Source organism: Solea solea, chromosome 1 (genome assembly GCF_958295425.1).
Source record: "Solea solea chromosome 1, fSolSol10.1, whole genome shotgun sequence".
NCBI lineage: Eukaryota > Metazoa > Chordata > Actinopteri > Pleuronectiformes > Soleidae > Solea > Solea solea.
The window spans coordinates 25060359-25132447 of NC_081134.1; the positions used below are offsets into that span (position 1 = coordinate 25060359).

Here is a 72089-nt window from a genome sequence, read left to right on the forward strand (position 1 = left end):
ACGGGACTCTGGCCAGTCAGCGGCCGGCAGTCTGACCAATCATCGCATAGTACCTGCTTTTAAGCATGCTTGGAACCTCACCGGAGTACTAAAAATAGTACCTGGTACCAGGTTACTATGCGAGTGGAAATGCTACTTAAACCGTGGCGTGGCGTGGCGAGTAGAGCCGGCGGAAATGCGCCAAAAGTGTTTAAGAAAGTTCCAGACTGTTTAAAATGCATTCTAAAGTGTTTAAGAAAATTCCAGACTGTTTAAAATGCATTATAAAGTGTTTAAGAAAGTTCCAGACTGTTCAAAATGTGTTTCAAAGTGTTTAAGAAGGTTCCAGACTGTTGTGGTTACAGTTGTCTTCTCTCTGTCTTGAACAGACGACGTCAAAGTGAACTCGTTCTTGCTGCTGATGAACGCAGCTCGACTGTTGTTGATCAAGACTGTGGCCTTTAACACCCTGCTCACCATCAGAGCCCTGATCCCTTGACACCAACATCCAGTCACCCTCATTCATTCATTCATTCATTCATTTCTTTAAACCAATAAACATGATCATTTCATCAAACTTGTTAATGTTGTCACAACATATAATATAACATATATATCAAATAGTATTGCGTGTGTGTGTGTTAAAGAGTTTATTCAGGATTAAGACCTGGTTATAGGGGAACAAAATGTCTATGAGGTTTGTTCACTCACAAACACAAACACTCAGATAACCTCACAGATTACAGTTTAGCTAACCTCACAGATTACAGTTTAACTATCCTCACAGATTTTAGTTTAACTAACCTCACAGATTATAGTTTAGCTAACCTCACAGATTATAGTTTAGCTAACCTCACAGATTACAGTTTAGCTAACCTCACAGATTACAGTTTAACTATCCTCACAGATTTTAGTTTAACTAACCTCACAGATTATAGTTTAGCTAACCTCACAGATTATAGTTTAGCTAACCTCACAGATTACAGTTTAACTATCCTCACAGATTAGTTTAGCCAGAAAGCCTCCACATCTTCTGCCACCGACTAAAAACACATCTCTTTTGACTCTACCTCGACTAAAACAACGACAAAAAAAAGAAGCACTTACTTGTACATCACACTTATGACTAGCACTTTATAGTTTGGTTTATTGGAAGCACTTACTTCTCGCTCTTTTTTGTACCCAAATGTTTAAATGCACTTATTGTTAGTCGCTTTGGATAAAAGTGTCTGCCAAATGACATGTAATGACATGTAATGTAATGCAATCCCACAGATTATAGTTTAGCTAATCCCACAGATTATAGGCGCGCCTTCATGTTGCTCACAGGTGTACTGCAAATGTTTGTTACATTATAATCGTCACTTATTGTTTCATTCATTCGTTTTTTTCTCTCTTTTTTTAATGTAAACAATTTTCTGATGACATCATTGTCATCGGTCGTCATGGCAACGCCGCCGATTCACCTGTGTGACCTTGTTCTCCTGGTGAGTGAAGTCACATGACATGAAGAGAATAAGGTGATTGTTCATGTTTACATCACCATGTCTTTTTTACTCAACACGCCCTCCACAGAAGCCCCGCCCACCTGTGTCAGTACTAAAAATAGTGCATCACTTTCTGTCTGACACAGATGCTATAAACGTCCTGGTGGAGATGTTTTCATGTGAGACGATGAGATGCTGTGGACGAGTCCACATGTGATATCACACATGACATCACATGTGACGTAACACACCCTGTGTCCCAACAAACAACAGCACCACCTACTGGAGAACGGCAGGAACCACGCCAGTCCTCAGGTACAGTCATAGTTCTGGACTCAGGTCTATGATCCTGATTTACCAGAACCAGAACCAGAACCTGTCACTCTATGTTTATTGTATATTCATGGTCCTGGTATCCAATGTTATTTTATATCTCATGTTGTTTTTTGTTTGTTTTTAAGGCATCACAAACAGCAGAGGATCATGGGAAACTGAAGACAAATGACTGAGTTAAAAGAGATCACGTGAGTTCAAACAAGATTATATGAAACTCTAATAATCCAGAGTAAAGATGACCAATAATCCAACAAAACTAAGAAAATATTCAGAAACTTAAGTAAGAATAAAAGAACTCTCAGATTCATGAGTTTTAAATTGAAAAGTTATGAAACAAAGATTTGACATCATTCTAATTTTTCATGATCAAAAAACATTTTTGTCAACTAAAAATCCACAGATTCAAACAAATAAACAACAAATACATTAATAAACATATGTTTGCTGTGTGTGTGTGTGTGTGTGTGTGTGTGTGTGTGAGTGTGAGTGTGAGAGAGAGAGGTTTTTGTATGAGTGTGTGAGTGTGTGTGTGTCTGGATCTGGAAACAAACTGATTTTCAATGAAGGAACGAAACTCGTCGTGTCCTCAGGTCTGTGGAGCAGTTATTTAATTGTTCGTTCGTTTGTTCGTTCGTTCGTTCATTCATTCATTTGTCTCTAAATTAATCTAAAGTCGAGTCAAAGCCAAAGATGCAGAGTTTGACCTATGGAGATGTTTGTTGTTTGTTTGTTTGTTGAAACGTGTTTATGTGTGTGTGTTTGGACAGGGAGTGTAATCCTGGATTATGTGAATAATCTCAGATTTTATGTATGAAGATGAATTATGTTAATAATGTTGGATTATGTCAATCATCTTGGATTAAGTGAGTGCGGCCAGATTATGTGGCAATATTGTATTATGTGACTGAGGCTGGATTTTTTTGAGTAATCTTGGATTGTGTGACTGATGCTAGATTATGTGAATAATGTTAGATTATGTGAATCATCCTGGATTATGTGAATCATCCTGGATTATATGACTCAGGCTGGATTATTTGAGTAATCTTGGATTATGTGTATAATCCAGTGTGTGTTTGTTTTATGCTCTGTCTCTTTTCACTGTGTGACATTTTCATCTGCAAATTACAAACTTGTTTTTGGAAATGGAATCAAACTCTTTGTCAACGTCAGTAAGTGATTTTATATACTATGTTTTACTTAAATTACATATAACATTTCATTCTAGATTAAAATTGGTGTTTAATCTGACTATAATTTTGAATTGAAGTGTAAAGATTTGAAGCTAAAGAGAAAAGTGTGAGTTTTTACAGTGAGGTTTGGTTGAGTTTGGTTGAGTGTGTAGGCTTTGTGTTGGGGACAGTTGTGTTGTGTGGACACTGGGGGTCATACACTGGTCTTTGGATGTGGGACCAGAATCACCATTGAAACCAGAATTCATTCATTCATCAAAACAAACGCTCTGCTGTCGTTGCTGATGAACAACAGCAATGGTTTCAGTGTAAAAATTTGCTTTTTTTGAATGAGGTTTGGTTGAGTGGGTTTGTGTCAGGGATAATCACATTGTGTGAATACGGGGACTCAAATGATCAGGTTTGGACGTGGAACCAGGTTAATAATTGAAGCCAGTGAGTACTGAAGATATTTTATTTTTAAAATCAAATTTAAAGATATAAATCTAAAATGAAAATAATCATTTGTAAAAAAATCCACATCAAACTCATTTTAATGAATGATCAGTTGTTCCTATGACAACCTGATATTCAATATTTTAAAGATATTTTAAACATGGCCGCTCGTCATGAAGTTAAAGAGTTAATGAGTTAACGATGTTAAACTGTCAAATGTTCAAAGTATTTTTTTTAAACAAACAGAAACTGCTTCATAGACTCTGTAAATGTCAGTAAATTCACATTAATCACAATTTGGTGGTTTATTATATATGGAATCACATCATCTGCATATTGTTTGATTCACCACATTATTTTGAGTTTATGTCACAAAGCTTCATGATGTGTGAATACTGGAGGAGGTGCATATAAACTGATCTTTGGACGTGGAACCAGATTAATCATTGAAGCCAGTGAGTACAGATATTGATGATCAATATATTTATATTAAATATTTGTGTTACAGAAAGTCCAACAGTGTTGATGCAAATGATAAAAACACAAAGAAGGTATCTTTACTTCACCTTTAATATTTAAATGACACAGTTTTGTGTATAATTTCCGAAAAATCTTCTCAGACTTGTCAATCTTACATAAAGAGAAAAAGAATGAAGTCGTGTGATTTAGTCTGAAAATGAGGCTTAAATCGTGGGGGAATTGTCATTTTGTGTAAATGAACAAACCGATATATTTCTTAAATTTTATTTAAAGTTTGCATTTTAAATGATGTAAAAGAAAATCATAGTTTTTGCTGAATGAGGTTTGGTTCAAAGTTTGTGTCATGAAGCTTCATGATGTGTGAATAATCAAGATTCTTTTAAACTGATCTTTGGACGTGGAACCAGATTAATCATTGAAAACAGTGAGTACTGAAGATATATTTTTTTAAAGATTTAAAACTATAATAGAAATAGACTTTTCAAATCTTCGTTAATGTCAGTAAATTAATCACAGTTTGGTGGTTTATTATATATGGAATCACATCATCTGCATATTGTTTGATTCACCACATTATTTTGAGTTTATGTCATGAAGCTTCATAATGTATGAATACTGGAGGAGGTGCAGTTTAACTGATGTTTGGACGTGGAACCAAATTAAACATTGAAACCAGTGAGTACTGAAGATATTTTTTATTAAAGACACTGAAGATATTTTATCAAATAAATGACACGTGTCATTAAACAACACATGACAGAGGTGAAAAACAAAAATGTTCATAATCACAATAATCATACACATCATAAATCGCAGAACTTAAATTACAGTAAATATTAACAATCACATACTGTATCTTTATATTTTCTTTAAGTGAGGTTAGATTTTTGGTTTTATAAAAACACAGATTTTATTAACTGGAGTTTGTTTGAGGATTAGTTTATGTCATGAAGCTTCATGATGTGTGAATACTGGAAATCAGTATAAACTCCTGTTTGGAAGTGGAATCAGATTAACTATTGAACAGAGTGAGTAAAACAGAATCATCATTTCATTCATTTCAAGCGTCTGTAAAAGAAAAAAACACTAAGTTAACAGTTAATATGTATCAGAATATCCACTTATATTATTATTATTATAAAATCTCTTTGTCTGAATAAACATTTACAAATAATTTAACATTTAAAAAAAAGAGTAAATATATAATGTAAACTGACATTTCTATGATTTTATTTAAAGTTTGCATTTTAAAAGAAAATCATAGTTTTCTGAATGAGGTTTGGTTCAGAGTTTGTGTCATGAAGCTTCATGATGTGTGAATGGTCAAGGTTCAACTAAAGTGATCTTTGGACATGGAACCAGATTAATCATTGAAGCCAGTGAGTACAGAAGATATCTTATTAAAGACACTGAAGATATATATATATATTTTTTAAATCAAATTTAAAGATTTAAATCTAAAATGAAAATAATCATTTCAAAAAAATCCTCATCAAACTCACTTGAATGAATGATCAGTTGTTGCTATGACAACCTGATATTCAATTTTGTATTTAATTTAAACACGACCGATCGTCATGGAGTTAATGATGTTAAACTGTCAAATGTTCAAAGTATATTTTTAAAAACAAACAGAAACTGCTGCATAGACTCTGTAAATGTCAGTAAATTCACAATATTCACAATTTGGTGGTTTATTATGGAATCACATCATCTGCATAGTGCCTGATTCACCACATTATTTTGAGTTTATGTCATGAAGCTTCATAATGTGTGAATACTGGAGGAAGTGCAGATAAACTGATGTTTGGACGTGGAACCAGATTAATCATTGAAACCAGTGAGTACTGAAGATATTTTATTAAAGACACTGAAGATATTTTATTTAAGACAATGAAGGTATTCTATCAAATAAGTGACACATGATAGCGGTGGAAAACAAAAATGTTCATAATCACAATAATCAAACACATCATAAATCACAGAACTTAAAATACACTAAGTATTAACAATCACATACTGTATCTTTATATTTCCTTTAAGTGATGTTAGATTTTTGTTTTTATAAAAACACAGATTTTATTAACTGGAGTTTGTTTGAGGATTAGTTTATGTCATGAAGCTTCATGATGTGTGAATACTGGAAGTCAGTATAAACTCCTGTTTGGAAGTGGAATCAGATTAACTATTGAACACAGTGAGTAAAACAGAATCATCATTTCATTAATTTCAAGCGTCTGTAAAAGAAAAAAAAAACACTAAGTTAACAGTTAATATGTATCAGAATATCCTCTTATATTATTATTATAAATGTGTGAATACTGGATTTAATCTGATGTTTGGACGTGGAACCAGATTAATCATTGAAGCCAGTGAGTACAGATATAGATGATCAATATATTTATATAAAATATTTGTTTTACAGAAAGTCCAACAGTGTTCATGTAAATGATAAAAACACAAAGAAGGTATCTTTACTTCACCTTTAATATTTAAATGACACAGTTTTGTGTATAATTTCCTAAAATCTTCTCAGACTTGTCAATCTTACATAAAGAGAAAAATAATGAAGTTGTGTGATTTAGTCTGAAAACGAGGTTTAAATGGTGTTTTTTTGAATGAGGTTTGGTTGAGGATGAGACTATGAGTTTGTGTTATGATGCGTTTCATTGTGTGACTAATCAGAAGATGATCTTTGGAAGAGGAACCAGGTTAAACGTTGACTCCAGTGAGTATTGATCATAAAAATGTTTTTACTCAAATCAACGTACAATTAAGTCCAATTAGTAAATGAGTTCAACAATGAACATTTTGTGAATGAGGTTTGGTTCAGTTTGTGTGAATCAGAATAAACTAATTAGATTAACTATTGAATATAGTGAGTAAAACAGAATCATCATTTTATTCATGTCAAGCGTCTGTAAAAGAAAAAAAGTATCAGAATTGTCATTTTATGTAAATGAACAAACTGATATATTTCTTTAATTCTATTTAAAGTTTGCATTTTAAATGATGTAAATGAAAATCATAGTTTTTCTGAATGAGGTTTGGTTCAGAGTTTGTGTCATGAAGCTTCATGATGTGTGAAAACTGGAAGTGCAGTTAAAGTGATGTTTGGACGTGGAACCAGATTAATCATTGAAAACAGTGAGTACTAAAGATATTTTATTAAAGACACTGAAGATATTTTGTTTTTAAAATCAAATTTAAATCTAAAATGAAAATAATCATTTGTAAAAAATCCACATCAAACTCACTTGAATGAATGATCAGTTGTTGCTAGGACAACCTGATATTAAATTTTATTTTAAAGACATTTTAAACACAACCGTCATGGAGTCAATGATGTTAAACTGTCAAATGTTTAAAGTATTTTTTTAAAATAACAAACTGCTTCATAGACTCTGTAAATGTCAGTAAATTCACATTAATCACAATTTGGTGCTTATTATATATGGAATCACATCATCTGCATATTGTTTGATTCACCACATTATTTTGAGTTTATGTCACAAAGCTTCATGATGTGTGAATACTGGAGGAGGTGCATATAAACTGATCTTTGGACGTGGAACCAGATTAATCATTGAAGCCAGTGAGTACAGATATTGATGATCAATATATTTATATTAAATATTTGTGTTACAGAAAGTCCAACAGTGTTGATGCAAATGATAAAAACACAAAGAAGGTATCTTTACTTCATCTTTAATATTTAAATGACACAGTTTTGTGTATAATTTCCGAAAAATCTTCTCAGACTTGTCAATCTTACATAAAGAGAAAAAGAATGAAGTCGTGTGATTTAGTCTGAAAACGAGGCTTAAATCGTGGGGGAATTGTCATTTTGTGTAAATGAACAAACCGATATATTTCTTAAATGTTATTTAAAGTTTGCATTTTAAATGATGTAAAAGAAAATCATAGTTTTTGCTGAATGAGGTTTGGTTCAGAGTTTGTGTCATGAAGCTTCATGATGTGTGAATTCTGGATATAAACTGATCTTTGGACGTGGAACCAGATTAATCATTGAAAACAGTGAGTACTGAAAATATTTTATTAAAGACACTGAAGATATTTTATTTTTTAAAATAAAATTTAAAGATTTAAAACTATAATAGAAATAGTCTTTTGAAAAATTCAACATTAAATGTTAAAAGTATTTTCAATAACAAACAGAAACTGCTTCATAGACTCTGTAAATGTCAGTAAATTCATCAAATTAATCACAATTTGGTGGTTTATATGGAATCACATCATCTGCATATTGTTTGATTCACCACATTAATTTGAGTTTATGTCATGAAGCTTCATGATGTGTGAATGCTGGAGGTGTAGCTAAACTGATCTTTGGACGTGGAATCAGATTAACAATTGAACACAGTGAGTAAAACAGAATCATCATTTTATTCATGTCAAGCATCCGTATAAGAGAAAAATACTAAGTTAACAGTTAATATGTATCAGAATTACCATTTATATTATTATTAATAAAACATCTTTGTCTGAATAAACATTTACAAATAATTTAACATTTAAACAAAAGAGTAAATATAAAATATCTGTTTTTTAAATGGGGTTTAGTTCAGTTGGTGTAACATGTTAAACATGAATGAATAAACTGTCACAGTACAATTCAATGTTACTGTTAGTTACTGTCAAATATACAACAACTATTAATATCTAAATTCATTTTGAATGGAAGAAATGTAACTTCTTAAAATTACACAGATTACTTAAATAAAAATAATGATCAAAATCATAACCAATCAGACAAAAGCATCAAATATAAGTGTTTTATACAAGAAAAATGTGAATGTCTATGAGCCAAACTATAAAACATTGGATTTTATATGCAGAACAAACTGATATATTTCTACAATCTTATTTAAAGATGACATTTTAATGATGTAAATCATAGTTTTTCTGAATGAGGTTTGATTCAGAGTTTGTGTCATGAAGCTTCATGATGTGTGAAAATTGGAGGATTGAATAGACTGATCTTTGGACGTGGAATCAGATTAATCATTGAAACCAGTGAGTACTGAAAATATTTTATTTAAGACACTGAAGGTATTTTAGTTTTTTTTAAATCAAATTTAAAGATTTAAATCTATAATGAAGATATGATTTGAAAAAAATTCCACATTAAATGTTCAAAGTATTTCTTTTAAAAACAAACAGAAACTGCTTCATAGACTCTGTAAATGTCAGTAAATTCACATTAATCACAATTTGGTGGTTTATTATAAAAGGAATCACATCATCTGCATATTTTTTGATTCCCCCCATTATTTTGAGTTTATGTCATGAAGCTTCATGATGTGTGACATCTGTGAATCAGAATAAATTGCTGTTTGGAAGTGGAATCAGATTAACAATTGAACACAGTGAGTAAAACAGAATCCTCATTTTATTCATGTCAAGTTCTGTAAAAGAAAAAAACACTAAGTTAAGAGTTAATATGTATCAGAATTGCCACTTATATTATTATTAATAAAACATCTTTGTCTAAATAAACATTTACAAATAATTCAACATTTTAACAAAGGAGTAAATATAATTTATGTATATACATATATATAGACATATATATGTATATACATATATAAATATGAAAATACTAAAATTTGCTTCATGAAATAACACAGATTATTTAAAAAAAGATCAAAATCATAATCAATCAGACAGCAGCATCAAATATAAGTGTTTTTATAATTAAAAATGTAAATGTTTATGAGCTGAAATATAAAACGTTTGATTTTATATGCAGAAAACTTGACATATTTCTATAATTTTATTTAAAGTTTGCATTTTAAATGATGTAAATGAAAATCAAAGTTTTTCTGAATGAGGTTTGGTTCAGAGTTTGTGTCATGAAGCTTCATGATGTGTGAAAACTGGAAGTTCATTTAAACTGATCTTTGGACATGGAACCAGATTAATCATTAAAGCCAGTGAGTACTGAAGATAACTTATTAAAGACACTGAAGATATTTTATTTTTTTTTTATCAAATTTAAAGATTTAAATCTAAAATGAAAATAATCGTTTATAAAAAAATCCACATCAAACTCACTTGAATGAATGATCAGTTGTTGCTATGACAACCTGATATTCAATTTTGTATTTATTTTAAAGACATTTTGAACACGACTGATCGTCATTGAGCAAATGAGTTAATGATGTAAAACTGTCAAATGTTCAAAGCATTTTTTAAAAACAAATAGAAACTTCTTCATAGACTATGTAAATGTCAGTAAATTCACATTAATCACAATTTGGTTGTTTACTAAATATGGAATCACATCATCTGCATATTGTTTGATTCACCACATAATTTTGAATTTATGTCATGAAGCTTCATGATGTGTGACATCTGTGAATCAGCAAAAACTCCTGTTAGGAAGTGGAATCAGATTAACAATTGAACACAGTGAGTAAAACATAATCATCATTTTATTAATGTCAAGCGTCTGTAAAAGAAAAAAACACACATTTAACAGTTAATATGTATCAGAATTGCCATTTATATTATTATTATTAATAAAACATCTTTGTCTGAATAAACATTTACAAATAATTTAACATTTAAACAAAGGAGTAAATATAATATATATATATATATATATATGAAATTAATAAAATTTGCTTAATGAAATTACACAGATTACTTAAAAAATGATTAAAAATCATAACCAATCCGACAGAAGCGTCAAATATAAGTGTTTTTTATAATTAAAAATGTAAATATGTATGAGCTGAAATATAAAATATTTGATTTTATATGCAGAACAAATTGATATATTTCTATAATCTTATTTAAAGTTTGTATTTTAAATGATGTAAATGAAAAGCATAGTTTTTCTGAATGAGCTTTGGTTCAGAGTTTGTGTCATGAAGCTTCATGATGTGTGAAAACCGGAGGATTTAATAGACTCATCTTTGGACGTGGAACCAGATTAATCATTGAAGCCAGTGAGTACTGAAGATATTTTATTAAAGACACTGAAGATATTTTATTTATTAAAATCAAATTTAAAGATTTCAGTCTATAATGAAAATAATCATTTGAAAAAAATCCACATCAAACTCACTTGAATGAATGATCAGTTGTTGCTATGACAACCTAATTTTTTAATTTTTTTTAATTTTAAAGATATTTCAAACATTATTTTGAGTTTATGTCATGAAGCTTCATGATGTGTGAATACTGCATATAAACTGATCTTTGGACGTGGAACCAGATTAATCATTGAAGCCAGTGAGTACAGAAGATACTTTATTAAAAACACTGACAGTATTTTACATAATATTAATATTTTTCAAAAGACACAATCATATTATATGAATTATATATAACTGGTAATGTTTTATAAAATAATAAAACATTACAACATTTTAAAATAATATTTTTTATAATATTTTACAAAAGACACTGATAATCTTTTATAAAACATAATATATTAGTTCAAAAACAAAGATTATATTTTCATATTTATAAAAACATGAAAGAATGAATCATAGATGATTTGTTATTTTTGTAAAAAGTTTGATGATGAGTTTGTGTCATGAAGCTTCATGATGTGTGAATACCCAAAGTGGATACAAACTGATCTTTGGACGTGGAACCAGATTAAACTTTGAAACCAGTGAGTAGAGTTAATGAATATTTTATTGATCATAGTCACTGTTTATAGTTTATATGTAGGAAAAACTCAGATCCAGATCAGATGTGTAAAGACCAATAATAAAAATAATAATTGATATTAATCCTCTATATGATACGTTAAAATGATAAAAAGGAAGATTTAATCAAAATCATCAAAAACATAAATATATTTGTAAACTGGCAATAACTATTGTTATTGTTTAAAACTTTAAAAAGATTAAAATCAACTTTTTCCTTCAAGAAATCTAAAATTAACCAAAATATTGAAGTTTTTTAAAAGCAGTCTGAGTTTGTTTTACATCGTGAGACTAATATATAAAGCGGAACCAGAATAAATATTAAACTCAGTATTTTAACATCCATTTATTTAAAACAGATAATTATAATAAAACCACAATCCTCAGTGCATTAATTTTAGCTCAACATTTTCACTGAATTTTCATCTTATTTAAAAACATACTGATCATATATTTTATTATCATTTTATTATAAATGTGTAACTGTTGTTTGCTGCTCTGCCAGGACTCTTAGATAAAATAAATAAAATAAATGTACCTCAGGAAGCTTGTTAGTGTAAAAAATATCATAAAAAAATAATTACTCTAAATGAAGTTGACCGGATCAAATAAACTTGTGTTTGGAACCAGATTATTCATTGAAATAAGTGAATATTTACCGAGATTATTAATATATCATATACATACAAGCATACAATTCTTTAAAATAAAATAAATCATTCTACAAAACACAGCCGTTAAATCATTGATTGATTTACGTTTAGAACATCAGGAGAGATTTGTGCAACATATTAAACATGAATATGAAGAAGTTTTTGTTGATGGAATTAGGATTATTTTTAGAAGAGGAACCAGATTAAACATTGAAATGAGTATTGATCCAGATTATTAATGTTTCATATGCAGTGTCTTTAAAAGAAAACAAACTACTGCATTTAGGTCTAAAACATAAATCTTAAAAAATGTAAAAAAATTAAAAGTTACATCAATGAAATGGCATGAATCCAAATCAAAGATTTAAGCTATTTGAAAATTGTCAATAAAATTGCTCTTAATAAACAAATCATTAACATATGTACGCAGTTTATGAGATTATGAGCTCAGATCCACTGTGACACTTTAAAATCTAAAACTAAACTCATATTTAAATTAAAAAAGATTCAGTTTAAGTTAAAACATTTATATGAAAATCAGTGATGACACAATTTAAAACATGAGGCTCCAGGACTTTTATTATCAGGTTATTCTATTAAAAATAAAAACGCACACACTGATGAAATATTACATTTTTAATAAAATTGCAAGATGAATGAGTTCAGTTTTTCAATAAAAAGATCAATAATTGTTTTTTATATGAAGTTTGTTGTTCTGGTATTAACTGACCAGTGGAAACCAGATTAAACATTAAAGAGTTACATCATTTATATCAGGAGCAGAAAGTTGTGTTTAGTTGTGGAGTTAATGAGAATGAGTTAATTATGTTAAACTAAGTATTTTTAAAAAACAACAAACTGCTTCATAGACTCTGTAAATGTCAGTAAATTCACATAAATCATAATTTGGTGGTTTATTATATATGGAATCACATCATCTGCATATTGTTTGATTCACCACATTATTTCAAGTTTATGTCATGAAGCTTCATAATGTGTGAATACTGGAGGTGCAGCTAAACTGATGTTTGGACGTGGAACCAGATTAAACATTGAAACCAGTGAGTACTGAAAATATTTTATTAAAGACACTGAAGATATTTTCTCAAATAAATGACATGTGTCAATAAAACATGACAGAGGTGAAAAACAAAAATGTTCATAATCACAATAATCAAACACTTCATAAATCACAGAACTTAAAATACACTAAATATTAACAATCACATACTGTATCTTTATATTTCCTTTAAGTGAGTTTAGATTTTTGTTTTTATAAAAACACAGATTTTATTAACTGGAGTTTGTTTGAGGATTAGTTTATGTCATGAAGCTTCATGATGTGTGAATACTGGAAGTCAGACTAAACTCCTGTTTGGACGTGGAATCAAATTAACTATTGAACACAGTGAGTAAAACATCATCATCATTTTATTCATTTCAAGAGTCTGTAAAAGAAAAAAAGCCATTGCCATTTATATTATTATTATAATACATAAAACATCTTTGTCTGAATAAACATGTGCAAATAATTTGACATTTAAACAAAAGAGTAAATATAAAATGTAAATGTTCATAGAAATGAACAAATTGACTTATTTCTATAATCTTATTTAAAGTTTGCATTTTGAAATGATGTAAATGAAAATCATAGTTTTTTTTCTGAATGAGGTTTGGTTCAGAGTTTGTGTCATGAAGCTTCATGATGTGTGAAAACTCAAGGTTCATTTAAACTGATCTTTGGACGTGGAACCAGATTAATCAGTGAAAACAGTGAGTACTGAAGATATTTTATTTTTAAAATCAAATTTAAAGATTTAAATCTAAAATGAAAATAATCATTTGAAAAAAATCTACATCAAACTCACTTGAATGAATGATCAGTAGTTGCTTTGACAACCTGATATTCAAATTTGTATTTATTTTAAAGACATTTTAAACACGACCAATCGTCATCGAGTTAATGAGTTAATGAATGTCAAATGTTAAATAGAAACTTCTTCATAGACTCTGTAAATGTCAGTAAATTCACATTAATTACAATTTGGTGGTTTATTATATATGGAATGAAGTCATCTGCATACTGTTTGATTCCCCATATTATTTTGAGTTTATGTCATGAAGCTTCATGATGTGTGAATACTGGAGGTGGATATAAACTGATCTTTGGACGTGGAACCAGATTAAACATTGAAACCAGTGAGTACTGAAGATATTTTATTAAAGACACTGGAGATATTTTATTAAATAAATGACACGTGTCAATAAAACAACACATGATAGAGGTGGAAAACAAAAATGTTAATAATCACAATAATCAAACGCATCATAAATCACAAAATAAAATACACTAAATACACTAAATATTAACAATCACATACTGAGTCTTTATATTTCCTTTAAGTGAGGTTGGATTTTTGTTTTTTATAAAAACACAGATGTTATTAACTGATGTGATGTGTGAAAACTGGAAGTTCATTCAAACTGATCTTTGGACGTGGAACCAGATTAATGATTGAAGCCAGTGAGTACTAAAGATATTTTACTAAAGACACTGAACATATATACATTTTTTAAATCAAATGTAACGATTTATAGCTATAATGAAAATAATCATTTGAAAAAATTCCACATTAAATGTTCAAAGTATTTTTTTTAAAAACAAACAGAAACTTCTTCATAGACTCTGTAAATGTCAGTAAATTCACATTAATCACAATTTGGTGGTTTATTATATATGGGATCACATCATCTGCATACTGTTTGATTCCCCACGAGTTTATGTCATGAATCTTCATGATGTGTGAATACTGGAAATGTAAATAGAGTGATCTTTGGACGTGGAACAATATTAATCATTGAAGCCAGTGAGTACTGAAAATATTTTATTAAAGACACTAAAAATATTTTATTTTTTTAAGATCAAATTTAAAGATTAAATCTAAATGAAAACAATCATTTCAAAAAAATTCCACTACAAACTCATTTGAATCAATGATCAGTTGTTTCTATGACATCCTGATATTAATTTATTTTTATTTTTTTAAAAGATATTTTAAACATGACCGATTGTCATGGAGTTAATGTTAAACTAAGTATTTTTTTAAAGAAACAAACAGAAACTGCTTCATATCTCTGTAAATGTCAGTAAATTCACATTAATAACAATTTTGGTGGTAATAAATGGAATCACATCATCTGCATATTGTTTGATTCACCACATTATTTTGAGTTAATGTCATGAAGCTTCATGATGTGTGAATACTGTGAACCAGAATAAACTCCTGTTTGGAAGTGGAATCAGATTAACAATTGAGCACAGTGAGTAAAACAGAATCATCATTTTATTCATATCTGTAAAAGAAAAAAAAACAAGTTAACAGTTAATATGTATCAGAATTGCCATTTATATTATTATTAATAAAACATCTTTATCTGAATAAATATTTACAAATAATTTAACATTTAAACAAAAGAATAAATACAAAATATCTGTTTTTTAATGGGGTTTGGTTCAGTTGGTGTAACATGTAAACATGAATGAATAAACTGTCACAGTACAATTCAATGTTACTGTCAAATACAAAACAACTTTTTACATCTACATATATTTTGAATGGAAGAAAATTAACTTCTTAAAATTACACAGATTACTTAAATAAAAATAATGATCAAAATCATAACCAATCAGACAGAAGCATCAAATATAATTGTTTTACATAAGAAAATGTAAATGTTTATGAACTGAACTATAAAACACTTGATTTTATATGCAGAATAAACTGATGTATTTCTATAATTTTATTTCAAGATTACATTTTAATTATTTAAATGAAGTCCAAGTTGTTCTGAATGAGGTTTGGTTTAGAGTTTGTGTCATGAAGCTTCATGATGTGTGAAAACTCAAAGTACAGCTAAACTGATCTTTGGACGTGGAACCAGATTAAACATTGAAGCCAGTGAGTACTGAAGATATTTTATTAAAGACACTGAAGATATTTTATTTAAGACACTGACGTTTTTTATATTTTTAAAATCAAATTTAAAGATATAAATCTATAATGAAAATAATCATTTGAAAAAATTCCACATCAAATGTTCAAAGTATATTTTTCAATAACAAACAGAAACTGCTTCATAGACTCTGTTAGTGTCAGTAAATTCACATTAATCATTATTTGGTGGTTTATTATATATGGAATCATATATGAAGATATTTTATTAAAGACACTGAAGATATTTTATCAAATAAATGACACATGCCAATAAAACAACACATGACAGAGGTGAAATACAAAAAAATTTCATAATCACAATAATCAAACACATCATGAATTACAGAACTTATAATACAGTAAATATTAACAATCACATACTGTATCTTTATATTTCCTTTAAGTGAGGTTAGATTTTTGTTGTAAATGTAAATAACTTTTTATTAACATTTTATTAACTGGAGTTTGTTTGAGGATTAGTTTATTGTCATGAAGCTCCATGATGTGTGAATACTGGAAGATTTAAACTGATCTTTGGACATGGAACCAGATCAATCATTGAAACCAGTGAGTAAAAAAGATATCTTATTAGACACTGAAAACATGTATATATGTATATATATATATATATATATATATATATATATATATATATATATATATATATATATGTACACACACATATATATATATATGGTTCCACACATATATATATATACACACATATAATTTTAGATAGATTTACAGCTATAATGGAAATAGTCTTTTGGAAATTTCCACATTAAATGTAAAAAGTATTTTTTTAAAAGAAACACAAACTTCTCCATAGACTGTAAATGTCAGTAAATTCACGTTTATCACAATTTGGTGGTTTATTTTAAATGGAATCACATCATCTGCATATTGTTTTATTCACCACATTATTTTGAGTTTATGTCATGAAGCGTCATGATGTGTGAAAACTGGAGTTAAACTGATCTTTGGACGTGGAACCAGATTAAACATTGAAGCCAGTGAGTACTGAAGATACTTTATTAAAAACACTGACAATATTTTACATCATATTAATATTTTTCAAAAGACACAATCATAATATATGTAAGACTGGTCATGTTTTACTAATAAAAATAATATTTTATATAATATTTTACAAGACACTGATAATCTTATACAATATATAATATAATATTAGTTCAAAAACAAAGATTATATTTTCAAATTTATAAAAACATGAATGAATCATAGATGAATTGTTATTTTTGTAAAAAGTTTGATGATGAGTTTGTGTCATGAAGTGAATATTAATGCTGCAGCTGAACTGATCTTTGGACGTCATAAAGTCACTGAAAAAACTCACTTATATGTTTAATTTAAGTAGTTTAGTTCTAAATGTAAAACTGTTGATATTTAAGTTTAAGTTTGAAAAAAGTCACAATATTCTGCGTTGAAACAAATGTGAGACAAAATCAGGATGTAAAGGATTTTATCTGTAAAATTTGAACATTTTCACTCCTTCATTTCTGTGACTGTGTGAATTCATGTTTGTGCCCTTAAGTTTGTGACTGTGTGAATGTGAACACGTTGGTGTTTGGAAGCGGAACCAAAGTCCATGTTGACGCGAGTGAGTTTTAAAATTCTGCTTCTTCACGATCAGATAAGTTTCTGTAGAAGAAGAAAAACTAGAAATATCACAAAAAACAAGGTTGTAAAATAAAAATGATAAGATTAATACTGGAAGTCAATAAAGATGAAACAAAACAATTCTTCAGATAAGATTTTATTTTCTATTTACTGTACAGAATACAACATAATTATTAATAGATATTAATATATAATACATCATGTTAATAATGAATTCACTTCAAATAAAGAACACAAAATATAAAAGATAAACTTGAGTTTATAGACAAATAATGAAAAGATAAGTTCACATTTTTAACAAAAAACATGATTTAAAGCCTCAAATGACAAACTGTCAAATTATTATGTAATTGTTGAGGTTCAGTGTGTGTGTGTGTGTGTAGTTATTGTTCAGAACATATTCACTGTGCGACTCTTTCTGAAAACTATAAACTCATCTTTGGTGCAGGATATAAAGTCACTGTCATCAGCCGTGAGTTTTTCACTTTTATTTCATCTGCTGAAGTTAATATTTGAAGTTAAAGTGAAAAGTTCACCATCTCTACACACTCAGATTATTTTAGTTCATATCAGTAAATGTACAAAACGTTCATGTTTTAAAGTTTAGTAATGTTTCTACAAAAAAATAGGATGAAATTCAAGAACATGTGTGTCAAAGATTCTGGACAAAATGTCTGTAATATTTTAAAATAATGGACAAAAGCCACAGAGTAACAAAGCTTTGTAACTTTAAATGCAGCTTCATTGAGTGAAAATCTTCAAGTAGTTTTTGTTCAGATCAAACAAACAGAGAGCAGTGAGTATCGCCATGACAACATTATTGACATGAGCCGCCGTTAGATTCATAAAACAAATACAGAACTGCATCACACTTTAATTCAAATGTGCTGAATCAAACAATATGCAGATGACATGAATTAATATGTAACCACCAAATTTACTGCACAGTAACAATGACTCAGCATTTGCACTAATTTTAACGTTTAACACTTAAAGTTTAACATCGTTAACTGAGGTCATGTTGTAAATGTCTTTCTAAAGTTAAAAACTGATCATTTATTCAGGTCAGTTTGAAACCTGTAGTTTAGTTGTTGTTGTTGTTGTAAATAATGTTTACAGCTTTGTCTATAAAAAAAACAGGTTTTCAAACACAAAACCAGCATATTAATATGAAAAGACCCATTTTATTTTGAAACTTTGATAAAGAGGCTCAAACTTTTATTCAACATTTCTTCAAATATAACATGATATTGACATTCATTGATTATGTTCATAAAGTATCTGCATATTTTAATTGTTAACTGAGCAAAAATAATCAGTTAGTGTGACTTTTAGAATTAAAGTTATATTTAGATTAGAAAACAAACTAGTGAGTAAATCCGTTATAATGTATTTAAAAGATGGTAAAGTTACATCATTTAACTTTTATTCTAAGGTTATTCTCGTAAAAATAAAAAGGCACAAACACGTGAAATATGAGAGATGAATGTTTTAATGTGAAACAGACAAAGGTTATTGATGAGCTCAGATTCACAGTGTGACGGCAGCAACAGCAGGATATCAATTCATATTTGGTGAAGGAATCAAACTAATGACAGAAAACAGTGAGTGTGAAGAATTTCATTCATGTTAAATTTACCCAAGTCTAGAAATGTTGTCAAATATCAAAGTGAAAATATTTTTTATGAAACTTAAAAATGTTTAAAAAAAAATTGTGTGGAGGATTAAATAAACCAGATTAACCAATTTTGTATCGATCAAGATGTATTGTTCAAGATTATTAATATTTCATACGCAATATTATATATTTATACATACATTTATATATGTGCATATATATGTATATATATGCATATATATATACATATATATATATGTATGTATATATATATATATATATATATATATATATATATATGTGTATATATATACAGTACTTTGCAGAAGTCTTAGGCCACCATTAGATTTGTTGTTTTAGCAATGATATAACGACAATAGAGGATAATTATTTTTGTTGTTTTTTTTAAAAAAAAACACCAACCTCTACAGGTTTCAAGTAATTAGCGTGATCTACCCTTACACTTGAACAATAACAAAGCTCTGTTAATACTGGAGTGGAAGCTTAATTAATGTTACTGGTAAATCCTGTGTTTTGTTTATTTCATTTAAAGAAATTTCTGCCGGAAAAAAACGTCTATTACACCAGGTTTATACAAGACATGCTTGAGCATTACATGTGGCATGAGTTAAACTCCAGCTTTAAGTCACATAATTTTATTCCAAATTTCAATGATCACAGAATTTGACAGACAGAAAAAACAACAGAGCTGGTGGTACCTGAAACTTTTGCACAGTACTGTATATATATCTATGTATATAAAACAAACCACTGCTGTTCTAAAAAAATATAAAAACTAAGTTTGGATCAAATAAAAGTCAAGAATCATCCAAATCAATCATTTAAATTAGTGTAAATAGTTAAAAAACGACTCATAATCATCACATGTGTTTATATATTTATTATAAAAGAGACGACGTTTGTGTTGAGATGTTTCCTGTTGTGTGACGAGTGGAAATAAGATGATCTTTGGAAGAGGAATCAGATTAAACATTGAAAGAAGTGAGTTTTGATCAATGATCATCAATATTTTATACGACAAAAACAAACAAACAAACCAACAAAATATATATAAATATATTTACATTATTTTTCAAACTTATTAATATAAACATATTTTAATTTTAATTTTAATAAAAATTAGACTCTCATGAACGAGTGAACGTCGCATAATTCATCCTGATTATTCTGATGAATTCTTATGAATTAGACGAATCATCTAAACAGAGAACTGCAATCAGGGATAGTGTTTATATTAAATATTAAAATAAACAAGTGTGGTTAGTTCCAGTAAACATCTATTAAATCATTCATGCCTTCATTCATGTGTTCATAAGAGGATTCACTGCAGAATGAGTTTAATAATGAATGGTTTTCATATAAAGAGAGAAAGAAGTTTATGTTGTGAAGTTTGCCGTGGTGTGAATGTTGGATTAGATAAACTGATTTTTGGAAGAGGAACCAGATTAAACATCGAGTCCAGTGAGTTATTATTATATATTATTATTTTATTATATTAAATTATACAAATTTAAAACAGAACATGATCATAAAAACAGCTCAAAATGTCCAATGAATTTACATCTCATTTATATATATATGTATATATATATATACACGTGCATATGTATGTAAAGTTTATAAAATCAGCAATTCAGCTGCAAACATCAACATAAATAAACTGGAATTAGCACAAATTTTTTTATCAAATATAACACAAATATTTACTTCACACAAATTCAAATTTTGTTCTGACAAGTTTTAACAAACGTGTTAACATTCCGTTGTAAACGTGTTTAGCTAACCCATCACTGTGATTCTCAACTTTCATCCATTTCTCTTTTTTCAACAAAGTGTTCGGTGAACAAACCTCAAAAAAATTAAAAAATTAGATGTAGAAACCAGTGAGATTTCTGTTAAATAAAAGCGTGTTTTATGAAACAACAGCAGTAACATAGTAATAAATATAAATACGATGAAGAGTGAACACAGTAAGTGTTGAGGTGAAAAACACAGTGTAACAAGTTCAGGAAATGTAAAGATGATTTTTGGAAAAGGAATCAAAGTCATAATCGAAGAAAGTGAGTATGAAATCATTTATTAAATAATTCAAAGTACGAGCACTCACTTCTTTATTTGTTGTTTGGTTATTATCGTTATTATGGAAACATTAAAATGGTCTAACTATTTTGAAAATGAACCCAAAGAATGAAAAACACATTTTCTAAGATGAATTAACAACGTTGTGTTAAATCAAATAATAGTAATGATCAATCAAAGTGTTGAAAGTTCGACTGTTTGCAGACGATGTGATCGACTTTGTTCACGTCAGCAGAAAAACCTCAGTGTGACTGAAAACTGGAAACTTTATTTTGGAAAAGGAGTCAAACTGTTGGTGGATGACAGTAAGTTATTCTGTTATGATAATAATAATAATAATAATAATAATAATAATAATAATAATACATTTTATTTACTCAAGGTCACCCTACAATGTACATTATTTACGGTTTATTGATTGAAAACGTAAATATCGGACACTTCAGTTCAAACTCATTTATCTTCATTCATAAAGAAAACATTACTTTTTTACTATTAAAGTTATTAAAGTTATTTTCACTTCCTCTCAGTTTTACAGAAGAGAATTCAAGCCGGATGTGATTTTTTGTTTGGAAACAACAAAAAATTCTGACATTAATCAAAACTAAAAAGAGCAGAATTTAAAAAATAAAACCATTTGTGATTAAATATTTATGTTTATTGATAGAACGTTTTAAATAGAAGCAGCTTTCACTTAAATCAAGTCAAATATTTGATTTGCACAAAATGAAAAGTTCTACCTCGATATAAACAACAACTGACCTTTAAAAACAAGATCATAAATAAAATCATAAATCATAAATAAAACTCTTTAAAATCAGCTGATTCTACATTAGTTTTATATAAATAATATTAAAGACAACAAAGCTAATTTTTTAAATATATTTAAAAAAATATAAAAACAGTGAGTGTTTCTGTAACACACTTTATTATTGTGTGTCTGTTTTGTCTGATTCTAAACTCGTCTTTGCTTCTTTAACAAAACTCACGCTTGAATCATGTAAGTTATTCATTTTCATGTTTGTTCAATGAAATCAATGAAAAATGACATTTGACACCAATTTAAATACAGTTAATATCTTAACTAATAATACAGAACAAAAATATACACAAATAAAACACAACACAGTCATTAACATAGTAATAATAATAAATAATGAATAAATATAAATATGATGAAGAGTGAACACAGTAAGTGTTGAGGTGAAAAACACAGTGTAACGAGTTCAGGAAACAAAAAGATGATTTTTGGAAAAGTAGTCAAAGTCATAATGGAAACGAGTGAGTATGAAATCATTTATTAAATAATTCAAAGTAACAAAGACTCACTCATGTATTATTTCACTTTATTTGTTACTAAATGTTAGTAAAGTTTTCTAAAAATATTATTATTATTAACATATTTCCTAAGATGAATTAACGCTGTGTTCAACTTTTTCAACATAAAAGTGGTGAAAGTTCGACGTTTGCAGACAATTTAATCAACTTTGTTCAGGGTCAGCAGAAAAAAGTCTCAATACTGACGTCAACGTGTCGAAATTCACTTAAATCATCACTTTAACATCACTGAAATCATCACTTAAATCAACACTTAATTCATCACTTAAATCAACTCTTAAATCAACACTTAAATCATTACTTAAATCAACACTTAAACCAACACTTAAACCAACTCTTAAATCATTACTTAAATCAACACTTAAGATAAGTTTGAAACTGAATTGTTAATGAATAATCTTAGTCTAATAAATCAACAGATGAGATTCAGATTAAGTTCAAAGGTCGTTGATTCTCTCTTTCGTCTCAAATCAAATGATAAAAACAGAACTGAGTGCAATGATAATAAAAATCACTTAATGTCACATCAGAGGAGGGGTTTTTGCTTTGATGTGGATCAGAGTAAGACACGCTGGATCAGGAATCAAGTTCAATGTTGAAATCAGTGAGTTCTTTATCTTCATTTATTTTTAAACGTGAAAAATAAATCACAATTACGACATTAATTTTAAAGTTTAGAAGTTTATTTCTTTTCGTAGATTTCTGACTTTAATCTCAGAATTTTGAGGAAAATCTTAAATCATTATGTCATGAGAACAGCTGATAATAGTCATTTACAACATTATTGTTGAAAACTGACAATTACAACGCAAACATCAACTCTAAAGATTCTGTCAATCATAAATGATGTGAGCTCAGAGTTCATGATCAGGCATTCTGGACTGTGCAACTCAGTCTGGAATCCAAAAACTCCGCTTTGGTTCTGGAATCAAAGTCATCGTCCAGATCTGTGAGTAAACACATGTTTACATCAAAGTGAATCCTGAAGAAAAAAACAAACAAACCCAGATTTCATCATATTTTCCATCAGAAACATAATAATTATAATAATTAATGTTGTGACTGAAAACACGAGACATCCTTTAAAATCCAAATTCATTCTCATGAAATCCAACTTTAATGATCATATTCAAATATTTAATATTTTAATTTCACTAGAAAAACACATTTAATGCAATAACACTTAGTCTTGAATGATTTGCAATGAATTATAAATTATAAATTTTATATACAGTATATAAAAAATTATAAATATTTAATGAACATTAATATCACATAATTCCACAGATTCTGTTTTTTAATTAAAAGTTCGAATTAAATAATGTTTCAATGTTTCATTAAATCCATTCAGACAATAAAATATGAAACATTTATTTCCAGCTAAAATTGTGAGAATCGTGTTTAGATGTAAAATGAGGGTGAATCTTATAAAACGTAATATTCCAACATTTTACGTTTTCTTTAAATCATAATCTGTGAAAATAACACCAGTTGTATGTTTTAACATAAACAAACGCTCTGAAATAAAAATATGTAATTTGGCTTAAAGTCCAAAAAAGAAAAGATAAAAAAGTCGTAAAACTTTTGCAAAATTCAAGTGAAACAAATTGTAAAAATCTAATAAATAAAAACAAGTCGTAAAAGGCTGCAAAAGCCAAATGAAAGTTTTAAAACTCAAATTCTAAACTGGCCACAGCAGAACGTTTCAAATTTAAAGTAAAATGTTTTATTTATTTTTAAGTGGATGCTTCCACAGTAACGGAACAAACTGTTTTTTTGTAACGACTTCACTTCCTGTGTGAACAACAACAACTTCAGACTCACATTTGGATCCGGAATCCGAGTGAATGTCGTGTCCAGTGAGTTCATCTCCACGTTTAACATGTTCATCTGTCGTCACATGACCTCAAACCTGACCTGTCGTTTTTTTAAATTTCAAACATCTCAATGAACAGATGAACAGTGAGCGACTCAGTAAAGTCAAACAATTATAGTTCTTGTAGATCAATATATTTATTTTATTTGTTGTCATTTTAATTTATTTACTGACAACATTTTTACAAACATTATTTTGTGAAAAATTCATCATAAAAAGTCGTTAAAAAAGACGAGTCAAAATCTAATCATAGATTATACTACATTTTTTGTTATTCTGCAATAAACAAACAAGTAGCGCTAAAGGGTTAAACTTGTGTTTATTAAACGTGTGACATCACATCAATGTGCGACTCTAAAGTGAGAGTGGAAACAAGTGAGTAAACAAATGTAAATCTTAATGTTGTATATTTATTTAAATTTTGTTTGTTTTGGTAATTTAAAAATCTGATGTTTTAAAAACAAAAACATTTAAGTTTCATTAAAGTCACAAATTCACAATCAAACCTTTTTATTACAACTTTTACCATGAATTTCTGTTTCATGTTAACAATCATGAAATTTCAATAAACAATAAAATAGACGTAAAAACGTCCTCAGAGTTTGTCACTTACCAAACTTTAAAACGCCAAGATGGACACCAAATCCAACATGGCCGACTTCCCGTTGACTCAAGGTCATGGTCCCAGTGAGATTTTTTGTTCGTCTTGGGCCGAATCACGTTCCCACCAAATTTCGCTGAAAAGATAAAATTTTTCGGCAGTTCTGATTTGCGTGCCAGTTTTCATTCAGGGGTCAAATCAGAGATACAAGGGAAAAACAATAAAAATAATAATTTTTAGAATAAGTCCTCACACCATTGTGTGAGCGTTCGGCCCGAATCATCAAGTAAATCTAAAGTAAAAATAGAAATTTCAACTAAATGAAGTCAAGTTGAAACGTTCAATAACTCAAGTTTAAAAAAGTCATATAATTCAAATAAATACAACTTCAAACCCTCAAATAAAATAGTTTTAAAAGTTGAGTTAAAAGTTAATTATGAATGCTGCAAAGAAAGTCAGACTCAGTTCTATGTGGATCTAGATTTAAATGTCACATGGTTCAGTTCACATGTTGCTGTGTGTGAGTCTGTGAATCCTCTGCACATGTGTCTCAGAGCCGCTGTAAATGCTGCACAGTGAATATTTGGACTTAATTCACGTGAGTTCAAGTTTGGACTGAATTCACGTGAATTCATGTTTGGACTTAATTCATGTGAGTTCATGTTTGGTCCTTTTGTTTTTCAGACGACAAATATGCGCCGTCCTACTTTTACCTGGAAAACCAGCAGAGCAGAGCGTGTCTGGCCGCAGGTTTCAGCCCTCACAAAGCAACCCTCACGCACGAGCTCTTCAAAACAAACTCAACAAAAGCATCCGAACCAGTGCAGATCTCAGGCGACTCTCTGTTTAACCAGGTCGTGCTGGTCGGAGAGGATCAAGGAGACACGTGTGACCCAAGTAAGTGGGTGTGGCTCATAAACATCTCTACAGTGTCAGTAAAGTCACAGCTAAACCTACAATTATACTCAAAGACATGGTTGCTAACAACTGTTCAGCAAAAAGACGAATAATCTGTTTTCTCTTTTCTGACCTCGTTCTTATAGAACATCTGATCGTCAGCATAAAGACAAATAATCTGTGTTTTCCCTCTTTCAGGTCGTAATAAAACGTCTGTGTGTGCGGGAACTTTGGACAAAGGTTTGTGTCTACTCTTTTGAAGTTGTTTGATTTGATATGTTCTCTTTCGGTTTTGGTTTTGTTTTGTTAAAGATGATGATTGTTGTTGATGCTGTTGTTGTTTTTGATGATGATGATGATGTTGATGTTGTTGTTGTTGTTGTGTTCAGACCCGACAGTGAACAGTGTGACGCTGATAGTCTTGGCTCTCAGACTTCTCTTCTTTAAGACCGTGGTGTTCAACGTCCTGATGACGCTGCGTCTGTGGATGAGTTTATGTGCGTTTCAAACAATAACAATAATTCACAATTTCACAAAGTACTTTTACTTTCTTTTTTACTTTCCTGAGGTTCTTTTTGTAGAACTTTATTTTTTCACGTTACAGTAAATGAATTGTTTTCATGAATCAGTGCATTAAAGATGTCAAAATTATTCTGTAAATGAAAATGTCTTCTGAATGACCTCTGACCTTCTGTAGAATGACCTCTGATCTTCTGTAACTTTGTTCCATCTTTTCTTTTGCAGAAAAATCCAGATGAATCATCGACGCTCCGCTTCATTTGCTTCACGTTTAATAACCTGATGAAAATCTTGTCCATTCATAAACTGCAGTGTTTGTTGTAAATGTCACAGTTATATGATGTGAAACTGCTACTTTATCATAGTTGTAAAATCTACAATAAAAATAAATATACAATACAAACTGAACTCATTCTGTTTGTCTGTCCAGTTCAATTCAATGTTATTTTTATAGCGCCACATCACAACAAACATGCTCTCAGGTCTGTACACAGACAACACAACAGTTCACACACTGACACACAAACACTCGGCATCAGTGGAGAAGAAATCTCTGACAGAACCAGAACCAGACTCAAAGATGTGCAGCATCTGCCAAGACAGGCTGGGGTGAAAGGAAGAAATGGGGAGAGTGTTTATACAACTATGATGTCAACTTAAATTATAGCATCATCATAATAATGGTGATGATATGAATAATAGTAATAATAATGGTAATAATAATAATAATAATAATAATAATAGCCTCAGCGAACAAGGTTAATGACATATAATGAAGTCATGTTCATACCCTGAGTGTGACAGAGTGAGTGTGTGTGCACCACAGGAATTCTACTTAATATTATCATTTATTTGTGCTGTGAGTTGATCTTTATTTATTTATTTTATAAGCACCAGATTCATTAATTCATTCATTCTCTTAACAATGACGATGTAATAGCAGATAAAAGAAAACAAACATCGAGATGAAAACCTCAGCTCTTGTTGTTGATGTTAATCTGTTGGATTATTTAATTGCAGGATTATTTTTTAATCTGTAAACGTCTCTTTAGTCTTTGAAATGTGTCATTATAGGACGAGGGTGAATGTGACAACATGACGTCCACGTAAACATAAACTTTAGTTATAAAACAATAAATGATTTGGTGACATGAATAAAAACAGAATCCAATGATTTTTATTTTAAACGTAAAGGATTTCTGTTATTTTCACTGACATGAAATAACAAGCACAGTTAAAGGCTGTGAATGACGGTGAATGAGTGAATATGACATTTACAGTCACATAATATATGAGGTCAGTGTAGCTAAAGTAATAGATACATTTATACTCTAAATACATATATATGTATATGTATATATACATATATAAATATATATATATATGTATATATATATATATGTATATGTTACATTTCCAAAATCATGTTGTCATGTTTCCACATCACAAACATCACAAATATGTGAACGTGTGAGTCTGAATTTACATGATCTGAGATTATTCTAACATGACTTTTTTTATTTTAGGCTCAGAAATATAAATGTTTTTGTTTGTAAATAATATTCTAAAACGTCATGTGTTCATGTGTTTTTAGGTTTTATCCAGTGAATTTGTGAAAACATGAAACTTGTCAAACAGACGTCAGTAACTGTCTGTGGTTTCCTGTGTGTGTGTGTGTGTGTGTGTGTGTGTGTGTGTGTGTGTGTCATGTCAGCTAACTGCTGCAGAAATTTAAAACAAATGTTTAAACGTTTCAAAGTTTACATTTTCAAACTAAATTTCCATAAAATATTTCTCAAAATGCAAAAACAAAAACTGCTCAAATCTGTTTCACTGTTTAAAATCTAAACATTTGCTAAATCATGGTATTTAACTCTGTGCTCGACTATCTGACCTGAGTCAAAAGATCTCAGACGCTCGTAATGTTGTTCATTTAAAGGTTCGGACTCACTCATGTGTTCACATTCATGTTCAAAGATAATTATTCACTTTCCTCAATAGTCCGACTAAAGTCCAGCTCACCTTAGTCGGACTAACAGAAAATAGAAAATGTGCTGAAAGTGTGAGTGAATGAGTGAATTAGTGAATGAGTGAATGACACACCTGTGGTGTAAAACAGCTTTGAGTGTCATCAAGACCGTCTCACTGTCCGTCTCACTGTCCGTCAGACTACGACCTTAGTCTGATTACAGTGTTTCTCAGTGGCTTTGGTGCTTTTCTCACATCACTATTAACATCTGCACAGCAGTTACACAAACTGCATTTCTCAAAAACAGCAAAACCTAGTGGATAACCTGCAAAAGCATGTCACTTGCTCAGAATGGAGAGTCCATTCGTCTAAAGCAAGTATTCCTGTCAAGGAAACTGCCAGTGTCATCAAAATGAGAAGTTTATGAACAAGAGAGTCAAACGGCTTTGTCGAGTTTTCATTACGACAGTTTATTCTCTCAGAACTCGGTGACACTACCTATACACTACTTGTACAGTCATTTGAAAACTACAGTAAAGTTACACATTGCTGTAGTTAGTGAGTACAAGACACTGAATAGGTACGTTTCCCATTTTTACTGTATGTGCTCTTTGCAATTCTCCAGCATTATACACTACAGTCACTTATTTAGAACAAACATAAGAAACAAATGTGAACAATGTAACAGTACATATTGTAACTGAACATAGGTAAACCAGACGTTCCTGTCTGTCTGGACACATATTGTCATCTACATCACAACAGATATCATCCCTGAGTGACTGTGAACCAGTGGCTCTTCATGGTTACACGTCCTTGTGAGTGAAAGCTGAAGTTCACCTGAGAGCAAAATTTAGGATAAAATGATAACGAAAGGTATAACATTTGCTAGTTCGACAATTTTGTATGTAATGACTCAAGCAATGAAATGAAGACTATTATTTTTATTGGGAACGACTATTCAGCGTCCATAAGTATAGTTCATTTTGACTGACATGACATAAGCAAATGATAATGTTATAAAACAGCAGAGACAGAGTATGAAAGTTACTGATACATGTTCAAAAAGCATGTGCAATGTGTTCAGAGGACGGAGAAATAGCTACTATGATGTGCACAAATGACTAATAGTTCTGAGAATTTTTATTCTGATCTGAGAAAAGCACCAAAGCCACTGAGAAACACTGTAAACTGTGAGTGTGAACGTAGTGAGACTTTAAAACTAATGCACTAATGTTCTCAGCTGCAGCTGTTTCATGCTCTCATGTCTACTGCGATGAAAACATGAATGAAAAACCGACATTTTTAAGTTGTTTTCATTATTGATATGAAAAGGTGACAAAGGTCACAAAGGTCAGATCTGAGTCTAAACATTTATGAACATTGATATTATGCATGTGTTTAATACAGTGATCTGATTTCTGCTGCTGCTGTTTCTGCTGCTACTGCTGCTGCTGTTGCTGCTGCTGCTGCTGCTACTGCTGCTGTTTCTGTTGCTGCTGCGGCTGTTGCTGCTGTTGTTGGAAAATCTTCTGCCTCACTGTTTCCACAGGAAGTGGATGTGGTCACTTGATGTGATGAAGCTGCTCGAACACAGCAGCGTCACAGACGAAGGCGACAGCGGCGGTTTTGACCTCAAGCCTGCTGTGACAGGATGTGTGTGTGTGTGTGGGCGGGGAAATGAAGGTCAGGTGAAGACGCATCATCAGGTGTGACCTCAGAATCAGAGTGAAAAACACACGAGGCGTTGAAAAGAAAAAGACTGAACCAGAAAGTTTCCACAGTTTTTATTTCAGAATATTTTAAATCATTTACGTTCAAACTGTAAAGTTTCAGAAAAACAGGAAAAAGTGAACAAAATTCAAGACGTTTTACTTAAAATAACAAAAATAATAAACACACACACACATAAAAAGGTTGGGATCATTGTTTTAACTTTTTACTGTTAATTCAAGCTTAAAGTCAACGGTAAACTCTTATTCAGATTTCTAACCAGTTTATTTTTGTCATGTAAAACTAAAACAGATTTGATTTTTTTCTTTGACTCTGAACAAAAGAACTCACTAAACTTCTTTGAGCAACTTTTAAAATCCTAAATAATTCAACTGAAATCTCATTCACAGCCCAAGAAGCGAAAGTGTGCGACTAAATCATATTTAGTTCTAATCATGAATCAGAATCAGAATCAGGATTTTTTGGCCAAGTTTGTGCACAAACAAGGATTTGACTCAGTTCCCCTTTTCACTCAAATACAACAAACAAGCAAATCACTGATTCTTGAGAGTCGGGACAAAACACGTTTTAAAAAACTCTTTTTAAAAATACACACTATATCAATTAGAGTTATATGTTTCTGCAGAAAAAGGTCTTAGCTTTTTAACCATGTAAAGGAACTAAATAAAAACACATTTTTAACAAATAAACATGTTTCCCTTCAGAACTTGATTTGTGTCAACTCCGTCAGACACACTAACAAGTAAACAATTATAATTCTTCCAATCCAACAAGAATCTAAAGTTCTGAAGTATGTTTTAATAGTGTTTAGTTACTCTGATATGTAAAAAAATACAATATATAAACTTAAGTTGTGATTTCACACTATTCTGAAAACCCAGATTTCTAAATATTTGCATTTTCAAACTTTGATTTTAATTTCAATATTGTAAAAACAAATTCCTTAAATAAATAAGACATAAGAGGATGTAGATCAGATGGTCCTTTATTACAAAAAACACACAAACTGAAGGAAGAATATTTTTTTCCCCAAAACATTTACAAAAACATACATCTGATGCTGTTGATGAAGATCTGACAGTGTTGACAAAAATATGTGTGCATAGCTGATTGAACAAATGTGCTTTTTAAACACTACTACTAAAACAACTCCTTGTTATTAGAGTACTGAACTTACTGTAAAGCAAGCTATAATAAACATATTGCACATACACCGTTTCCAACTATTAGAAATGACACCGTTTTCAACTATCAAAAAAACAATAAGGGAAACCAGGGGCCCTCCACCCCCTCTGTTTTCATCTACCTCCCCTACACCACTTCCTGCTCTCCTTTTTCTCATCCACCTCTTGGTGTCAGTGTGTGTGTGTGTGTGTGTGTGTGTTTGGGTGTGTTGGATGTGTGATTGCCCTGCACTGCTTACTTCATACTGGGTGTGATCTTAAATTGACATTCCTTGACAACAATACTGCAACACAAAATCTGTAGCTTAGAATCAGGTTCAATTAGCTTACTTAAGATTTAATTTTTGTCTAACCTGCACTTATGTCTTGAACAACAGGTGTCGGACATGCTTACGCTCTATGAAGTCCATCACATCAGGGGCTATGCTGTAGATCCCTCGTGTTCTTAATTGGACTGGTGATGCATTTCCCATTAGTTTCACTATGATGTCTGAAACTAAAATAATGAAAAATTTACTTGAATAAGACTATAGAAACAGATTTGTATTTACTTGACATGATTGATGAATGGATGGATGGATGGATGGATGGATGTAAAATCCTCAAGGTACGGTTGAATAATGTAATGCATGCTATGTATGTGCATTTATGTGTAAATAAAACCCTGAAATAACATTTTAACCCTTTACTATATTCACAAATAATATTATATTAGCACATTAAGAGGTTATTGGTGGATTTGTCAACTCCGTCAGTTTACAGGTCAACTCCGTCAGACATAGAACCTGACGGAGTTGACATAAGGGCATGTATTTACCCGCCAAAACATGTATTGTACACTGCAGCTGGCTGGTTTTTCCTCAGTTGCTAGCTGTCCCAATAACCTCACTAAAATGCTTAAATTCAATCCACTATGGTTTAAAAAAAGTATCATAACAGAAAGATGGTATTGACATGGTGCAGCTGTGACCATAGGAATATTGACATTGTTTGTCTAAAATATCAAAAAATGTAAAACGTACCAGAGCATGTGTGGTAGTATTGCATTCACCACAGAGATGTTTGCTGCACGTTTCCTGACCCTGGACCTGACCCTGGACCTGACCCTGGACCTGACCCTGGACCTGACCCTGGACCTGACCCTGGACCTGACCCTGGACCTGACCCTGGACCTGTACAGGTCTTGGATGGAGGAGGATCAGCACTGATGATCTTCTCTGCAGACCTGATTGTCTTTCTGAGACAAACCACACAGTGATGGAAGTGCAGAGGACAGACTGAACAATGGCTGTGTCAAAGACGCTTGTTTGTATGTTTGTTTTTGTGTGTTTGTTTGTTTGTGTTTGTTTGAGTGTTTGAGTGTTTGTGTGTGTGTTTGTTTGTTTGTGTGTGTGTGTGTGTGTGTGTGTGTGTTTGTTTGTGTGTTTGTTTGTTTGTGTGTGTGTGTGTGTGTGTGTGTGTGTGTTTGTTTGTTTGTGTGTTTGTGTGTTTGTGTGTTTGTTTTTGTGTGTGTTTGTGTGTTTGTTTGGGTGTTTGTGTAGTTGTTTGTGTGTTTGTTTGTTTGTGTGTTTGTGTAGTTGTTTGTGTGTTTGTTTGTGTTTGTTTGTTTGTGTGTGTGTGTGTGCGTGTTTGTTTTCTGCAGCAGAGTTTACAGAGGAAATAAAACGAGGCTGCGGCGATGACGAGAACAAACACGTGTTTCCATCACAGGAAGTGGTAAAGAAAAATAAATCTGCAGCTGAAGATGTGTAAAACATGATCATTATGAACATTACAAACATTTCAACAATAATTACTGAATAATACTGTTTACCAGTTTTATCAGGTTTTTATCATCTTTGTACTTTTTTTTATTTTTTCTTAAAGGACCAGGATTTCAAGATTTAAACGGAATCTGGACTCAGAACATGAACATGAATGGGTGAGGGTTATATATATATATACATATATGTACATACAGTATACACATATATATATATATAAACATATATATGTATGTGTAAGTGTGCTAAAGTCTGTGTAACACAAAAAAGACTGAATATGAATCAAACAATCAGCTGGTGCCCTGACAGTGTGTCAGCGTGACTTTAGCGCCATCTTGTGGTCATCATGTGGAAATGTTTCACACACATGTTAAACCTGAAAAAGTTTATTTTGTCAGTCAGTCAGTCATCATCTACCGCTTTATCCTCTGCCAGAGGGTCGCTGGGGGTGCTGTGCCAATCTCAGCTACATCGGGCGATAGGCGGGGTACACCCTGGACAGTTCGCCAGTCCATCGCAGGGCCACACACACAGATAGAGACAAACAACCATTCACTCTCACACTCACTCCTGTTTTGTTTTTGGACTGTGGGAGGAAGCCGGAGAACCCGGAGAGAACCCACGCACACACGAGGAGAACATGCAAACTCCTTGCAGAAAGGCCCTTATTCCAACCGGGGCTCGAACCCGGGTCTTCTCGCTGCAAACAAACTGATGAAAATGTATTTTTCATGAGTCTTAATTTTCAGTTTTGTTAAACTTGAAGCTAACTCAGTGTTGTTCTCATGAAGCTAACTCAGTGTTGTTAGCATGAAGCTAACTCAGTGTTGTACACGTTATTTATCATCTTTTTGGAGTTTTATTAACCTGCATTAAATATTAGTGATGACATGAGGTTCATGTCATTTTAATTAGCCTGTAATGATTGCACGAAGACTGATGTTCATATTTGATTAAAACTTTTTTATTGTGATATATTTGTGCAGATGTTGAGATGATTAGAAACAGCTGAGGTTGTAAAGGTTTCAGTCAAGTCAGTGACGAGAGCAATTCTATAAAATACTCATTCATTCATCTGCTTTTGTGTCACAATGATGTTTTAGATGATGAATCTCTGATACTTAGACAAACTTTCTGACAGGACATGTACCTGCATGAGATTATTGACGAATTATCTCCACTCACCACAGATGATCTGACAGCGACTACATTATTATTTTTTGCATTTTTTTATATTCACATGGACAAGTGGAACGTTTAAATTAAAGGCGTGATTTATATCAGAACTAAATGTGATAAAGTCAGTGATCATGTATTTGTGATTTCTCTGCAAATCAATACATGAAACTTTATCTTTCATTCAGCAGCTTTTAATGCAGGTAATGTCTCTTCAGTAACTGTATGCAGAACACCCCGTAGCACCTCCTACTGGCCATAAACTGCTATAACATAAATGTCTCTGTATTACAGTCACAGTAGGAAAACTGTTTGCTGTCGTTTTTTTAAAATGAATTAATTTGTAGGATACCTCTACCTTTTTACATAAAATCCCGATGTATCCAACCTCAGTTTACAGTATTGAACAGTACTGAACAGTACAGAACAGTACTGAACAGTACTGAACAGTATTGAACAGTACTGAACAGTACTGAACAGTAATGAACAGTATTGAACAGTACATAACAGTATAAAAACAGTATTGAACAGTACTGAACAGTACTGAACAGTATTGAACAGTACTGAACAGTATAAAAACAGTACTGAACAGTACTGAACAGTATTTAACAGTATTGAACAGTACTGAACAGTACAGAACAGTACTGAACAGTACTGAACAGTATTGAACAGTACTGAACAGTACTGAACAGTACTGAACAGTATTGAACAGTACATAACAGTATAAAAACAGTATTGAACAGTACTGAACAGTACTGAACAGTATTGAACAGTACTGAACAGTACAGAACAGTACTGAACAGTACTGAACAGTATTGAACAGTACTGAACAGTACTGAACAGTATTGAACAGTATTGAACAGTACTGAACAGTACAGAACAGTATAAAAACAGTATCAGAGAGGGTTATGAGACGAAGTACTGGGCTGCGGTGGACTCCTTTGTCATGTGGTGCATACAGAACCATCTGCAGCTTAACGTGAAGAAGACTAAAGAACTGATTGTGCCCCTCTTTCCATCCAAGGGGTCGATGTGGTCCACATTGACAGCAAACTGGACTGGACAATAAATACACAAACCATCTACAAGCAAGGCCTGAGCCGTCTCTATTTCCTGAGGAGGCTTAGGTCATTCAATATCTGCCGGACCATGCTCAGGATTTTTTATGAGTCTGTTGTGGCCAGTGCGATCCTCTATGCTGTTGCATGCTGGGGCAGGAGGCTGAGGGTCGCTGATGCAAACAGACTGAACAAACTGATCCGCAAAGCTAGTAATTTTGTGAGGGTGGAGTTGGACTCTGTGACGGTGGTCTCAGCGAGGAGAATGTTGTCCAAGTTAAGGACAATACTGGACAACAACCTCCATCCACTCCACGACGTGCTGCCCGGCCACAGGAGCTCGTTCAGTGAGAGACTGATTCCACCAAGATGCACCACTGAACGGCACAGGAAATCATTCCTGCCTGTGGCCATCAGACTTTACAACTCCCATCTGTAGATGTATCTGGTTCATTTATTAATTATCACATTGATAATATTTATCCTGTTTATCCTGTACATGTTTGTTATTCTGTTTAAACAAGGGCTTTGTGCTATTTTTATTTAATTTTAATCTTAATTCTTTTTTAAGTTTTTAAATTTTTACCTTGTGTGCTCCTTTTTCTTTTCTGGTACTTACTGAGTCTGATATGGAGCAACTGTAACAAAACAATTTACTTCGGGATAATAAAAGTATTCTGTTTCTGATAGAACAGTACAGAACAGTACTGAACAGTATTGAACAGTACAGAACAGAATAGTATAAAAACAGTATAGAACAGTATAAAAACGGCGTCCACATTTCAGTCAGACTTTTTCTCTGATCTTATTAAAAGTCAATGTATCATATTTTTACATATCAAGTGTTTCATCTCTTCAGAAGTTTCCATTATAAGCTGTTTTTCTCTTGGTGACACGTTCTCATTTCTTCATCAGTAAATCTGTGATCGACCTCGATCTACTTCAAAGAGATGTGAACAAGCACTTACCATGATAAATTACACCTGGTTTGACCAGGCCACGCCTTCTCATCCTGGTTTGACGTTCGTGCAATGGATTAAGCAAGGGTGAATTTAGTAGCATAGATTAAGACTTGCTTTTTCAGAAATCCTGGATATGTCAATTCTGCTTTCATGCAACAGGCCCCTGCTTGGTGTTGAAGCATTTAGCTTTTTCACGTGCTAATGTCCACACTGATAAATGTGTGTGTTCTGATCCTTCATCAGAACTGGGTCATCTGTGATCCAGAATGTTTAACTGTACTAGTTAACTAAAGATGAACGTTAGTTACCGGACAGCAACACTGAAGCTGGTTGTAGCATTAACTAGCTAGCATTGCAAACGTTATTGCTGATACATTCAGGAAACGGTGTTTCACATGAAAACAAATAAAGAGTTAAAAGTTTGTCACGGAGAAAGGAGGATGGAAAATAAAAGAAAATGGCCAAACATTTTTTCCTCAGCAGAGCAGGAAGTAAAGGGAGGAGGGAACTCATAAATCAGTCACACCTGAGAGCTGAGGAGGGAACAAACAGAAGAAGCCGGAAGGTGGAATGAATGCAGGAGTGCAGACAAGTGAAGAAATATTCTGAAGTTTGATTAAGTTCTTTGAACAACTAAAACAAGTAAAATGAAAGACAGTTTGGTGTGGAACAAACACGAGAGGAATAAACTGTTTCCTGCAGCAGGAGACCATGATCTTTGAAAACCTGCTTGGATGCAGTGGCTGAATTCTCGGGAGGAAGACACCTACGAGTGGGTTAAAAATTTCTGGAACTCTCCTTTACTTCCAAACTCAAGCTACAGATCACTCCCCTCTTCTCTTTTGTCCTCAATCTCTCTCTCTCTTTCTCTCTCTCTCTCTCTCTCTCTCTCTCTCTCTCTCTCACACACACACATACACACACACACCCTGTCCATATCCCTCTGAACTGACCTGACCTGAAATTGTATTCACCTTCACCATTACTCCACACTCCCCCACCACACACACATACATAATAATCCTAATCCATTCATATCCCACTGAATTGAAATTATATCCAACCCCCCCATCTATCACATCCCTCCTGTGAAACAAAAGGACGTTATTATTAAAAGACTGTTTGATCTTTTTTGATGCTTTCTCTGATTGTTGATTTTGAATTTTGCTTTGAGTTTGTGGGTTGGACTAATTCAATAAAACTAATTTCCAGAACAGCCTTCTTCCACCTGTGGAACATTATGAAAATTTGAAACATTCTGTCTTTACAGGACGCTGAAAAACTAGTTCATGCTTTTGTTACATCTAGATTAGATTACTGTAACTCCTTATTATCAGGACGTTCCAACAAGTCTGGTAGAACCCTTCAGTTAATTCAAAATGCTGCAGCATGAGTTCTGACAGGAACTAGAAAGAGAGACCATATAACTCCAGTGTTAGATTCTCTACACTGGCTCCCGGTACAGTTTAGAATTAAATTTCAAATCCTCCTCCTCACGTACAAAGCACTTAATGGTCACGCCCCTTCATACCTGAAAGACCTAGTCTTACCTTACCACCCTAACAGACCACTAAGGTCACAAAATACAGGTTTACTAGTGGTTCCCAGAGTCTATAAGAGCAGAATGGGAGGCAGAGCCTTCAGTTACCAGGCTCCTCCTCTCCTGTGGAACCAGCTTCGACTGACAGTTCGGGAGGCGGAGCCTCTCTCTGTATTCAAAGTTAGACTTTAAACTTTCCTTTTTGATAAAGCTTATAGTTAGAGCTGGTTCAGGGAAACCTGGACCCTCTCTTAGTTATGCTGCTATAGACCTAGACTGCTGGGGGATTTTCCTGTGGTGCCGCACATTCACTCTCTCACACTCACGGTATGAATATGACTTTTTATATGTCATTAACCTTGTCTCTTTCTCTCCCTAGTTTGTGTCTTTCCTTCCTTCCCTCTCTCTCTCTCTCTGTCTTCTCATCATGCAGGTTGCAGGATCAAGATCCAGTTTTCGAGGCTACCCACATCATCACCATTATTATTGTGCTATAATTAAAAGTCAATATCATTAACTGTATAAACTTGTAACTTGATACAGTTGTTGTGTATCTGCTCCTGGTCTCTCTCTCTCTCTCTTCTGTCTCTACCTCATCTCCCTCTTCTTCTCTCCCCCCTTTCTGTCCCCCACTTCTCCTCTATCCCCCATTTTCCTTTCACCCCAACCGGTCGAGGCAGATGACTGCACATCTCTGAGCCTGGTTCTGTCAGAGATTTCTTCTGTTAAGAGGGAGTTTTTTCTCTCCACTGATGCCTAGTGTTTGCTCATTGTGTGAACTGTTGGGGTTCTCTGCTCTCCTTTATGTTGGATATGTACAGTGCCTTGAGATAATGTATGTTATGATTTGGCGCTATACAAATAAAATTGAATTGAATTGAATTGAATAATTATTTTGAAGATAATATGCACAAAAGTAAATTTGCCTTGGTTGTATGTTCATCTTATGTTTGCATCTTTTGTATCATCGAAATAAGCTAACCGGGTAACCTCTCTGAATAAGAAATATTTGAAATTATAAAAGTTGGAAACATTAAACACACATGTGAGCTTTTCCCACTCACTGGGGTTCGGGAAGGACGAGGAGGCGGCGTTGAGGGAGTAAATAGACCGGTTTATTGTCAACTCAAAACAATCAACCAAACAAATAAAAGAAGTCAGCTGTGGCTGCGATGTCAGCGCTCTGCTGCGCTGCGCTGCTCTGACTCTCTCTCTCTCTGACTTTCCGTGTCTCTCCGTCTCTCTCTCTCTCTGTGTGTGTCTGCGTGAGGACCCAGCCTACTGCAAGAGATCAGAACCAGGTTACAAACATGCTTATATAGCTGACTAATTACCTGATTCTGTCCAGCTGTCTGATCACCGGCTGAGCCACTCCTTCCTTTCCTCCAGCAGCCGTCGCTCTAACCAAGCCCCACTGCCACAACACAATTTCAACAAAATCCACCAAAATTTACAAAAATGTGACAGAACATCATCAAACAGTCATTTACTTACTTATTTTAAATTATTAAAATAATTTACGATGAAGGGAAATATTAATATGTTTAATTGCTTTAAAATGACACAATCATAGGAAATGTTTTTAAAGAAATCACCTGCATCAAAGCATTGTTTTTTTTTTACACTGGATTATCACAAACACTGAGGTGTAACAGTGTGTGACTCCCTCTAGTGGATGTTGTGTTTTTGTACAGAGTTGTGGTGTTTCCTGTCACTGTGGGCCTCACAGCACAGTAGTAAACAGCAGAGTCTGTCACTGCAGCTGAGTTGATCTGCAGATTTATTTTTCTCTGGTCATCACTCACTGTAACAGACAGTCCAGAGACTGGAACACTGAGTGTTTTTCCTGTTCCTGAGATGTACATGAGGAACTCTGGTGATTTTCCTGGATGTTGTCGATACCAGAAGAAATAATCACCAGCAGCTGCAGATTTGTGATATTTGTAGGACAGAGAGACAGACGTGTGTTCTGAAGTGAACTCTTCAGTCTTGACTGGAGTCAGTTCTTCACAGTTGATGCCTGAAGGAGAAAATAATGTTGTCAAAGACAATTCACATTCACATGTTATTGGAATAAAAACGTTTTGTGTCTTATAATGTAACAAACCTGTTAGAGTGTTAAGAAGCAGCAGAGAAAATACAGAGTGATGCAGTGACAGCATGTTGAATAAAGGTCATGTTGATGGTTTGTATCTTGAACTCTGCAGAATATGGAAGCTCCTCTCTCCTCTATAGTTCAGTAACAACTCAGCTCCTCCCTGAATCTCTGCGTCTCCTCTTAGATCTGTATTTTCTCTTCTCTCTGTTACACTTCCTCCTGCTTCACACTGACTGCAGCATTTACTTCAAGCTGAAGGTGGACCGTCTTTCGTTTGTTTTTGGAATAATTGTGTTTTTGGACATTTTCGACATAAAACACAGAGTCATCAGCAAACATGTGCATCTAAACATCAGGACTCACAGCTGTCAAATAAATAAAGTATAAACCAAATTTAAAGTGGGCCCAGTATGGATCCTTGTGGGACACCAGTGGACAAACAAATGGCGTCTGATTGAAGATCATGTATCTGAACAGACTGAAATCAGTTGGACAGAAATGATTCTACTCATTTAAGAACATCAGCAGAAAAATGAACTGTTTATAGATTTAATAGAAGAACTTTATGATTCACTTTATCAAAATCAAGAAACAAAGAACCAACAAAATCACCTTTAACCTTTGACCCACAGAGATTTGTATGTTTTTTAACAATTAGTTTTCTAATGTTATTTGAATGTAAAAGAAAACATGTTCAGTTTAAGGAGAAACCACAGTTTTGTTTTGTTTTTTAATCATTTCACGACTTTATTTAGCTGATAATTAAATATTTAGTATTAAACTCCACATGAATCAACTTTGAAAAAGGTTTTATTTCTCCTGGTTTGTATAATTTTAATTGAAGTTCTTGACTCATTAATGTTGGAACAATTGACCTGAAACAAGCTTCTTCCATAATTACTGGACTTTACTGGAATACATGATGATGGATCTTGAACACATGTGATGTTTTAAGAAGAATTACATCCAAAGACGACATGTAACTAAAATATTGTCGGGCCCAGGATTGAACCATGTGGTACACCATTCCATGACTGATATTAAATATTTGACTCCAACATTGTTTTTCTCTATAAAATCCTCACAGTCAGATTCTCTGTCATATGAAAGAATCATCATTCTCCCATTCTCCCTGATGGAGTCTTTGTTGTTGCTGGTGATTTCAACAAAGCATCTTTAAAGACTGTGTTACCCAAATTCGTTCAGTTTGTGAAGTTTGCCACCAGAGGGGATAGTACGTTGGACCATGTTTACTCCAACATAAAACATGCATACAAAGCTACTCCCCTCCCCCACCTGGCTGGATCTGACCACCTCTGCATGTCCCTCACCCCCACTTACACCCCCCTGCTGAGGAAGACAAAGCCTCAAACAAAGACAATAAAAACTTGGCCAGAGGGAGCCCTCTCTCAACTACAGGACTGCTTCTCCACCACTCTATGGGATTTATTCTCAAGCCACAACCTCCAGGAGTACACAGACACTGTACTCTGCTACATAAAAAACTGTATTGACACTGTCACCGTCAACAAAAGGGTCAGAGTTTTTCCAAATCAAAAACCCTGGATGAACAGCAAAGTGCAGTCCCTCTTAAAAAGCCGAAACGCCGCCTTCAAGTCAGGGGACAGGGCCCTGTACAGCGTTGCCAGGTCAGACCTGAAGAGAGGAATCAGGGAGGCCAAGGCGGCATATAAGAGGAAAATTGAGGACCATTTCGCTGTGAAGGATCCCAGAAGAATGTGGCAGGGAATAAATCACATAACAAACTATAGAAGCAGTAACCAGGCGACTGCTAGGACTGATGCCTCGCTGGCAGAGGAACTAAACAGCTTCTTTGCCCGCTTTGAGACAGACAGGCCCTCAGCAGCCACAGCACTCCCACCCCTCCCCAGCACTGGCATGATGACACTTCAGGAGCATGAAGTGAGACATGTGCTGAGGACTGTGAACCCCAGGAAGGCGGCTGGCCCCGATGGAATACCCGGCAAGGTACTCAAAGCTTGTGCCGACCAACTGACTGGAGTCTTCACAAACATATTCAACCTGTCCCTGGCGCAGGCCATCATCCCACCCTGCCTCAAAACTTCCACATTAATTCCCCTTCCCAAGAAGACAGCAGCGCACAGCCTCAACGACTACAGACCTGTTGCACTTACGCCTGTAGTCATGAAGTGCTTTGAGAGGCTGGCCTCCCAGCACATCAGGGCCTGTCTGTCTCCCACACTAGACCCACACCAGTTTGCCTACAGGGCAAACCGATCCACGGAGGACGCTATCACTATAGCGCTCCACGCCACGCTGAGTCACCGGGAGCACCGGGGGAGCTATGTCAGAATGCTCTTCCTGGACTTCAGCTCAGCCTTCAACCACATCCTACCGGAGATCCTGGTGCAGAAGCTCTCACACCTGGGTCTCTCCAACCAAACCTGCCTTTGGATTAAGGACTTCCTGTCAGATCGTCCTCAGTCAGTCAGACTTGGTCCACACCTCTCCAGCACCATCACACTCAGCGCCGGCTCCCCACAAGGATGTGTATTGAGCCCCCTCCTCTTTACTCTCTACACACATGACTGCTCCCCGACCCATCTCTCAAACAGCATCATAAAGTTTGCGGATGATACCACCGTAGTCGGGCTCATTTCAGATGGTGACGAGTCTGACTACAGAGATGAGGTCAACAGACTAACAGCGTGGTGTTCAGTTAATAACCTCAAACTGAACACCACTAAAACAAAAGAAATAATACTGGACTTCAGAAAGGGCAGAGCGGCCCCGACCCCACTGCACATAAATGGGGACTTAGTGGAAAGAGTCCACTCCATCAGGTTTCTGGGCGTGCAGATATCTGACGACCTCTCCTGGACTGTCAACACCACGGCGGTGGTAAAGAAGGCCCAGCAGCGTCTCCACTTCCTGAGAGTGCTCAGGAGAAACAACCTGGAGGAGAGGCTGCTTGTAACCTTCTACAACACCACCATTGAGAGCATCCTGACGTACTGCATTACAGCGTGGTTCGCAGGGTGCTCTGCAGCAGACAGGAGAGCGCTACAGAGGATTATAAACACAGCCCAGAGGATCACGGGGTGCTCTCTGCCTAACCTGGAGACTATTGCCAGCTCTCGCTACCGAAGCAGAGCTGGAAACATCATCAAGGACTCCTTCCACCCAGCTAACCACCTGTTCCACCTGTTACCCTCGGGCAGGCGGTACAGATCCCACAGAACCAGGACTAACAGGCTCAGGGATAGCTTCTTTCCCAGAGCCATCACAGAACTAAATAAATAAACGAAAGCAAAAACATTCATAGGGAAACACCACTGGAAGTGCAATAATCTGATGCTTCAGTCACTTTGTTTACACAAATACAGGACAATCACTTCTCTCTTTTAAAGTGCCTAATTTTTTTTCTATTTTTACACCGGTCTTGCTGTTATATTTTGTAATCTTATGTTAATTTATACATAGTCATAGTTTCTGAAAAAAATGTAAACAACATTTCTTATTCTTATTTTATTGTTAATATTTCTATTTTCTCTTTTAAAATTGTTATTTATATATTTGTATTTTGCACCAAGGGAGTGGCACCCAAATTTCGTTGTCCACAAAATAACGACAATAAAGGCTATTCTATTCTATTCTATCATCACAAACACAGGTGTAACAGTGTGTGACTCCCTCTAGTGGATGTATTATTTTTGTACAGAGTTGTGGTGTTTCCTGTCACTGTGGGCCTCACAGCACAGTAGTAAACAGCAGAGTCTGTCACTTTAGCTGAGATGATCTGCAGATCTACACGTTTGTCTGTTTTGTTGATGTGAGCAGAGAAACCAGAAATCTCTGCACTGATGGATCCGTCCTCTGTGATGAGGAGCAGGAACTCTGGTGTGGATCTCTGATGCTGTTGTTGGAACCACTGGATATTGTAGATACTCCCCTCATATTTACAGCTCAGCTTGATGTTTCCTCCTTCTGGTACAACTTCTTCAGAACTTTCTGGCTTGATGCTGTTCATAGAACCCATGGCTGCAAAATGAATATAATTCATGTCCGTTAGACTGTAAGAGATTATAATATCAAGGGACTCAAGAGGTTTTAAAAGATGACAGATGATCCTCTAGTGATGAAATGTAAAAGAAGATGATGTTAAAGCAGCAGGTGAAGTGAGACAGTGATTTGTTGTCAAACTCACCTATGAAGTGAGATAAAGACAGAAAGAGGTAAAACATCATGTCTTTGGAGATGTTGAAGCCGAACAGAAAACAGATGAACAATGTTCTTCCTCTAAATAGCCTCTCTGCTGCACACACCTTCTCCTCAACATCAAGCTGATTCTGCTTTTACTTCCTGTGGAGATGGAACAGGGTCAGTTACTACAGTATATTTTTTTAAGGTACTGCAATTTATTGAATACCTGATATTTATTTTATTTGCCTTTTTATTTTATAATTACACAAAATGTATGTTTTAAGTTTTTATTTTTATATTTTACCCTGACACAGCAGGTTAAATTGTCATGTGGAACCTTCATGATTTTCTGTCCCCCGCATTCACTTTTGGGGTGCCCACCCAGTATTTAAGGGTGTGTCTGCTCTCACCTCTCCCCTTCCGCTGCTGCATGTTGTGGGAGAGGTACGTGATGTGCACTTGTGTGATTTCTGTATTGTTTAGCATTGTCATTATGCTAATATGGAGATTATCATGCTAAATTTGACAAGCTGTACATACACAATTTCTTAGAGATTCTTTCTTCTAAAGTTCAGGTTCAAGTTAGAAAGAATCTGAACTGGATCATAAGAAACCACTGAGGTGTAACAGTGTGTGACTCCCTCTAGTGGATGTAGTGTTTTTGTACAGAGTTGTGGTGTTTCCTGTCACTGTGGGCGTCACAGCACAGTAGTAAACAGCAGAGTCGGAGAGCTGAAGCTTCTGGATCTTCAGAGGAACTGATCTATTTTTTGAATTCAGAGTGGATGAAAATCTCTCCCTGAAGTCTCCTGCTGTGTTTCCTTCATCTAGTCGAAAGCGACTCAGGATAAATGTGGGACTGTTGTTTCCATCCTGTTTATACCAGAAGAGATATGGACTTGTTGAAGTGCTGTTATATAGACAGTCAAGTGTTACTGTCTCTCCTTCTGGAGCAGTCACATCACTTTCTGGTTGCAGCACATTTTCTGTTTGTGCTCTGCCTTCTGTAAAACACCAACAAACAGTATCAGTTTGATGTTAAAGAATCATGTCAGTGTTGGATTATTATCAGAGAAACTTGTGCTGTGAAACTCAGCTGTGTTCATACCAAGGAACAGAGAAGCAAAAAGCACTGAGATGAACAGAGACGTCGTCATATCTGCAGCGTTGACTCACTGTGAGCTACAGTGAGAAGAACAAAGGAAACATCTCCTTTTTACAAGAGTGTCCATGTCATGTGACCCTCCTACTCCAAACCAGTGACAACAGTCACAATCTGTCTTATGAAAGAAACATCATCACAAACACTGAGGTGTAACAGTATGTGACTCCCTCTAGTGGATGTAGTGTTTTTGTACAGAGTTGTTGTGTTTCCTGTCACTGTGGGCCTCACAGCACAGTAGTAAACAGCAGAGTCTGTCACTGCAGCTGAGATGATCTGCAGATTTATTTTTCTCTGGTCATCACTCACTGTAACAGACAGTCCAGAGACTGGACCACTGAGTGTTTCTCCTGTTCCTGAGTGAGACATGAGGAACTCTGGTGGTTTTCCTGGATGATGTCGATACCAGAGGAAATAATCATTAAATGCCGCTTCTCTGAAAAAGTTGTAGGACAGAGAGACAGACGTGTGTTCTGAAGTGAACTCTTCAGTCTTGAATGGAGTCAGTTCTTCACAGTTGATGCCTGAAGGAGAAAATAATGATGTCAAAGACAATTCACATTCACATGTTATTGGAATGAAAAGTTTTTGTGTCTTATAATGTAACAAACCTGTTAGAGTGTTAAGAAGCAGCAGAGAAAATACAGAGTGAAGCAGTGACAGCATGCTGAATAAAGGTCATGTTAATGGTTTGTATCTTGAACTCTGCTGAATATGGAAGCTCCTCTCTCCTCTATAGTTCAGTAACAACTCAGCTCCTCCCTGAATCTCTACGTCTCCTCTTAGATGTGTATTTTCTCTTCTCTCTGTTACACTTCCTCCTGCTTCACACTGACCGCAGCATTTAGTTCAAGCTGAAGGTGGACCGTCTTTAGTCTGTTTTTGGAATAATTGTGTTTTTGGACATTTTCGACATAAAACAAAGAGTCATCCGCAAACATGTGCATCTAAACATCAGGACACACAGCTGTCAAATCAATAAAGTATAAACTAAATCAAAGTGGGCCCAGTATGGATCCTTGTGGGACACCAGTGGTCTTTGGTCTGTTTTTGGATAGGACCTCAGCAGGGTGGGAATTCCCATGTGCGGTGATTAGGGAAGCACACAAAGATGTATGATCTTTTGTACATTAATGTTTTATTTATTTTAACTTTGAATTTTAGATTTATATTAAAGTGGCATGGTCATTGTATCTGTATTTAAATATAATATGTAAATATTAAATATGTAGAGTAGTATATATTTGTACACATTATATATTTATAGAGTGTATATCTACAATGTTGCAATATATCTATTTTCCACATTGCATTATTTGTATTGTATATTTTAATATAAGTAAATTAATAAATGAAGTTAAGTATTTAAAATGTGAAAATAATAACAATATATATGCATTTATTAAAAGTATTTCATATTATGTTCATTTATCAACACTGTAGGTGGCGGTAATGAGGCTGCAGCACTTGGCGCCAGCCACCATTCAAACAGTAGAACAATACATACATACTTGCTTACTTGAGTATTGAGAAACAGCCACATACTTGTGTACTCCCGTACTTGACAAGTATATAATCCCAGCTTACTTCTCAAGTATATACAGTACTTCCCAAGTAAGCAAGAACATACTTGCTTACTTGAGTATTGAGAAACGGCCATTGTATTGTTTCCATGAGTGATTCTACCAGGCATGCAAATCCAGCTGTGTGATTCCCTGTTGAGGATTGGTCCTTCTAGAGCAGAGGCTGTCTACTTCCTGCTTCCTGTTCACTGGTGTCTGTGATTGGTGTGGCTGTGATTCGACCGAGTCTACCAATCAAGACTCAGTGGCTCACGATGGTCGCAATTTTGACTCCACCCCTGACTGATTGTATTCAATTCCATTGTAAGTCGCTTTGGATAAAAGCGTCTGCTAAATGACATGCAATGTAATGTAAAAGACTCTTCAATTAACCCCAGCTGCAGTATAAATAGCTTGTGTGCCCTCACTTCCTGGCGGCTGTGAACCAGTGATCAGTTCGCCTTACTGTCGGTTGCATACCATTGTGTGTCTAGGAGTATTTAGAGGGTGTATTGCCTGTCTAAGTGGTTCCAGTTAGTGTAGAATCTCTTAAGAATTTTGTTTGATATAGAGTTACCTAAAATAGTTGGTCACCCTCTTTCATTTGTTTCCAGTTGCAGAAAATTGTATGTTTGTTTTTGTCTGTTGTATTTTTGTAAGCTTATGGGTGCTGATTAGTGGTGGGTAAGTGAAGCCTTATGAAGCACTGAGGCTTTCCTAACAATTGTGTCAAAAAAGCTTCAACGCTTCAGTGACGGTGACATCTGGTGGACAACTGAAGCCATAACAACCTCCCAAGAGCAGGACTGAAGCACTGACACTGGCTGTTTCTCAATATCCATACTTATCCGTACTTATCCGTACTTATTCGTACTTGTGCGTACTTGTGCGTACTCCCGTACTTGTGAAAACGTCATCAGCCTCAGTCCAAGTTCTGTTCCAATTCTCAAGTAAGCGAACAGCGAGGACGGTTCTCAAACCCGGAAGTGTTCTCGCTCCGCCCATTTTTACCAAGTATGCATCGGAGGTGACTTAAGCTAATTTGGGATGGCCATGTATCCCAGAATACATTTCGGCGGAGCATAGCAGCAGATAATAAAAATATAAATCTGAAATAAATATTTTTCTGTGTCCCGGAACAAAGTTATAACATCATTTGAGGCGAGAAATGAGTCATTTAGAATTCAAACATGTGGTTTGTGTATGAAGATATAACGTATTTATAGTTTGGCAGCGACGTTTGTCGGAGGTGATCAGCTCCGCCTCTGCGGACGCTCGGCGCTCACTGTGCCCGGCACAGAGCAGCGTTACCTCGGCCTGTCCTGATGAAATGATCCGCTGGCTCAGACGTTGCTGTCATTAGATGCTTGGTGTGATCCATAGATTTGTTGTTGACGTGTTATTTTGTTTTTAATGGAAACTTTTTGACCTGACAGTTTGAAGGTTTGTATATTGTTAATGTTTTATTTATTTTAACTTTGAATGTTAGATTTATATTAAAGTCGCACGGTCATTGTATCTGTATTTAAATATAATATGTAAATATTAGATATGTATAGTATAGAGTAGTATATATTTGTACACGTCATACATTTATATATGTATATATACAGTATATACTACTCTACAATGCTGTAACATATCTATTTTCCACATTGTATTATTTGTATTGTATATTTTAATAGAAATAAATTAATAAATGAAGTTAAATATTTAAAATGTAAAAATAATAACAACATATATATGCATTTATTAAAAGTATTTCATATGTTCATTTATCAATATCAATTTATCAGTAGCAAGTATGTACTTGCTTACTTGGGAAGTATATACTTGAGAAGAAACAACAAATCTATGGATCACACCAAGCATCTAATGACAGCGACGTCTGAGCCAGCGGATCATTTCATCAGGACAGGCCGAGGTAACGCTGCTCTGTGCCGGGCACAGTGAGTGCTGAGCGTCCGCAGAGGCGGAGCTTATCACCTCCGACAAACGCCGCTGCCAAACTTTAAATACGTCAGATCTTAATACACAAACCACATGTTTAAATTCTAAATGACTAATTTCTCGCCTCAAATGATGTTAAAACTTTGTTCCGGGACACAGAAAAATATTTATTTCAGATTTATATTTCTATTATCTGCTGCTATGCTCCGCCGAAATGTATTCTGGGATACATGGCCATCCCAAGTACACTAAAGTCACCTCCGATGCATACTTGGTAAAAATGGGCGAAGCGAGAACACTTCCGGGTTTGAGAACCGTCCTCGCTGTTCGCTTACTTGAGAATTGGAACAGCACTTGGATTGAGGCTGATGACGTTTTCACGTAGTACGGGAGTACGTAATTACGCACAAGTATGGATATTGAGAAACGGCCCATATAACTCCAGTGTTCCCCATACAGTTTAGAATTCAATTTAAAATCCTCCTTCTCACATACAAAGCACTTCATGATCAGGCCCCTTCATACCTGAAAAACCTAGTCTTACCTTATCACCCTAACAGACCACTTAGGTCCAAAAATACAGGTTTACTTGTGGTTCCCAGAGTCTGTAAGAGCAGAATGGGAGGCAGAGCCTTCAGTTACCAAACCCCTCCTCTCCTGTGGAACCAGCTTCCACTGACAGTTCGGGAGGCGGAGCCTCTCTCTGTATTTAAAGTTACTTTAAAGGCGACATAGAATGCTTGTATCACACATATATGTTAGTTATGGAGGTCTACTTACATATATTAACTTGTTTTCATGGTTAAAAACATCCTAATCGCTGCAAACGAGCCGATCAAAATATCTCCTCACTGACGCTCTCGTCAGCCGCGCTGTTTCAGACCAAAACCACACCCCCAGAACATGGACTGTGTTGTGATTGGCCAGCCAACGAGAGCTTTCCTACTGTCCTGTGATTGGCCAGGTACCTGGAAGTGACGTAATAGATAGGCCAGCTCTCAGATACACAGCTCCCCCTCTGGCACGGTGGATGCTCTGCATCTCAGCAGCTACAATGAGAGTAGTTCTTCTTCTGCGGTTGAATGTACGCAATCGGATGTGCCTGGACTAGTGCCCGCACCGGGAGGCTCTACGGTGGTGAGAGGAGTGGTGAGGATTTCTGATGACGACATCAAACTATGGAAGTGCCGATCCGCTTCGCAGAGCCCAGGAAAACAATACAACACTATTTTCTCAGCAGTGGCTGAACTGTTGTTCTGAAACTTTAGGGTTTCATAAACGAGGTAATGACACAGATACACACACACAAACGCAGCGTTAATTGGAGCTTCCGGTCTATGTGGCCTTTAAACTTTCCTTTTTGATAAAGCTTATAGTTAGAGCTGGTTCAGGGAAACCTGGACCATCTCTTAGTTATGCTGCTATAGACCTAGACTGCTGGGGGATTTTCCTGTGGCGCACGCACATTCACTCTCTCACACTCACGGTATGAATATGACTTTTTATATGTCATTAACCTTGTCTCTTTCTCTCCCTAGTTTGTGTCTGTCCTTCCTTTCCTCTCTCTCTCTCCCTGTATCCTCATCTTGCAGGTTACAGGATCCAGACAGTGCCGGCCCTGAGTAATTTGGTGCCCTAGGCAAGATTTTAGCTGGCGCCCCCTTGCATCGCAGCAGTCAATTTCACAATCAACTTTCATACAATCACACAGAAACTGCATGTGTGTATTCAAGATTTTATTTCTTTGAGTAAAAAACATCACACCAAATAAAAACTAAAGGAAGAAACAAGTGATAAAATTAAAAAGGACAGGAGCACCTGATGCTGTGTCACTGGGGGTGGTACTGAAATATTTTAAAAGTGCATCTGAAGAGAGAAGAGAAGTATATGTGACGACTGCATGTTACATTTTAATAAAAAAACAGATGCTTGGTGTGCTATACATGAGACTAATAAAGATGATAATGTGATGAGATTCATTCAACTTTATTGTCATTGCAATGCAATTCAGTCTAACCAGAGTGCAAAAACCAGTAAAGTGCAGTGAAATGAATATATATGTATATATAGCCTATGAATGATATGGAAAAGCTAAGGTATGAAATATTAACAGTAATACACTTTAACTGCACTTTAACACTGATGTAAACTTTAACAAACATAAGCTGTGACACATAAAACCAAAGGCTTACAACCACCCTATTACAAAGGGGATGGACAACTAAAAGCATTTTAACTGACATACAAGCAGGAAAGACACCTGTAAAATAACACCTGAACAGGCCTAACGTTAAGTTTCCAGACGTCCCTGATGAATTTAAGGTGAATTTAAGGTGGAGTAACACACGTCGACTCAGCTATTTATTGATTATTAAACAATGTTGCTATTGTCCGAAGTAAGCTAGTAAGCTAACACTCTGCTCCAACAACGGTAACTACGATGCATTAAACTATTAATTTCATGCACTTCATCACATTGACATCACTGTACCTCTATCTTTTTCACGTTTTTCTTCCTCTTCTTTCATTCTTTTCTTTCCTTGGGTGCCGAATGGCTTCAGTCTTTTGGACATAATTCCGATACAGTGTCATTAATCTTTTTCTTCGTCTCTGGGTCACGGTCTGTTCAGATTCAGGCAGCTGGCCTCTTGACCCCGCCCCCCTCACAGAGGGCAGGTACAGAACAATGGCTCGTTGCACCCAGAAAAAAGGCTTCTGCATTATTTAATAATCTTTGCTATGACTTTATGTCGCTGTGGGCTTATATAATATTTCGAAATAATAGTAATAATGGCACTGGTAAAAAAAAAAGAAAAAAAAGTAGTATTTATAATTTTTAATTTTTTTTTTCTCCGTTTTCGGCGCCCCTTGCGGATGACGGCGCCCCTAGCATTTGCCTATACTGCCTATGCCCAGGGCCGTCTCTGGATCCAGATCCAGTTTTCAAAGCTATTAGTAGCATACATATCATCACAATTATTATTATGCTTTATTTAAAGTCGATATCAGTATCATTTTTATCAACACTCTCTGCTGCTGCGTATATAAATATATCCCCCACCTCTCCGCTGTCCCCCATTTTCCTTTCACCCCAACCGGTCGAGGCAGATGACTGCACATCTCTGAGCCTGGTTTTGTCCACCCCTGACTGATTGTATTCAATTCCATTGTAAGTCACTTTGGATAAAAGCGTCTGCTAAATGACATATAATGTAATGTAAAAGACTCTTCAATCAACCCCAGCTGCAGTATAAATAGCTTGTGTGCCCTCACTTCCTGGCGGCTGTGAACCAGTGATCAGTTCGCCTTACTGTCGGTTGCATACCATTGTGTCATTGTGTCTCTTTTCCTCAGAGTGCTCAACAGTTGCCTGATAGAATGGCCTTAAAACTGTCAGGCATTGGTTGACTGCTACATATTCATCAGCAGTGAATGGCACTATGTCAGTGCTAACGGATGACAGGGCTGCCCCTTATGGCTCTCACTGCTCATAAAGCCTATGGAGCATGGCATAAGTGCTGTTCGATCTAGTTTCCACCTCTTGAACAAGCTTTTTTTGTGCCATGCCCATACTGACTTGAATGGAAGACAACTTCTCTTTAGCTTTTGAGCTGGACTTGAAGCGTCCCACTACTTTGCGTGCCCTGTTGTCCAGATCAGATGTCTGACAGAGTGATTTTTTTAACAATTAGATTAAGCATGTGGGCAAAACAATACATGTGTCTAATGTTTAAGTGATTCACACTTGCCACAATATTGTGAGCCCCATCAGTAACCATCCCACAGACCTTTTCAGTGATTCCCCACTCAGCCATCAAATTTGCAGTGGCGTCGGCAATATTAGCTGCTAAGTGGGTCAGGGGAAAATACTGCACACCTAAAAGCACAGTAGCTAGATCTTGGCTTTCTGACACATAATGGCAAGCTACACCAAGGTAGGCATGTCCACATGTCTGCAGTCAAGCTAACAGCTGAACTCTGCTTAATTTCTACCATGGCCTTCTCTTTGGTTGTGGTGTACCTTGCTTCCAACATTGCCTTGACAGTTTTGTGAGTTGGAATGGAGTATGATGGGTCAAGAATTTTGATGAAATTTCTGAACCCTTCATCCTCAACAAAAGAAAAACGCTGGCCATCTTTAACTGTCATGTCCACCAGGGCCTCATCTGGCTTCTGTTTTCTTGACACTGTGTGGGAGAAAGCTTGCTATATAAACATGATACACAACATGTACAGTATATAAACACACACATGCATATCTAAAGTATATATATACATATATATTTAGCTTACAGTCAGTAATCCCAGTGTTGACAGGGTCACTGCTTTGCTGGGCATGTTCATGCCTGGCAAGCAAGTATCTGAGCATAGATGACGTGTTGTTGTAAGACAACTCTTGTGTGCAGAGCAAACTACAAGTAATTGTACATTTGAGACCCATTTAAAAATTAAAAATCAAATTCAATAATGGAAACATAGATTGTAGTCCATGAACTGCATTATACCTTATTTGGTGGTATAAGATCAAAATGATCTTATTGCTTGTACTTACCATAACAATCACTCTTCAAATCTCCAAATCTCAGGAGTAATGATGTGTGTTTATAGCTTGTATGGCGCCAAACAACTCAAATCTGTCAAACCTGTCAAGCTGTCATTGGCTCACAGCACATTGAAACACTACGAGCCAATGAAACGCACTGACAGACTATGAGCCAATGAAACGCACTGACAGACTATGAGCCAATGAAACGCTTCGAAACATTTTGAAGCAATGAAGCACTGTTTTGATACAAGCTCCGACACATCGCTTCGAATCACTCGGCTTCAGGAAGAACGACACAAGCTCCAAAGCCTCGGTATCATTTGCCAATCACTAGTGCTGATCTCCTTTTGTTCTTTAGTGTTCTTTTTTTTAGCCAATAATTCGACTTCACTTTGTGTATTAATTATTTGTCTGCACCTGTACAGCCTCCTTTTAGGAGTGGTTTAATGGCAGCTACTTTTAGGGGTTTAGGAAATGTGCTTGATTGAAGGGAGCTATTTATTATTTGCTGCAAATCTGTTTCGACAGCGTTCACAATAGTTTTAAAAAAGTCTGATGGCATTGTATCATGACAGCATGTTGAAGGTTTTAGATGCTGAAATGTTTCCTCTATGTTTTTTTGTCAACTGTTTTAAATTGTGACATCACAGTGGAGTTATTCCTGGGAGGTCTTAGGGATTGCATCATGTTATTGTTTTGTTGATTTATGTTGATATTTAACCTTATGGACTTTTTTTCACTGAAATTGAAGCAAATTCATTGCATTTTTCTGTGTGTGGCGACACGAGGGTTATTACTATTAAATACTATCATTACTCCAAATACCGACAACGCCACCTTGGGTTATGGCCCAAGGACCAGTAATAAAGGTCAACTAGTACCTTCAGACAAAAGACACTCAGGTTCGTTTACTCAGGGAGGGAATGAGACGGAGTTCAATGATCATGTCTAACAATTTATTATTAAAACAATCATGAGGTTGACACTGTAACACAAAAAAAGAAAAGAGCCCAACTAAAAGGGGGATGTAGTCTGAGGCTTACCGGCTGGAGGAGGGGTTTGGTAGGGGAAGTGACATCCAAAAGGAAAAGGAGGACACCCCACACACACACAGCAAAAGGTGACGTGTAAACAAAGAAAATCTTAAAAAGGGATCACACAGCACACAGAGGACCACCACCACCCAGGAGAACCACCACCACCACCGTCGGCCTTCAGCACTAAGGGGAGAGGAAAACACAATTAAACAGGCTCAAATTTAAGGAACCAAATATAAATGATCAATGGATAAACTGAGAAATGTTAAATTATATTAATAAATCAACCAAACACAAGAAACAAAAGAGTCTCTGGCCAGAGATATCAACTCAACAATTAACCAGTTTAACAGTTTGAAATCAGATTGATCATATTAACAACATAAATTCAACCATTAAACAAAGAGTAAATCAGTAAACAATTAAACCAAACCTTGCCAGATTGTACTTAAAACACTCTCTCTCTCACACACACACACACACACACACAGTTCACAATCTTAGCGAGTGGCTGAGAGTTCGGGCAGACTCGTCGCATCCAGTACGAGTTACAGCCACACACACACACACGCACAATGCAATCATACGTAGCAGCGGTAAACAGGCTGACCACAGGCGGCCGACCGGATCGGAACCAGGCCGTCGGAGCAACAGTCACCAAGCAACAGGACAGTGGCAGAACAGCGGCGAAACAGCGGCGAAGCAGCGGCGAAACAGCGGCGAAACAGCGGCCAAATAGCCGTGGTTAATCAGCTGTTTGTACACTTGGCGTTGACGTTAGCCTTAGCGTTAGCGCTAGCGTTAGCTTTAAAGTTCCAGTTATAAGTCCGGGTGCATTGGCATCCCGTCCAAAGAGGGAGAGGGGTGAAGAATTCAGGCGTGGCAGGGAAAACAGCCACCATGCAGCACACAACCAGCAGACTGTTAGAGGGAGAGGAGCGAAAGAGGAGCTTAGCCCCTGGCTATAGCAGCAAACAACAGAAGCATGTCATCACTCACCAATGCTCTGGTTGCGGCAATAAACACCGCCCCGACTGATCAGCTCGACCGCGGTGAAGACGCCGGATCTATTAGGGAACGACGGTTTTAATTGAATGAAACACGGACGAATATACACAACACAGCACGGCCATATGTGCTTACCTGTGCTCGGATGCTAGCGGCACATACAACGACCCGGAAGTGAGAGATCAGGAGGAGGGACACAGCCTACTTTTCTCCCCTCGGTAAGCGCAGTGATTGGCTAATAAGTCAGAGGGCCGGGGTGCAGTCAAACAAACTAAATCAGTGGTGCCTCATACCACTACAATCCACCCTCCCCATTTTCATCGTCGACCCGACGATGCACAAGATCTCAACTCTAAGACCATGGTCTAAAGAAAGCAGACACAGCACTTGATTGAACGGCTGAAGGCCCCGCCTGAGCAACCTCATTGGCAGGCCTGGGTAAGTGATGAAGGTTTGAGTGGTGTCCAGCGGTAGGTCGGGTGGTCCGTCGCCGGACAACTTCATCATTCCCTGAATGAGGGACAGCCAAGGGAGCGACTGAAGAAGTCAAAAGAACGGGGTGCAATGGGACTGTCGAAGCTACGAGTGTCGCTGGTGCAGGAGCCGGTTGGGCTCCTCCAGCAGAGTGTTCAGCTGGTGGGAGAAGGGGATCCCTTACCACAGCCATCAAGTCTTCATCGTCAGATGAGCTCTCAGACACTGCCGGACAGCCAAGTGGGATAGGAAGAGGAGCGGGGTTGTCGCCTAAAGCAGCCCTCCCAACTATGGCTTTAAGCAGTGTTCGATGTACCCGTTTGATTTTGGCAGGGTCGTCCTCTGGTGCAACTGTATACACCGCACCATTGCCGGGGGGAGCTCTAATCACTCGATGCACCACCGGATTCCACCTGTCCTGGATCTTATGACGACCCTTCCAACCAAACTCCTTTAGAATCACTGACTGGCCCACCACCAGTGGTTCTGACCGGACAGATTGGTCATGGTTTTCTTTCCGGCGCTGGGCGGCCTCCCTCAGCCGGTCTCGGACGCCATCAAAAGCCACATGTAACCGGGTCTGATGCTCTCGGACCCAGTCATTCACCGTCCCATCAACAGGATCCTGCACTCTTCCCAGCAAGAAGTCAACAGGGAGCCTTGCCTCACGACCAAACATGAGGAAAAACGGAGATTCCCCAGTAGATTGATGCGGTGTGGTGTTATAGGCGTACAGTATCTGAGGTAGACAGGAGTGCCAGTCACGCTTTCTAGAGGGAGGCAAAGTACGCAGCAAGTCATGAAGAGTGCGATTAAAACGCTCACACTGACCATTACCTGCCGGATGGTACGGTGTGGTGCGAGATTTTTCGATGTTGTAAAGACCGCACAGCTGTCGAATGAGTGCGCTTTCGAAATTGCGACCCTGATCGGAATGAATGCGTGCTGGAACACCAAACTTCGAAAACCACTCCGCGACGAGAACTTGTGCCACAGTAGAGGCACGCTGGTCACGAGTGGGAATGGCAAGTGTATATTTGCTGAAAACATCGGTCAGCACAAGGACGTTCTCCAGCCCGTTATGGGTTGGTTCAAGCATGGTGAAATCCATTGCCAGGATTTCATTAGGCTCTGAAGCAAGCAGATGTCCCATGAAGCTACGAACAGGTGGCCCAGAGTCTTTAGCCACTTGACACCGCTCGCAGGTTTGACACCAGCGCTTCACATCAGAAGACATCCCCGGCCAATAGCACCGCTGCCGGAGCAATTCCAAAGTCCTGCCCACCCCCTGGTGTCCGTGATTTTGGTGGACCTCCGTGAGGACTTTGTCCCTCAGAGCAGCTGGCAAAAGCACCTGGAGAACCAGTTCTCCCCCGTCAGAGCGAGAGACTTGCCGGTACACCACTCCGGCCCGTACAACCAATCGCTCCCACTGCTTAAGAAGCACCAAAGCTGGTGGAGATAACTGCTTCCGATCGCCATAATTCGGGTATCGTTTCTGCCGCCAAAACACAAGAACTTCCTGGGTCACCGGATCAGCTTGTTGGAGTTCTCCAATGTCTGCAGGCAGATGCTGAGGCAAAGCCTGAACAGCAGCCTGACAGGCTGTAGGCCCACTGGCCTGGAGAACCTGTTGCAAGGGCTGAGGAAGTGATGTACCGGAGACAAGGATCTCAAGGTCCTGGTTCTGGGAGGATGCAAGCGAGACAGAGCATCTGCATTTGTGTTACTCTTGCCAGAGCGGTAACGGATCTCGAAGTTAAATGACGCGAGTTGGGCTGCCCAACGCTGCTCCAGGGCTCCAAGCTTCGCTGATTTAAGATGGCTAAGCGGGTTATTGTCTGTAAAAACAAGACATTTGTGGCCAAGCAAGTATTCACGAAATTTATCAGTCATAGCCCATTTTAATGCCAGAAACTCCAGCTTCATGGAGCTATAATTGACAGGATTGCGTTCAGTCGGCCTTAAGCTACGACTGGCAAAGGCTATGGGCCGCACTTTTCCTTCTCGCTCTTGGGAGAGCACTGCACCAAGGCCCCCATGGCTTGCGTCGACCTCCAAGATAAAAGGAAGGGAGAAGTCAGCGTATGCCAGCACAGGTGCGGTTGTGAGCTTAGATTTTAGGGCCTCAAAACTCCGCTGATGTTCTCCTGTCCATTTTTCCACAACTGGTGCAGACCGTCTGGACTTGGACCCCACAAGTTCAGCTACAAGGCGATGAAGAGGGGCAGCCAACTTGGCAAAGCCTTCCACAAAGCGACGATAGTAGCTTGCGAACCCGAGAAAGGACCGCAGCGCCAAGATGGTGGTGGGAGGCTGCCAGTTTGCTACCACCTCAAGCTTGCTCGGGTCGGTGCAAACACCTTCGGCTGAGATGATGTGGCCCAAGTAACGCACCTCCTGTTGGAAAAAGGAGCACTTTGACAACTTGGCCTTCAGGCCCTCGTGTTGTAAGCGCTGCAATACCACTTCCAGTCTCTCAAGATGTTGTTGAAAGGAGGATGAGAAAACAACAATGTCATCCAGGTACAAGAGCAGCGACTGACACTGCTGATCTCCAAAAACACGCTGCATAAGTCGCTGGAAAGTGCTGGGCGCATTACACAACCCGAAGGGCATGCGATTCCATTCAAAGAGTCCGAAAGGAGTGCAAAACGCTGTCTTTGGTCGGTCAGCCTCTGCCACCGGGACCTGATTGTAGCCACTGGCTAAATCCAGAGTGGAAAACCATTGGGCTCCTGTGAGTGCATCCAACGACTCCTCGATCCGAGGGAGAGGAAATGCATCTTTTCGGGTCCGGTGGTTAAGCTGCCGATAGTCTACGCACAAGCGCAGACTACCATCCTTCTTTTTAACCAGCACGATTGGTGAAGCAAACGGACTACAACTTTCCCTGATAACTTGTGCACCAAGCAACTGATTAATGTGCTCCTTGACCACTTCGTATTCTGATGGCGGAATACGTCGATAGCGTTGACGGATGGGAGTGTCGTCAAGAAGCGGGATTTCATGTGCTATCAGGTTGGTGCACCCCAGGTCGCCATCGTGAGTGGAAAAGACAGAAGCATATTTCCAAAGAAGATGTCTGGCTTCCTTCTGTTCTTCCGCTGACAAAGCAGATAGATCAACCACATCTATTTGGTCTTGCAGTGAAGATACCACAGCCTGGGATGCAATGGTGGCCAGATAAGATGGAACCTCCTTAATACCAGAAGGTAAGCTCACCACACAAACTTCACGCAATGCACCGACCTCTGTACGAGGGTAAAGCAGCACATCACATGTTCCCACATTCACAACAGGTATATACACAGTACCTCCCTCAACTCGAACCAGTGCTGGAGATGCAAGCAGTCCAGCGGGGAGACCCCGATCTGAGGGCTCAAAGAGCACAGTTGTCCCAGAATGCTGTGCAGAACAGGTGGCTGGAACGAGCTGCATGGTGCCACCAAAGATACGGAAAGCTTTCTTGCCTCGCAGCTTAACCTTGCCAATAGCATCAAAAGAAGAAGTCAGAGAGGCTTGATGGCATCTCTGCAATGCCTGCACCACTGACTTTGGTGCTTCAGTGACAGTGGCTAGCTTAAACAGGGCAGAGCCATGTTGCCCAAACAAGGTGCTGTAGCACCTTCGTAAAATGTTCATCCCCAAGACACCAGGGGCAGGAAGAGATGCATCAGCTGGAGGGTCCTTGACCACCAATAACCCGCACCCTGGCAAAATCCTACCACAGAGCTCGACTTCGAGTTCCAAGTAACCAAGGTATGGGATGGGCAATCCATTGGCGGCTTGAAGCTGAAGCCAATGGCAAGATTTAAGTTTCTCTTGGTCCCAAGTTTCAAAGTGTTGCCGGAAAAAGCTTTCTCTGACCGTGGACACCATGGACCCAGTGTCCACTAAACAAGGAACTGTTACTCCCCCCATAACCACATCCAGGTGTGGACAAGTGCTGATTAGCTTCGCTTCTCTCCGATCCCCCCACAAGACAGGTGAGCCAGTGGCAACTCCCCTCGAACTTTGACTCCGCAGTTCGACGGGCGCTAGTTTCCCGAATGCTGAGCTGGATCCCGCCGAGAGCCTGGTCGGCTGAAAGCAGACACTGAAGGTTGAGGAGGGACACGCTCTCCTCTGCACTCCCTGGCAAAGTGGCCAGGCTGTTGACATCGCCGGCAGATGACCGGATCACGATAAGAATAGTTACGCTGCTGACTAATCTGCAGCTGAGCAAGAGTTTCTGTAAGATGTTTAAGCTGTTCCTGTTGGAGCTTCAACATTTGTTTCACCTCCTGCAGCTCTGAAGCCTGGGGTGAACTAGCCACTAAAGGAGCGGTCTGTACACCACACTGCAAGCCCATCAACAAAGGAACTGAGTGACTCCGGCCGCGCACACCCCCTGGCACTCCCTCTCGCTCCCACCTAATTGCCTCTGCCCTAGCATCCAGCAGAGGGACAGTAGGCTGCCGGCGTACTAATTGTTTTAATTCTCGACGAAGGGAACCATCAATGACGTTTTCGATAAACTGATCGCGCAGCAGAACATCTGCATTTAACATCTCGCTTGGAGCACTTTGCTTCACCACAGACATCAAACTCATTAACGCGAGGGAGAACTCTTGCAGAGTCTCCCCATCTTGTTGTCGCCTCGAGAAAAACGCCTCCTGTAAGGCGACGTACGAATCCGTACAACCATACAGCTCTCGCAATACTATGATAATTTTGGCTGGGTCACTTCTATCAGCAGTCGAGCGATATTTTATTTCTTCACGCGCCTCTCCCTCTAAATGGTCAAAAAGAAAGAATGCCTGATCAAGTGTGGACAGGTGGCGAGCCCTCATGCAAGCCTGAGCTTCCTCAATCCACTCATCTAGCCCTATACCTGATCTACCCCTAAACGCTGGGCACTTTCTATCTCTGGGTACAAGGACCAGTCGCTCGGTTACAGGAGCGGTGGAAGTGGACGATCTGAGGAGAGGTTCAGCAGGAATAGCAGGTGCAGCACTAGGACCAGGCACGGGAGCAGCCTGCTCCTGCTGCAATCTGTCATTCTCTGCCCTCAACTGTGCCACCAAATCCCTCAACTCTTGTAGCTCTCCTTCCATTTTGGTACAGTTACAGCTAAACTGGACGCTAGAGCCACAACTTCAAAGAGAAAAAACGATAGGCTCACCGCTGGTTCGTCAAGCTGCCATTCATACACACACGGCAATCTGAAAATCAATAGGCAAAAAACAAAAAAACATGGAACACACGTCTCTACCTCCACTGAGTGTATCCTGCCGACGACGCCAGGTTTGTGGCGACACGAGGGTTATTACTATTAAATACTATCATTACTCCAAATACCGACAACGCCACCTTGGGTTATGGCCCAAGGACCAGTGATAAAGGTCAACTAGTACCTTCAGACAAAAGACACTCAGGTTCGTTTACTCAGGGAGGGAATGAGACGGAGTTCAATGATCATGTCTAACAATTTATTATTAAAACAATCATGAGGTTGACACTGTAACACAAAAAAAGAAAAGAGCCCAACTAAAAGGGGGATGTAGTCTGAGGCTTACCGGCTGGAGGAGGGGTTTGGTAGGGGAAGTGACATCCAAAAGGAAAAGGAGGACACCCCACACACACACAGCAAAAGGTGACGTGTAAACAAAGAAAATCTTAAAAAGGGATCACACAGCACACAGAGGACCACCACCACCCAGGAGAACCACCACCACCACCGTCGGCCTTCAGCACTAAGGGGAGAGGAAAACACAATTAAACAGGCTCAAATTTAAGGAACCAAATATAAATGATCAATGGATAAACTGAGAAATGTTAAATTATATTAATAAATCAACCAAACACAAGAAACAAAAGAGTCTCTGGCCAGAGATATCAACTCAACAATTAACCAGTTTAACAGTTTGAAATCAGATTGATCATATTAACAACATAAATTCAACCATTAAACAAAGAGTAAATCAGTAAACAATTAAACCAAACCTTGCCAGATTGTACTTAAAACACTCTCTCTCTCACACACACACACACACACACACAGTTCACAATCTTAGCGAGTGGCTGAGAGTTCGGGCAGACTCGTCGCATCCAGTACGAGTTACAGCCACACACACACACACGCACAATGCAATCATACGTAGCAGCGGTAAACAGGCTGACCACAGGCGGCCGACCGGATCGGAACCAGGCCGTCGGAGCAACAGTCACCAAGCAACAGGACAGTGGCAGAACAGCGGCGAAACAGCGGCGAAGCAGCGGCGAAACAGCGGCGAAACAGCGGCCAAATAGCCGTGGTTAATCAGCTGTTTGTACACTTGGCGTTGACGTTAGCCTTAGCGTTAGCGCTAGCGTTAGCTTTAAAGTTCCAGTTATAAGTCCGGGTGCATTGGCATCCCGTCCAAAGAGGGAGAGGGGTGAAGAATTCAGGCGTGGCAGGGAAAACAGCCACCATGCAGCACACAACCAGCAGACTGTTAGAGGGAGAGGAGCGAAAGAGGAGCTTAGCCCCTGGCTATAGCAGCAAACAACAGAAGCATGTCATCACTCACCAATGCTCTGGTTGCGGCAATAAACACCGCCCCGACTGATCAGCTCGACCGCGGTGAAGACGCCGGATCTATTAGGGAACGACGGTTTTAATTGAATGAAACACGGACGAATATACACAACACAGCACGGCCATATGTGCTTACCTGTGCTCGGATGCTAGCGGCACATACAACGACCCGGAAGTGAGAGATCAGGAGGAGGGACACAGCCTACTTTTCTCCCCTCGGTAAGCGCAGTGATTGGCTAATAAGTCAGAGGGCCGGGGTGCAGTCAAACAAACTAAATCAGTGGTGCCTCATACCACTACAATCCACCCTCCCCATTTTCATCGTCGACCCGACGATGCACAAGATCTCAACTCTAAGACCATGGTCTAAAGAAAGCAGACACAGCACTTGATTGAACGGCTGAAGGCCCCGCCTGAGCAACCTCATTGGCAGGCCTGGGTAAGTGATGAAGGTTTGAGTGGTGTCCAGCGGTAGGTCGGGTGGTCCGTCGCCGGACAACTTCATCATTCCCTGAATGAGGGACAGCCAAGGGAGCGACTGAAGAAGTCAAAAGAACGGGGTGCAATGGGACTGTCGAAGCTACGAGTGTCGCTGGTGCAGGAGCCGGTTGGGCTCCTCCAGCAGAGTGTTCAGCTGGTGGGAGAAGGGGATCCCTTACCACAGCCATCAAGTCTTCATCGTCAGATGAGCTCTCAGACACTGCCGGACAGCCAAGTGGGATAGGAAGAGGAGCGGGGTTGTCGCCTAAAGCAGCCCTCCCAACTATGGCTTTAAGCAGTGTTCGATGTACCCGTTTGATTTTGGCAGGGTCGTCCTCTGGTGCAACTGTATACACCGCACCATTGCCGGGGGGAGCTCTAATCACTCGATGCACCACCGGATTCCACCTGTCCTGGATCTTATGACGACCCTTCCAACCAAACTCCTTTAGAATCACTGACTGGCCCACCACCAGTGGTTCTGACCGGACAGATTGGTCATGGTTTTCTTTCCGGCGCTGGGCGGCCTCCCTCAGCCGGTCTCGGACGCCATCAAAAGCCACATGTAACCGGGTCTGATGCTCTCGGACCCAGTCATTCACCGTCCCATCAACAGGATCCTGCACTCTTCCCAGCAAGAAGTCAACAGGGAGCCTTGCCTCACGACCAAACATGAGGAAAAACGGAGATTCCCCAGTAGATTGATGCGGTGTGGTGTTATAGGCGTACAGTATCTGAGGTAGACAGGAGTGCCAGTCACGCTTTCTAGAGGGAGGCAAAGTACGCAGCAAGTCATGAAGAGTGCGATTAAAACGCTCACACTGACCATTACCTGCCGGATGGTACGGTGTGGTGCGAGATTTTTCGATGTTGTAAAGACCGCACAGCTGTCGAATGAGTGCGCTTTCGAAATTGCGACCCTGATCGGAATGAATGCGTGCTGGAACACCAAACTTCGAAAACCACTCCGCGACGAGAACTTGTGCCACAGTAGAGGCACGCTGGTCACGAGTGGGAATGGCAAGTGTATATTTGCTGAAAACATCGGTCAGCACAAGGACGTTCTCCAGCCCGTTATGGGTTGGTTCAAGCATGGTGAAATCCATTGCCAGGATTTCATTAGGCTCTGAAGCAAGCAGATGTCCCATGAAGCTACGAACAGGTGGCCCAGAGTCTTTAGCCACTTGACACCGCTCGCAGGTTTGACACCAGCGCTTCACATCAGAAGACATCCCCGGCCAATAGCACCGCTGCCGGAGCAATTCCAAAGTCCTGCCCACCCCCTGGTGTCCGTGATTTTGGTGGACCTCCGTGAGGACTTTGTCCCTCAGAGCAGCTGGCAAAAGCACCTGGAGAACCAGTTCTCCCCCGTCAGAGCGAGAGACTTGCCGGTACACCACTCCGGCCCGTACAACCAATCGCTCCCACTGCTTAAGAAGCACCAAAGCTGGTGGAGATAACTGCTTCCGATCGCCATAATTCGGGTATCGTTTCTGCCGCCAAAACACAAGAACTTCCTGGGTCACCGGATCAGCTTGTTGGAGTTCTCCAATGTCTGCAGGCAGATGCTGAGGCAAAGCCTGAACAGCAGCCTGACAGGCTGTAGGCCCACTGGCCTGGAGAACCTGTTGCAAGGGCTGAGGAAGTGATGTACCGGAGACAAGGATCTCAAGGTCCTGGTTCTGGGAGGATGCAAGCGAGACAGAGCATCTGCATTTGTGTTACTCTTGCCAGAGCGGTAACGGATCTCGAAGTTAAATGACGCGAGTTGGGCTGCCCAACGCTGCTCCAGGGCTCCAAGCTTCGCTGATTTAAGATGGCTAAGCGGGTTATTGTCTGTAAAAACAAGACATTTGTGGCCAAGCAAGTATTCACGAAATTTATCAGTCATAGCCCATTTTAATGCCAGAAACTCCAGCTTCATGGAGCTATAATTGACAGGATTGCGTTCAGTCGGCCTTAAGCTACGACTGGCAAAGGCTATGGGCCGCACTTTTCCTTCTCGCTCTTGGGAGAGCACTGCACCAAGGCCCCCATGGCTTGCGTCGACCTCCAAGATAAAAGGAAGGGAGAAGTCAGCGTATGCCAGCACAGGTGCGGTTGTGAGCTTAGATTTTAGGGCCTCAAAACTCCGCTGATGTTCTCCTGTCCATTTTTCCACAACTGGTGCAGACCGTCTGGACTTGGACCCCACAAGTTCAGCTACAAGGCGATGAAGAGGGGCAGCCAACTTGGCAAAGCCTTCCACAAAGCGACGATAGTAGCTTGCGAACCCGAGAAAGGACCGCAGCGCCAAGATGGTGGTGGGAGGCTGCCAGTTTGCTACCACCTCAAGCTTGCTCGGGTCGGTGCAAACACCTTCGGCTGAGATGATGTGGCCCAAGTAACGCACCTCCTGTTGGAAAAAGGAGCACTTTGACAACTTGGCCTTCAGGCCCTCGTGTTGTAAGCGCTGCAATACCACTTCCAGTCTCTCAAGATGTTGTTGAAAGGAGGATGAGAAAACAACAATGTCATCCAGGTACAAGAGCAGCGACTGACAATGCTGATCTCCAAAAACACGCTGCATAAGTCGCTGGAAAGTGCTGGGCGCATTACACAACCCGAAGGGCATGCGATTCCATTCAAAGAGTCCGAAAGGAGTGCAAAACGCTGTCTTTGGTCGGTCAGCCTCTGCCACCGGGACCTGATTGTAGCCACTGGCTAAATCCAGAGTGGAAAACCATTGGGCTCCTGTGAGTGCATCCAACGACTCCTCGATCCGAGGGAGAGGAAATGCATCTTTTCGGGTCCGGTGGTTAAGCTGCCGATAGTCTACGCACAAGCGCAGACTACCATCCTTCTTTTTAACCAGCACGATTGGTGAAGCAAACGGACTACAACTTTCCCTGATAACTTGTGCACCAAGCAACTGATTAATGTGCTCCTTGACCACTTCGTATTCTGATGGCGGAATACGTCGATAGCGTTGACGGATGGGAGTGTCGTCAAGAAGCGGGATTTCATGTGCTATCAGGTTGGTGCACCCCAGGTCGCCATCGTGAGTGGAAAAGACAGAAGCATATTTCCAAAGAAGATGTCTGGCTTCCTTCTGTTCTTCCGCTGACAAAGCAGATAGATCAACCACATCTATTTGGTCTTGCAGTGAAGATACCACAGCCTGGGATGCAATGGTGGCCAGATAAGATGGAACCTCCTTAATACCAGAAGGTAAGCTCACCACACAAACTTCACGCAATGCACCGACCTCTGTACGAGGGTAAAGCAGCACATCACATGTTCCCACATTCACAACAGGTATATACACAGTACCTCCCTCAACTCGAACCAGTGCTGGAGATGCAAGCAGTCCAGCGGGGAGACCCCGATCTGAGGGCTCAAAGAGCACAGTTGTCCCAGAATGCTGTGCAGAACAGGTGGCTGGAACGAGCTGCATGGTGCCACCAAAGATACGGAAAGCTTTCTTGCCTCGCAGCTTAACCTTGCCAATAGCATCAAAAGAAGAAGTCAGAGAGGCTTGATGGCATCTCTGCAATGCCTGCACCACTGACTTTGGTGCTTCAGTGACAGTGGCTAGCTTAAACAGGGCAGAGCCATGTTGCCCAAACAAGGTGCTGTAGCACCTTCGTAAAATGTTCATCCCCAAGACACCAGGGGCAGGAAGAGATGCATCAGCTGGAGGGTCCTTGACCACCAATAACCCGCACCCTGGCAAAATCCTACCACAGAGCTCGACTTCGAGTTCCAAGTAACCAAGGTATGGGATGGGCAATCCATTGGCGGCTTGAAGCTGAAGCCAATGGCAAGATTTAAGTTTCTCTTGGTCCCAAGTTTCAAAGTGTTGCCGGAAAAAGCTTTCTCTGACCGTGGACACCATGGACCCAGTGTCCACTAAACAAGGAACTGTTACTCCCCCCATAACCACATCCAGGTGTGGACAAGTGCTGATTAGCTTCGCTTCTCTCCGATCCCCCCACAAGACAGGTGAGCCAGTGGCAACTCCCCTCGAACTTTGACTCCGCAGTTCGACGGGCGCTAGTTTCCCGAATGCTGAGCTGGATCCCGCCGAGAGCCTGGTCGGCTGAAAGCAGACACTGAAGGTTGAGGAGGGACACGCTCTCCTCTGCACTCCCTGGCAAAGTGGCCAGGCTGTTGACATCGCCGGCAGATGACCGGATCACGATAAGAATAGTTACGCTGCTGACTAATCTGCAGCTGAGCAAGAGTTTCTGTAAGATGTTTAAGCTGTTCCTGTTGGAGCTTCAACATTTGTTTCACCTCCTGCAGCTCTGAAGCCTGGGGTGAACTAGCCACTAAAGGAGCGGTCTGTACACCACACTGCAAGCCCATCAACAAAGGAACTGAGTGACTCCGGCCGCGCACACCCCCTGGCACTCCCTCTCGCTCCCACCTAATTGCCTCTGCCCTAGCATCCAGCAGAGAGACAGTAGGCTGCCGGCGTACTAATTGTTTTAATTCTCGACGAAGGGAACCATCAATGACGTTTTCGATAAACTGATCGCGCAGCAGAACATCTGCATTTAACATCTCGCTTGGAGCACTTTGCTTCACCACAGACATCAAACTCATTAACGCGAGGGAGAACTCTTGCAGAGTCTCCCCATCTTGTTGTCGCCTCGAGAAAAACGCCTCCTGTAAGGCGACGTACGAATCCGTACAACCATACAGCTCTCGCAATACTATGATAATTTTGGCTGGGTCACTTCTATCAGCAGTCGAGCGATATTTTATTTCTTCACGCGCCTCTCCCTCTAAATGGTCAAAAAGAAAGAATGCCTGATCAAGTGTGGACAGGTGGCGAGCCCTCATGCAAGCCTGAGCTTCCTCAATCCACTCATCTAGCCCTATACCTGATCTACCCCTAAACGCTGGGCACTTTCTATCTCTGGGTACAAGGACCAGTCGCTCGGTTACAGGAGCGGTGGAAGTGGACGATCTGAGGAGAGGTTCAGCAGGAATAGCAGGTGCAGCACTAGGACCAGGCACGGGAGCAGCCTGCTCCTGCTGCAATCTGTCATTCTCTGCCCTCAACTGTGCCACCAAATCCCTCAACTCTTGTAGCTCTCCTTCCATTTTGGTACAGTTACAGCTAAACTGGACGCTAGAGCCACAACTTCAAAGAGAAAAAACGATAGGCTCACCGCTGGTTCGTCAAGCTGCCATTCATACACACACGGCAATCTGAAAATCAATAGGCAAAAAACAAAAAAACATGGAACACACGTCTCTACCTCCACTGAGTGTATCCTGCCGACGACGCCAGGTTTGTGGCGACACGAGGGTTATTACTATTAAATACTATCATTACTCCAAATACCGACAACGCCACCTTGGGTTATGGCCCAAGGACCAGTGATAAAGGTCAACTAGTACCTTCAGACAAAAGACACTCAGGTTCGTTTACTCAGGGAGGGAATGAGACGGAGTTCAATGATCATGTCTAACAATTTATTATTAAAACAATCATGAGGTTGACACTGTAACACAAAAAAAGAAAAGAGCCCAACTAAAAGGGGGATGTAGTCTGAGGCTTACCGGCTGGAGGAGGGGTTTGGTAGGGGAAGTGACATCCAAAAGGAAAAGGAGGACACCCCACACACACACAGCAAAAGGTGACGTGTAAACAAAGAAAATCTTAAAAAGGGATCACACAGCACACAGAGGACCACCACCACCCAGGAGAACCACCACCACCACCGTCGGCCTTCAGCACTAAGGGGAGAGGAAAACACAATTAAACAGGCTCAAATTTAAGGAACCAAATATAAATGATCAATGGATAAACTGAGAAATGTTAAATTATATTAATAAATCAACCAAACACAAGAAACAAAAGAGTCTCTGGCCAGAGATATCAACTCAACAATTAACCAGTTTAACAGTTTGAAATCAGATTGATCATATTAACAACATAAATTCAACCATTAAACAAAGAGTAAATCAGTAAACAATTAAACCAAACCTTGCCAGATTGTACTTAAAACACTCTCTCTCTCACACACACACACACACACACACAGTTCACAATCTTAGCGAGTGGCTGAGAGTTCGGGCAGACTCGTCGCATCCAGTACGAGTTACAGCCACACACACACACACGCACAATGCAATCATACGTAGCAGCGGTAAACAGGCTGACCACAGGCGGCCGACCGGATCGGAACCAGGCCGTCGGAGCAACAGTCACCAAGCAACAGGACAGTGGCAGAACAGCGGCGAAACAGCGGCGAAGCAGCGGCGAAACAGCGGCGAAACAGCGGCCAAATAGCCGTGGTTAATCAGCTGTTTGTACACTTGGCGTTGACGTTAGCCTTAGCGTTAGCGCTAGCGTTAGCTTTAAAGTTCCAGTTATAAGTCCGGGTGCATTGGCATCCCGTCCAAAGAGGGAGAGGGGTGAAGAATTCAGGCGTGGCAGGGAAAACAGCCACCATGCAGCACACAACCAGCAGACTGTTAGAGGGAGAGGAGCGAAAGAGGAGCTTAGCCCCTGGCTATAGCAGCAAACAACAGAAGCATGTCATCACTCACCAATGCTCTGGTTGCGGCAATAAACACCGCCCCGACTGATCAGCTCGACCGCGGTGAAGACGCCGGATCTATTAGGGAACGACGGTTTTAATTGAATGAAACACGGACGAATATACACAACACAGCACGGCCATATGTGCTTACCTGTGCTCGGATGCTAGCGGCACATACAACGACCCGGAAGTGAGAGATCAGGAGGAGGGACACAGCCTACTTTTCTCCCCTCGGTAAGCGCAGTGATTGGCTAATAAGTCAGAGGGCCGGGGTGCAGTCAAACAAACTAAATCAGTGGTGCCTCATACCACTACATGTGGAAAGGAGTTCTGGAGCTCTCTGTTTAGGTGGGTTTGTAAGCTTATCAACCATAGCAAACAGAGCACGAGTGTTGTTGATATTCTTATTAATAATTTCAGAAAAGTGTTGCTGCCTAGCCTTATGTAACTCATCGTTACAGAGACTTTGTTCGTAGAGGTCATGGTGAATGGGAAGTTTAGTTTGTCATGTTTCACTGAGAAGTAAACAATCAAGATCATAGGTCATAATGACGTCATTTACTAACAGTGATCTGATATTGAGTAGAGCTAACCTTGTTTCTCCTTGTTACTGGGGTTGAAGAGACCCTCCTGAGCGATCGCAGTGCAGGCAACTCAGATTCATCACGAGTCTCCGGGTGCTGGGTTCTGCCTGTTAACCGCCTTCCCATATCTGAGGGAAGCAATTTATCTTTACGTAATTTATGCTTTGGATTTCCACCAAGAGAGTTCCAGGGAGGACTACTGGTTGATTTACTGCCTTTAGCACCAGCTTCCTGCTTCTTGGTGGTGCTAATTAGCGGTCTGTTAGCCTATCCACTGATTTGGGTCATCGGTAGAGTGGTTTAATTTCCATATTGACCATTTACCTCCACGTTGACTTCCAGTCGCTGCATTTTCATCTCCAGTATTGCTATCTTCTGGAGAAGTTTGTGGTAGCCATCCGTGGAAAAGGGAGACATCTTGCTGCTAATAAGCTTAGCTTAGCTGAGCTCCTCAATCCCAGTCACTATAGTGCAGGCTTGTGCTGCTGATAGGCCACACTCACGAAGTAAAAGAGTTTAAATAATAGTTGTAGCCTTCAGATACTTTCAAAAATTAAGCTCCCACTGATATTAAAGTATCCAGGACCTGCTTTCCATAGATTTTGTAGCAAAAGGACAGGATTGACGTGGAGAAAAAAAGAAAGTAAAGCAAAGAGCAAAGCAGTGCACAATCTTCAAGAGAGGAGGAGACTTGTAAAGTCAGTCAGTCAGTCATCATCTACCGCTTTATCCTCAACCAGAGGGTCGCGGGGGGTGCTGTGCCAATCTCAGCTACATCGGGCGATAGGCGGGGTACACCCTGGACAGTTCGCCAGTCCATCGCAGGGCCACACACAGATAGAGACAAACAACCATTCACTCTCACACTCACTCCTATGGTCAATTTAGAGTGTCCAATTCACCTATCCCCACATTGCATGTTTTTGGACTGTGGGAGGAAGCCGGAGAACACGGAGAGAACCCACGCACACACGGGGAGAACATGCAAACTCCATGCAGAAAGGCCCTTGTTCCAACCGGGGCTCGAACCCGGGTCTTCTCGCTGCAAGGCGAGAGTGCTAACCACTACACCACCGTGTGGCCCGACTTGTAAAGTAAGTAAATAAAATATTGTCGGGCCCAGGATTGAACCCTGTGGTACACCATTCCATGACTGATATTAAATATTTGACTCCAACATTGTTTTTCTCATTGTAAAACTATAAAACCTCACAGTCAGATTCTCTGTCGTATGAAAGAAACATCTGAGGTGTAACAGTGTGTGACTCCCTCTAGTGGATGTAGTGTTTTTGTACAGAGTTGTGGTGTTTCCTGTCACTGTGGGCTTCACAGCACAGTAGTAAACAGCAGAGTCTGTCACTGCAGCTGAGATGATCTGCAGATACACTTGGTTTCTCTCCTGGTTCAGTTCAGCAGTCAGTCGAGAGTTCACAGCTGCAGCTTTCAAAACCTCAGGCTCTTTAGTGTCAGTGATCATGAGAAGATAGTGAGGAGCAGATCCAGGATCCTGTCGATACCACTGGAGAGTTTGAGCTTTCACTGAGTAGTTACAGGACAGAGAGACAGTTTGACCTTCTGCTGAAAACACTGCAGCTCTGTTGGCAGTAATATCATCTTCACAGCTGTTACCTAGTGAGAGAAACAACATTTGACAAACATCTAAACAGATGATCCTGGTAA

General features: G+C 38.2%; 2 protein-coding genes across 2 annotated transcripts; one reads left to right on the forward strand and one right to left on the reverse strand.

Moving 5' to 3' along the window:
* Positions 1 to 6580: 6580 nt before the first annotated feature.
* On the forward strand, positions 6581 to 27241 carry LOC131461593 (M1-specific T cell receptor alpha chain-like). The gene is made up of 5 exons (XM_058632911.1): positions 6581 to 6635; positions 26102 to 26314; positions 26513 to 26554; positions 26704 to 26811; positions 27059 to 27241. Coding segments are annotated over exons 1-5 (405 nt in total). The 5' UTR covers positions 6581 to 6595; the 3' UTR covers positions 27061 to 27241.
* Positions 27242 to 54948: 27707 nt separating this feature from the next.
* Positions 54949 to 67450, reverse strand: LOC131463876 (uncharacterized). The gene is given in 4 exon segments (XM_058636010.1): positions 54949 to 57166; positions 58012 to 60417; positions 63160 to 64967; positions 64970 to 67450. Coding segments are annotated over 4 exon segments (7734 nt in total). The 5' UTR covers positions 67443 to 67450; the 3' UTR covers positions 54949 to 56119.
* Between the last annotated feature and the right edge of the window lie 4639 nt (positions 67451 to 72089).

Excerpts from the sequence above, each read along its gene's own strand:
- LOC131461593 (XM_058632911.1), top strand. The coding sequence starts at position 6,596 with ATGATCTTTGGAAGAGGAACCAGGTTAAACGTTGACTCCA. Across the intron at positions 6,636-26,101 it reads CAGGTTAAACGTTGACTCCA|ACGACAAATATGCGCCGTCC; the intron begins GTGAGTATTGAT and ends TTTGTTTTTCAG. Across the intron at positions 26,315-26,512 it reads AGGAGACACGTGTGACCCAA|GTCGTAATAAAACGTCTGTG; the intron begins GTAAGTGGGTGT and ends TCCCTCTTTCAG.